Source organism: Terrapene carolina, unplaced genomic scaffold (assembly GCF_002925995.2).
Source record: "Terrapene carolina triunguis isolate 2854851 unplaced genomic scaffold, T_m_triunguis-2.0 Scaffold193, whole genome shotgun sequence".
In the NCBI taxonomy this organism is placed as follows: Eukaryota; Metazoa; Chordata; order Testudines; family Emydidae; genus Terrapene; species Terrapene triunguis.
Window position 1 is genome coordinate 2099727 of NW_020664544.1, and position 58602 is coordinate 2158328.

At 51.8% G+C, this 58602-nt stretch overlaps 3 protein-coding genes across 4 annotated transcripts in view; all 3 read left to right on the forward strand.

Annotated features, from left to right (window-relative positions):
• LOC112102271 (keratin, type I cytoskeletal 42-like) overlaps window positions 1-2860 on the forward strand; it is a 5903-nt gene extending 3043 nt beyond the window's left edge. Inside the window, exons 5-9 of the mRNA XM_026654752.1 lie at window positions 222-383; window positions 662-787; window positions 1023-1243; window positions 2007-2044; window positions 2663-2860. Of these exons, the coding sequence (XP_026510537.1) occupies window positions 222-383; window positions 662-787; window positions 1023-1243; window positions 2007-2044; window positions 2663-2772 (657 nt within the window). The 3' untranslated portion in view covers window positions 2773-2860. The remainder of the gene's footprint in view (window positions 1-221; window positions 384-661; window positions 788-1022; window positions 1244-2006; window positions 2045-2662) is intronic.
• A 29198-nt stretch (window positions 2861-32058) lies between these two features.
• Window positions 32059-37481, forward strand: LOC112102269 (keratin, type I cytoskeletal 14-like). The gene is made up of 8 exons (XM_024193438.2): window positions 32059-32654; window positions 34115-34197; window positions 34809-34965; window positions 35488-35649; window positions 35758-35883; window positions 35983-36203; window positions 36855-36886; window positions 37168-37481. The coding sequence occupies exons 1-8, from the start codon at window positions 32100-32102 to the stop codon at window positions 37263-37265; spliced, it is 1434 nt and encodes a 477-aa protein (XP_024049206.2). The 5' UTR covers window positions 32059-32099; the 3' UTR covers window positions 37266-37481.
• Window positions 37482-43603: 6122 nt separating this feature from the next.
• Window positions 43604-51350, forward strand: LOC112102268 (keratin, type I cytoskeletal 14-like). Of its 2 annotated transcripts, none has more exons than XM_026654751.1 (8): window positions 43604-44170; window positions 47592-47674; window positions 48003-48159; window positions 48595-48756; window positions 48865-48990; window positions 49090-49314; window positions 51095-51107; window positions 51199-51350. In XM_026654751.1, exons 1-8 carry the CDS (start codon window positions 43604-43606, stop codon window positions 51294-51296), a joined length of 1431 nt encoding a protein of 476 aa, XP_026510536.1. In that variant the 3' UTR covers window positions 51297-51350. The 2 variants fall into 2 exon arrangements, with proteins under 2 accessions (XP_026510536.1, XP_026510535.1); XM_026654750.1 differs by lacking the exon at window positions 51095-51107 and adding an exon at window positions 50028-50077 and having other exon boundaries at window positions 49090-49310.
• The last annotated feature ends 7252 nt before the right edge of the window (window positions 51351-58602 follow it).

Here is a 58602-nt window from a genome sequence, read left to right on the forward strand (position 1 = left end):
CTCATGTACCCAGCTTGGTCTGCCAATCCTGCCACATGGGATGTTGCGTCCATGACCTGGACAAACATCCTCTGGGGATTAACTAAACTCCTTCCTTTCCCTTCCCTCGGCTAAGTCACCACACCGAAGATAGGATCCACTGTGCGGTCCGGCTGCCCCCCCGCCCACTGCCTAGCCTCCTGCTCCTTCTCACAGGGACTGGTTCCCGTTACATCCTGCAGGAAGCGGCTGCTCTCCAAGGTCGCCTGGGAGGCTCAGTCAGTGTGGAGGTGGATTCTGCTCCCGGTGTCGACCTGGTGAAAACCCTGGCAGAGATCCGGGACCAATACGAGGACGTCATTGAGAGGAACCACAGAGAGGCTGCGGCCTGGCACAAGGAACAGGTAGGGGCCTCTCAGCAACAAGCCACAAGATGGTCTGAGCCTGCCCTGTGGCGGATGGTTTGCTCGGCTACTGCTCATCTCTGGCACGTGGTCACGTTCCCGCGCATCGCAGGAGGTCTGGTGGTGGGTGGCTGCATCGACCTGTGTCACACATCCCCATGGTCCAGGGGTCTCTCTCCATCCCATACCAGAGAGGGTGCAAAATGTCCCCTGAGCCATGAGATGGCACCTGGGAGTGCTAGCGCCCCAGGCCCCTGAGGCTCTTCTCTTCTGTGCAGTGTGAGACGGTCGCTCGGGAGGTGGCCACCAGCGCGGAAGCCGTCCAGGGTGCCAGGACGAAGCTCACGGAGCTGAGGCGCGTAGTCCAGGGCCTGGAGATTGAGCTGCAGTCACTCTACAGCATGGTGGGTACACAGGCCTCTTGCCATCAAGGCTGGGGTCAGAGCGGCTGTAGAACGGTGCCCCGAAAAATGTTCCTTTTGGGTCAGCCCGAGACGCTCCCCCTCCCGCCCCCCCATTGTTTGGCCGAACCGAAAAATCGGTTATTGGCCTCGCTCTAATGAGCCAGCCAGGGTGTCGCTCCCCTGCGTGCACCTGGGACGGCGTCTGCAGCTGGGCTCATCCCGCCTCTGCTTTCAGAAAGAGGCTCTCGAGGGCACGCTGGCTGAGACCCAGGCTGGCTATGGGGGCGAGCTGGCGCAGCTGCGGGGGGACGTCGCTAGGAAGGAGGCCGAGCTGGCGCAGCTGAGAACTGACACCCAGCGCCAGGCTGAGGAGCACCAGCAGCTGCTGGATCTGAAGACCAGGCTGGAGATGGAAATTGCCACCTACCGGCGCCTCCTGGAGGGTGACGATGTCAGGTCGGGAATACGCAGCTCTGAGCTCCAGGGGCCTCGGGCTTGGGCGGGCGGAGACCCTCAGACGGGCAGTACTCGCTGTGGGTAGTGTGGTCTGGGGCAGGAGCCAGGGGGATGGGAGTCAGGACTCCTGGGTTCCATTCCCAGCAGTGCACTGTGACTCCGGGCAAATCCCGCCCCCTCTCTGTGCCTCAGTCTCCCCAGCTTTAAAATGGGGCTAGTGATACTGACCCCCCCGTCACGTTATTAACGAGGGTGAGCTTGGCAAAATGCCTCCCTTAGAGCACCCCCTAGTGGCCACGGATGAGCACAATGGCAGCCTGGAACTAGAGGAGGAAAGTGAAGAACCCATGAAGGGCGGGGATTGGGCAGGGGAGCCCCAGAGAAGGGCAAGGCCCAGACCACTAGGCCATGCTACCTCAGTGCTGAGGACAGCCCCGTGCAAGGGTCTCCCCCTGCCTTCCGTTCTGGGTATTGGCCCCATTCCCTGTATCACCAGCAGCCATGAGATGGGATCCCTGGTGTCTGGCTCAATGCTGGCAAGCGAGAGCAGGTGCCTGGACCTTCCCGTTGCTGCAGAAAAGGGGACGCTGCAGCATTTTGGGAGACTCACAAGGGATTTGGGGGCTGGAGGGGCAGGGGCTGCACCTGATCAGACTCCTGGCCGGGGTCCCAAGGAGAGAATGGCTGAGCCCAGGAGGGGCCTTTGGTGGCTTCGGGTTGCTGCTCCCTGGCTCAGCTGGGTGTCTGTCCTTTCTCTCTGCAGATCTGATGCCAAGTCACCTGTGAGACAGACACCTCCAGGTGAGCGGAGGAGGGAGAATGGCGCCGGCCTCACTCACGGGCAGCGTCCGAGGGGCTGTGCCCTCCCGGGATCACCCCTCCCCTCCCCTCTCTTTATTCTGCCTCTTAAATACAGAGTTTGGTGCTGGCGGGGGGTGGGTGAGGGGGGCTGGCTCTTGGGGACGGAGCCCCCTGGGTATCACAGAGCAGGTGTAGCCCAGCCACGGCCTCTCCTTTGCCTCTGGGGACGTGCCTCACGTGTGACCTCCAGGGCAGCGGGGCGCCCGGACTCTGCGGCCCAGTCAGTCTCAGCCTCTCTGCAGGGGCTGCAGTCAGAGACCAGTGGCGCTGCTGGCACTGGGGAGAGGTGAGGGCAGGATCGAGCCCGTGGCCCGAACACCTGGGGGTGGGGGTGACACTGTTCAGTCACTGCTGACCTGGGCCAGACGGGAACCGGCGACAGACTCGGAGGCTGACTACACCAAGGCAGGCAGGGGTCACAGCACGGCATGTCCCTGTGCTCCCTGCAGTAGGGCTGAGGTTCTGGCACCGTGTGTGTGGGTGGATGCTTTGATTCTCCGCCCACCCCCACCGCTCAGTTCATTCCCCAGCCCCACTCTCCTGTTTTCCTTCTCCCAGAGGCTGTTAACAGCTCCCCCACCTCCAGGAGGGTGAAGACTGTGATCGAGGAGCTGCTCGACGGCAGGGTGGTGTCTTCCCGCACGGAGCAGGTGGAGCATCCCCTCTGAGGCATGCTGGGATTGGGGAAGAAAGCGGGATCCCTCCCCACCAATCGGGCCCCAGCTGCCCCTGCCCCACTGATTTTCCGCTTGGTTTTCTGTGGCTTTGGGTTCCAATAAAGCAAGTGGCGCAGCGCGGCTCAGGACGGAGCTGTTGTGTGGGGCTTTCTGGGGTGGGGCCCGAGGGAGACCCAGCAAACTCATGGCATGTGTGAGCGAAGCCAGGATTCCAACCCAGGGTGAGTGCACCGCCCCCCGCACAGCCGCACCAGCCCCCTCCCCTGCCCCACCAACCTCCCCCTGCCCCACCAGCCCCTCCACTCGGTGGACTCCGATCCATAGCGGACCATAAACACTGACTGGTGCTTTGCAGCATTGAACGGTGTGGTCCCAGGCCCGGAGGATGGAGAGAGTTAACGCAGGGGACAGGCCCCCTTTAGCTGCTGGTGCCTTTCGGAGGCACTGGGCTCCCCTCTGGAGCTGCAGTCAGATGGCAGCTAGTGATTAGCCTCCTTGAACCTGTTACAACTGCCCCCGAGGAGAGATCCCTTCCCTCTGGGTATGGCAGGTCCCAGGGCCCCAGAACTCCAGGAGAGAGAGACCCGCAGTCCTGCCTGCAGGCACCAGGGGGCAGCAGCGACTAGTTCATCCATCACGCCCTGGACCATGAGCTCTGGGCTCAGCACCGGGAGAGGAGCCGGGTCCCTTGGCCTGGAGTGGTCCCTGCCCTCGCCCTTTGCGGGCAGGTGGAGCTGGACAGTTAGCTGCTGCAAACAGTTTTCAGAGGCCCATGGGCTCTGGGTCCCCCAAATTCCTGAGATCCAGTCCGAGCAGGCTGGGAGAGGGAGCATGTGACCTCAGGCGTGCTGTCACAGCGTGGCCATGGGGAGCTCCCGATGAACAAGCCCCAGTCACTGAAGGATGGGTCAGTTTTAGCCCCCCGCCCACTTTCCTTCCTGTCTGCAAGGGGGGGGGGGGGCGTTTCAGAGTACAAGGACCTGCTCCTGTTCTGCAAACAACAACAAGGGAGCACAGATCTGACCCTGCTGTCCTGGCCAGGGCGTCCAGGCCTGGGATTTCACCGTAGGGAACAACCCTGCCTTGGCAGAGGCCAAATGGAGCTTTTCCATCCCTCTATGCCATGGCTCTGATGCTCGTTCACCCACCCCAGGGCCCCCTTGGTGCCTGAACAGTTGGTGGGGGTGGTGATGGGAGACACCGATGCCTTTGGCCTGGCAGATGCACCCCAAATCCTGCCATGGGGGGTTGATTCACATTCCCCTGGCACACGTTTTTGCTCAGGCTAAAAGCCGCTACACCAAATACATTGGCTTTGTGTCCCAGGCATGGCCACTGGGTGTCAGCACAGACCAACCCTTGGGCACAGCGACCCAAGTATGCTACATGGAAGAGTCCCAGCTCCAAGCCCTGGACATCCTGGGAGGAGACCATCCAAGAGCCACCTCTTTTCTGCCCCCCGACCCGGCCGGAGCGGACAGCCCAGCCGGACTCATTCCCCCCTGGTTGTTGCTAGGGCAGCGACAGCGAATGCAGGGTGCACACAGGCGCTTTGGGTCAGAGTCACGTCAGCTGCACATCCAGCGACAGAAACCCCTGGTTTGGCTGCTGTCCCCCCACCCCGCTGCCTGCGAGGGAGCAGAGCTGCCAGGCAACACCCCCAGTCTGTACAGGCCTTTCTGAGGCTGGGAATCAGGCCCCAGTGTCTGGGAAGCACCTTGGGGCCCTGCGGGATGAAAGGGTCTCAGTACACGTGAAATGTCTCGCGTGGGGCTGCAGAGCGCCAGGGTTACCCAGGATGTTAATAACACTGGAGTTGGGGCCCTAAGCACTGCAGCTGGAATGGGCTCCCGTTAGGGCACAAAGAAGAATGTCAATTCGAAGGACGATCTCTCTAGCTGGACGATCCGAACGGGGCATTGGCTGAACCAGCATCACTGGGATTTCTGAGACAGGCTGCCTAGGAATGGCCCCAGGGAGTCTGGACAGCAAAGCAGTGAACCTCCAAAGCATTCAGCCCTTTCCATTAGCGGGGCCCGGCCGTATACGGTTTGCCAAAGCCCCCACTTTCTCCGTGCTCTGGAGTGTGCAAACCTCTTTTGTCCACAAGATGGCAGCATAAATGTTCTAATCAAGCTGCATTCAGGTTCGCCCAACCCGCCTTCTCCATCCCTGCGCAACAGGCAGGTAGCGCCTCTCCAAAGCAGCTGAGTGGAGCGCGTCTGGGAATCTCCGGAGCTCTGGGAAGCTCTGGGCATTGCTGAGGTTAGGAAGGCAGCCTGGTTCCTTGGCCAAATCACCTGCCCTCCCTCCCTTTGGACTGCAAGTTCTTAGGGGGCCTGGACTGGCTCTCGCTGTGTCTGTGCAGCGCCCGGCATAACAGGACCCGATCTCAGTTGTCTCTGTAGCTGTTACTGTAATGTAAATAACAGCCAAGGTGATTCCCCTTCTCCCGGGCATTTACTGATCATCTTCCCCGGAGCTAGTCTGTGGTGCTGGTTCTCTGCTCTAAGAATGGGGACTGGTTTGTGGCATCGAAGTCCCAGTAGGGAGGGTTTGGGTCTGCACACAGCCCACCATGTGCCAGTGTCTTTTTCACACATGCTAAGGGCTTGGGCCGGAGTGGGCCCGTGTGCTGTCAGGATTTGCACTGGTGATTCCTGCGGCGCCCGGCCCCAGTGAGGGCTGAGGGAGTGCGGCGAGGCTGCAGACTGTCCTCTCCTGCCCTTGGCCCTGTTGCCAAGTGCCAGAGCTGGCGAGTGATGCAATCTCTGCACAGAGCTTGTTATAGTCCCTCGGGAGCAGGCACTATCCAATCACCAGGACGTTACTGTCCCCTGGGGGTCCCTGTGCCACCGGAACGTTCACAGGCCATGTGAGTGTAACCCACACACCTCCTGCGTCTGGCGTTCTGGCCCAGCTAGTGGCACCGAGGCCCCCGAGAGAGATTATGAGTCTGCTCTACAGCCAGTTGGCTTTTAGCTCATGCAGTAGAGGCTCATGCACTAAGCTCCAGAGGCCCCAGGTTCGATTCCGCCCGCCAGGGTCTGTCGATGTTACAGGAGCATCAGCCAGGGCCTCCAAAGAGGATCCCACAGAAGGGTTATCAGGTGGAATCAGCCCGTCGCCCTGGGTCTGAGCCCTGAGAGCCTCCTGGCACTAGCCTGGTGCGCCAGGGGCCAGAATCGAAGCTGTCCTGCAGCAAGAGAGGAGCTTTCTGCGGAGACCTTGCAGATTTGCCAGTGGCAGCCGGACGTGGTCAGGGCTTGGGGGAAGAGGGCTGAGTCAGTGTGTGGGCTCTTCCCAAACAATCCCACCCCCTCAGGTGGTGCTGTTGGTTCATCCTGCCCAGCCACAGGTCTGGGGTGGAGGACGGCAGGCAGGCAAGGGGGTAAAAGAGCGGCCCCAGGCTGAAGGAGCTGGGAGGAGATGAGCAGGGTGGAGAACATCCTTCTGCCAAGGGGTTACATTGGGACCCTGCCATGGCTGCGTTCCTAGCATTGGGATTTCCCTGCCTCGTGCCCCCTTGATGCTCAGGCATCTGCCCAGAGCCTCTCCGAGGGCAGCGAAATGACTGATGCCCAAGGTGTGTCCAGGTGCAGCACAAAGCTACCAGTGGCTCTGTCAGCAAACAAGGCCCCAACCTCCACCTGGGGTGACTCCCGGAGTCACTGCCGAGGGGGCTGCTGCAGCCTGTGGTCTCTGGATCTGCCATCTCCAGCTGCCTGTGCAGGAGCAGCCCCGGGTGACACCCCAATGGGCTGGTGGCTGGTGTGTGCCGCTGGGACCCACGGGGCTCTTCGAGTGCTTTCTCTTCCAAGCCCTCCGTCAGCCCCTCAGCAGCAGGTCACTTGTGCCGGATGGCACAGCACAAACCTAGGATCCATGTGAGCAGGAATATCTTAGGGTGCAGCACACGTCCTGACGGGGGTCCCCAAGTCCTGGCTGGATGAGATATGACGATGGGTACTTCCTGGGCCAGCGTCAGCCATGCAGGCAACCATGGAGAATGTCTGTGCGCTGATAGAGAGCTGATCCTCCCAGCGTATCTGTGCCCAGAATGCAGGCCACCCCCAGGAGGTACCGGGGGGCAGGTGAGCTCCTCTGCCACCAGGCCGTTAACAGCCAGGGACGGAAGCCGATCGGACCCAGACGCTCTTGAGTGCAAAGGCAGCCACCGAAATGACAAACAAATGGGAGGAAACAAGTTTCCAAGCGTTAGAACCTCGGCAAAGGCCGGGCCCGAGCTCAGGTTGGTTCTTCTCCAGACTGGCTTGCTCACCTCTAGCAAGCACCATCCGTTGGGCCGAGTGGCCCCTCTTTGGGTCAGCACTGGTGCCTGAAGGACGGGGCATGGCTGCTATCAGCTGGTCCACAGAGCAGCAGACGAGCCTCCCACCACGGCCGCCAAGGACTCTGCACAGCCGTGAGCTGCTGGGCATGTACCGCCGTGGCAAAGGGCTAGAAAAAGAGGGATGTTTCCTGCCAGAGCCAGGGCTGGTGACAGCCCATTGTGGTGTTTATGGAGCTGTACGTCGACAGGACATTTACAGCCTTCCCGACAGCCTCTGATAGGGTGTCTCGTTGTGCAGCCCTGGGCTAGTCTCTGCTTACTGTGGAGTTAGCCACAAACCTGGAGGCTCCCAGAGGCCAGGGCTTTCGGAGCGAGCCGGGCAGCAGGCGCTTCCTCTGCGGTTAGTGCTGGGCAGTTCCATTGAAGTTGAGCTTAGACCTGCCCGAGTGCCTGTTGCAAGGGCACTGCCATCCACTGGGGCGAGAGGGGACAGAGCACAGGACCTGGGCCATACATGGGAGTCCAAAGCGGGAGCCGGGTGGCATGTGGGAGGGGTGGGGCCTTTGGACATTTATTTCCAGGGCTCTCATAAACTCCTTGTTCCCCTCGCTTCTCAGCTGCATGGACAAGGCCTTGCTCAGCGAGGCGGGCAGGGAGCCAAGGCTGCAGAGCGCATCCTCTCAGGTGGGACCAGTGATTTGCTTCTCAGGTCTCTCTGCAGGACCACACCAGATCTGAAGGCAGGCAGCCTTTGTGGACCTGCCTGACATGCCCGATCCATAGCACTGCCCAACAGTCGTGCATAACCATTGCACTGCATGGCCGGCCTTCCTTTCCTGCCTTGTTGTCTAAAAACCAGCAGCTATGCAGAGCATCATGGGAAGAACACGTGCCCACTGCAGCTAGGGGGGCCTTGCCCGGGCCAGCAGCAGCAGAGCGGTCTCAGTGGAGGGCTGGGAGGGTCCAGCCAGAGGCTGCATTTGGTGGGTTTCAAGGCATGATTTTTAACTCAGATGTTTGGCTTGACAATGGGGCGACTGAGTAAGCGGCACCCCCTCATAGCAGCAGAGGGGGAGGTTTTCCACCTGCACTTTTCGGGGGTGTTGGATCTTTGTGTGTTTTCCATGTTGCCGAGGAGCCCAGATGCGAAGGTCAGGGGGGTGTGGAGGGAGGAAGGAACTAAAGGACAATCTGGGGAGAGCCCTGATTTTTACATTTGGTCTTTATTGTAGAGCCAGCTGGACAGACGGATCAAAGAAACCCTCCCACCACCCTCTGTGCAAGATTTCATGACTAGTCTGCGCTCTTGACTCAAAGTTTGCAGCAAGCCCTGCCCAGGGAGCCAGTAATTACTTGCACAGGAACTCACCTGGCATCAGCAGCTGGGCTGCTGTTCCACATAATGATCTGTTTCCACATGCCAATGAGCCCACTGGTGCTAGACATGTCCTGCTTTGCTGGAACTATTCACAGATGCTCCAGCTATGATCATATCTGTCTGGAAAGGCACCAGCCTCAGAAGCCAAGAAAAGGGGAGCTGGGAGACCCTGGAGGTTCTGGCCAAACCCTCATTTCGCTCTAAATAAGAGAGAAAAAGCAGAGTTGATCAAATCATTAAAAGAAACAACCGGTGTCTCTGAGGTCCAAAAGTAGACTTACAAATCTTAGCTCCGCTTGGTTTGTGCATCCAAACCTCGGAGCGGGGCAATGACGGCTAGTTGGAGTCGGAAATGTCTCCTCGCCTGCTCCCCGGGGGCCGCTGGCCTTTCCTTTCGTTTTGTGAGAAACCATGTGGCTCTATGCAAGGGACAGGAGGAGAGCGCTGGGCTGTGCGGTCACACAAGGCATCTCGGGGCTCAGTGCAGCAATTCTGGTGCTGCCCCCCACCAACATACCCCAGGCCAGGCCAGCAGCCCCGCTGCTCTCCCAGGCCTGGGCCCACACACAGATCGGCCAACGCACTGCAGCCTCCACTGCCATCCAGCACCCGGCCCTCCCGCAGTGCTGGCAATGGACTGGCCTCCAGGCCTGGGCCCATTCACCGCTCTGCCACTGCCCCTCAATCCTGACCTGCAGCTCCTCCCCTTGAGCCAGTCTTGAGCTGCTCTCTCCTGGGCAGCGTGTAACGAGGACAGACCAGGAGAAGGATGAGACCCAACAAATTCATTGTGACTCGAGGCAGGATTCCAGCGCAGGCTGCAAGAGCTGAGAGGTCAAACCCCCTAACCCTGGGCCCACCTGGCCCGTGCGGTTGAATGACTCCCAGCTCCTGACACTGGCGGCTCACTGCCCTGTATCCTCCCCATGGGGTGTCATTCCTGGGGGACGGGATGCTCCACAGCAGTGCTTCCCTTTCTGCCCCTTGGGGGGATTGTCTCTGGCCCGCTCCCTCTGGGCTAACACTTGGGTTGTTATTGGCTCTCACTCCTGGGATTCACATTTGCTGCAGACCTGGGGCTTTGGTGCCATCTGGAATTGCTGGACTGAGACCTGAATGGACAATAACTCCCGATTCCCAGCTGGGATTTTCACGCTGCTTGAACACCGTGCAAGGAACCAAACACCAAGGGAATGAGCCTGCAGTGAGGCTAATGTCAAAGGCATTTCAGCCAATGGGTCTCTGTCTGAGGATTTCTAAGGCCCGTTTGACACGGACAGTTGCATTGGCTCCCCACTCATTTCGTGTCCAGGCCAAAATAGCCCTCCAGGATCGCTCTCATCCCTTGTCCCTCCATCCTGGCCCCTGTCAGGGGACGCGTTCTCCCTTGTGCAGCTCCACGTTACTGGCTCTCCCTCGCTCTGCAAACCCCATCCCGCCCTTCCCGGTGCTTCTGGAAGTGTGGTGTGAGTGGGGCCCAGGGCTGGGGTGGTCCCTGGTCCCAGAGTGAGTGAGTTAGCTCTGCCGTGTGGAGCGGGGTCACCGAGATCTGCTGTGGTCACTCGTACTGGATAGCACAGAGTGCTGGGCTCCCCTTGTCTCTGCAGGGTCTCTATGGAGACGCTAGTGTGAACAATGCTAAGGACACTGGTATAAAGCAGGGACGACCCCGCTGAAGCTGACGGAGTTGCCACATTGCAATCCCGGGGGAGTGAGAGGAGAATCAGGGACACGCCTTGGATCCTAGTTGCCACCACAGGCGAGGGGGAACGTCGGAAAGGACCCTGGCTCTGCTGCCTGTTCCTGCTCTGGGCCTCAATTCTTGGTTTCACTTACTAGGCAAAAAAATCAAAGGGAGGAGCGCATGTCTCAATCTGCAGCGTCCCGCTGGCTCCAGCCCAGCCCCTGCATTCTCCCAGCCCCATCCCTGCCCCTCGGCCAGGCACCGGGTTGCTCCCTGCCCACACATCCAGCCTCCCCCTTAGGGCCAAACACTGGCTACGCTCCAGCAGCTCCCTCCTGTGTACCTGGCAACGGGAGCAAAGGTTCCCACGGTGCACAAACACCCCACCCAGCCTGAAAGGGGACAACACCCAGACCACAGAGAGATTTCCATCTGCACAGCACCAAGCAGAGACGTCACCTTCTACACCCAACGGATCCATTCTGAGATGGGGGGGGGGGGTTCACTGGGTGGGACACACGGGGCCAGAGTCACTCCTGGGGTCCCCCAGCTGACTTCAGCGAGGTGTCTCTAGGGTGACAGATTTGGCCTGGGGAGTTGGCTTTGCCCAGGTTTGATCCCTGAGTTGCCCTTTGGAGCAAAGCAGGACCCTTCTTTTAAATGGCGGCTGCTTTAGAGGCCCGGGCTCTTTGTTACATCAGCCTCCCAGCGCAGTCAGGGACCGGGAAGGCTCTGACTCTGCCCGGGGCATTCAGCACAGAAGGGCTTTAGCCTCCCCTTTCCCTGCTGGATTAGGCCCATGGAGCTGTACAACGTTGGGGCACCCCAGCATGCACTGGGCTGCCGGTGTCACACCTGCCATGGAGCCCGGCTGCAGCATGGGGCTGGGTCCAGGGGCAGCCAGGGGCAGATGAGTATTTTAAGGTGTAAATTAATTTTTAACATTTGCTAAATTGTGCAGAATAGTAACATGCGGCACCATCTTACTGCCCAGGGGCAGATTCATGCGATGTCGGCGCAGGAGGCGTGCTGGGAGGCCTGCAGTAGATTCATGCGATGTCGGCGCAGGAGGCGTGCTGGGAGGCCTGCAGTAGATTCATGCGATGTCGGCGCAGGAGGCGTGCTGGGAGGCCTGCAGTAGATTCATGCGATGTCAGCGCAGGAGGCGTGCTGGGAGGCCTGCAGTAGATTCATGCGATGTCGGCGCAGGAGGCGTGCTGGGAGGCCTGCAGTAGGTTCATGCGACGTCAGCGCGGGAGGCGTGCTGGGAGGCCTGCAGTAGATTCATGCGATGTCAGCGCAGGAGGCGTGCTGGGAGGCCTGCAGTAGAAAGCTTTGGGGGGGAGTTATGGTAAGGTATATGCTGTGTGACCCATGGCTCTGTGGGGGTTGCTGGGAGCCATGCCCGGTGCGGAGCAGTACAGCTCCATGCTCTCTGCTGCTCCACACACAAACCCGCCCGTTCTTTGCCTACTAGCGGCAGGGCTGGGGATTTCCTGCTGTCCTGAGCGAGTGCATTAGAGCCTGTTCTCAGCCCGTCCTCCCAGGTGCTTTGGATGGCCTGTGAACGCATGAGCGCGTCCTTTGGCTTTTAATCCCTGCAGGCGACGCAGACTGGGCACTGTGACGGGCACAGAGCAGTGGCAGGGAAGCCTTTGTTTTGGGGATTAAACTGTCTCAAGATGAACCAAATGTCTCTGATTCTGGTTACTGGAAAGAAGAGACCAGGGCACGTCCCTCCCCAACAGCCGGGCTTCATCGTAGGCAGAACGTGTATCCAGCCTTCTCCACACTGCCAGCAGCTTACACAATCAGCCACACTTGTTCAACCCACTGGGGCTGCAAAACCAAACGACGCTGCCAATGAGCAAAGGCTCCACCGAGGGCCCCAGACATGATCCCACCAACCCCTCTCCCTTGGCTGCATGTCCAAGCGGAGAGCTGGCTGGCAGGTGGCCGTTTACTTGGCAACAGGAGACTTGTCTCTCTCAGTTCTTCACACCCCAGATCGGATGCATTTAACCCTTCTTGCGCCAGGCAGTGGGGAAGTCCAGCAGTCACTGCCAGCGGTGTCCGGTAGTAGCTGAACCTGCTAAGAGACCCCAGCTCCCAGCATCAAAGGATTAGGTCAAAAGCTGCTCTGGTTTGCTGAGATTTATTCAGTGAGATGCAGCTCTCCAGGCCGGCCAATCTCTGTAACCATTACATGTATCACGGGAGCACCTAGAGACCCCGAACCAAGATTGGGCCCCTTGTGCCGGGCGCTGCACAGACATAGCAAGAGACAGTCCCTGCTGTAAGAATTCGCAACACACACAATCAAAGGGGGGAGAAGAAACAGGGAAAGCGACTTGCGGGAGGTCATATAGCAGGTCAGTGACAGAGCTGGGAACAGAACCCAGGAGTCCTGGCTACCGGGCCAGTGTCCTAGCCACTGACCCTCACTGCCTCTCTATGAGGATGATGGTATGTGCTGCTTTCCCCTAATACAAACGCTGCTATGAGTGCACTGATCAGATGGTCAACTGCAAATGTGTCCAGTGTTTTTATAAGCCCGGGGAGAAAGGAGTCTTTCTTGCCATCCTATGGGGGTGCTCCCCCGATAGGCAAGTGGCCCGTGGGATGTGTCTGCCCTTTGTGCAGCGACTGGCTAGGTCCAGAGTGTTGTCTGTCTGTCCACCTCCTATGGGCTCATCCCCAACTGGGCACCTCTGACGCTAGGTACCTGCCTTTGCTCTGGAGTCCCCAGCTCCTGGCTCAATGGGGGCCTCTGGAGATGCAGAGAAGTGGAGGCCTTTGAAATGCTGGTGATTTGGGAAGGGTCAGTTTGGTTGGATACGGGAAAGACTGGCCCAAACCTGCAGCCACATCTTTGGAGAGGGAAGCTTGACTAACGTCTGCAGAGTTCTTCCTCAGCACCCTGGGTCCAGCCTGGAGGCCAAAGCACCGTCCTCCCATGAGAAAGGCTGTTCTCGTAAGCTCTCCAGCCTGGGTGTTTCCCCAATGGAGTCCCACTGCTTGTGAGCTGCCCCCTTACTCATGAAAGTGGGTGCTGCTGGGCTGACGTACTTGGGGCGAGAACATTCTCCCCTGCCGAAATCTTTAGCTGCTCTTTGAGGCCTCTTGTTTCCCCTTTGATCTGAGACAGATTCGGTTTGAATTTTGGGCTTTGTTTTCTAAGCTGTCGCTTGCCAAATCCCCTGTAGAGTTTGTCCCAGATTCACTCCTGAGCAGAAGCAAACCTCATTTGGGACTCTCCTTGGTTCTGGGATTTCTCCCCACGTGTGAGGGGCTCCCAGTTGCCATGGCAGGGAACAGACCCTCACGCTATGGCTCTGTGTCCATTGCTGCTCCCAGCATGGAGCTCCAGGCCTGGTGCGTGGGTCAGAGGGGGAAGGCCAGTGGTTAAGGGATGAGGGTGTAAATTCCACATGCTGATGCTTCTGTTTGCCTTTGTCTCTGCTGCTCCCCACCTGCTCACGCCTTGGTGTTAGTCACTGATTAGCAGGGAGGAGATGCACCCTGGAGAGCTTCCCTCTGTCAGCACTCCTTACGCCCCGGGCCAGCCTGCGCTCTCAGGCCTCGCCAAGCCGGGCGGGTCTGCATAACCTGCGTGATTGGACCTGGCTGCGTGGGCTACTCCCAGAGAGAAGCTGGGTTTTTTACCTTATAAGGAAACAAATTGCTGCTGGCTGCTTTTGAAGGGAATGCACTGACACAGCCAGCTCTTTGCCCTGGGGCGGCGCTGGGCCAGTCCTGACTCGGCCGCCACCACCGGCCCCTCTCTGGGCCCTACGAAGGGACCGCTGGGTGCTGCAAACCAAAGGGATTCAAATCGAAGTCACAGCCCCGCGGTATCTGACCTGACTGTGGGCTGCAAACTTAGCAGTACCTCCCCCGTGTCCAGCCGTCTGACTGTGCCCGCTCCCGCTCTATGGCCTTGGGAAGGAGTCAGCAGAGAAAGGGACAGAGCGTGAGGAAGGGGAAGCAGATGGAGCAAGGGCTTCTTTGGGTTTGGAGCTGTCCCATGTTGCAAGACCCCTTCCCCAGTGCGTGGCCTGTGCTGCAGGACCCCCCCTCCCCCCGACACACACCAACTGCATGGTTGGCCTGTGTCACAAGACCCCACCCTGCTCTCCCCATGGCCTGTGCTGCAAGATCCCCTGGCTGGACGCGTGGCCCCACTGCAAGGCCCCTGCCCTTCAGAGCAGTGCAGAGCAGCCATGTGCCCTGTAGTGCCGTGTGGCGTGGATAAGGCCATGGAAGGGCCGACAGCACAGAGCAAGGACACTCATTCTGTCAGTCTGGAGTATTGCCTCGTTCTCATGCCAGACCTGCCCTGTGCACCCCCCCCACCCCATTTCCAAATTCGCTCGGGTGACGCTGGACTGTAAAACCGCACGCTCCGTTCTCAGGAGCTGGTAGTGCCCTGCTAAGGCTCTTCAGAGAACCTGAAATTAGCAAAGGCCAATACAAAATCAAAGGATAAAAGTCAGTGGCGGATGAAACAGTGAGTGGTAGAGAGGAGGCCAGTGGGATTTCACGCTGCATGCCACAACGCTCTGGGAAACTCAAAGGTCCCATAGTTTAAAAGGACACATGTAAATACACTGATAATTAACCCCTGGAGCACACAAATAGTTTAATGATCTTCACACCAGGCCCAGATGAAGAACAGCACATGCAGTGATACTAGCTACCAAGGGACCCCGTCCTCGTGCTACGAGGCATTAGCTGCCCCCCGGCTGGGCTCAGGAAGAGATGTTCACAATGGGACAGGATTAGGTGTATTCTAGGGGGTTGGAGAAAAGGGCTTCATGCCTTCCAGGCTGTCTCTGGAGACAGGCTATCTCACTAGGTTGCCCATCACTCTCTGCCAGTGCCCTGTCTTGCTAAAGTAAAGTGTACACCAGGCTGTACTCACAGGGCAGCACTCAGGCATGCTCAGTACACAAGAGATTTTCTGCAGCAATGCAGCTCTTACACAGGGGGCTGGAACAATGTGTACAGTGGGGGGCTGAGAGCCATTAACCCAAACTGTAAGCCCTGGATATGATGGAAACCACGTCAAGCCAGGGGGGTGAATGCCCCCGTAGTTCCAGCACCTCTGCTCTTACATTGCTGCGAGGATGGTTATTTAGACGTCTGGAATCTGAGCCTGATGCCCATGGCGGGGCAGAATGTGAGACCTTTGCTGCAAAGGAAGAAGGGTGTGAAAAGCAGACACCACAGGGTCCCAAATGGGATATTTACCAGTGGCAGCAGCTGCTCATTAATCCAAGCTCCTTGTGTGTGAACCCTCTGTCCACACAGGACAGCGACATACACCTCATCGGGGGTTGGGAATGGGATCCCATGTAGGCCACCAGCAAGAATCCAGCCGGGGCTGGAGTGGCCGACACTCTTTGCTGGACTGTGTGAAATGACTTGGCGGGTTTCAGTCCAGCCCCTACTGCCTGGATCCATGTCCCACACTTGACACTAGTCGATGCCCTTTGTTGGCAGTCTCAGAAGAGGGGCCCGGGAACTGAACGGCCCTCGTCCCTGGAGGGGACGCTCTTCGGGAGTGGGAAGTTTGCCCTGTGGCTGCCTGAGCTGGGCCTGCTCTGAGATAAGCAGAGGCCTGCAGGGCCAGGCATACGATACAGCACCATTCACCAGCGTTCAGTGTACTTCAAAATTAGATGAAATAAGCAAAAGAATAAGCCAGACTGATGCCCTAGAATCAATCCCCCAATGCCAGGCTCCTGTGCAGGTCTAGGGGGGCAACGGCTCCTGCCTGGTCAGGTTTTTGTGCCTCGGCACTCGATAGTGAGTATCCCCTGGCTGGCCCTGGCAAGTGTCTGCAGGAGAGGTGGGGCCTGCATGAGTTTCGCTGCAGCGCTCCACACCCTTGGCTGGGAACAATGCAAATGGGGATTTTCCGGGAGCAGCTGCCAAGTTCACACACTCCGGCCGGTGTGAGTCACTGAGAAGCTGTCACTAGCAGGCACTGGGGCTTGGCAGAGGACTGGCAGGTGAGACATACAGATGGTAAATGGCCCTACTTGAGGGGTCTTGGTCATGAATGAAATGTACTTGCTGGCCTGTTTCTCTGCACTTCCCTGCTGCTAAACCACAATTTTCAAAAGTAGGTGCCGAAAATCAGGCCACTTATTTAGGTGCCTCTGTCAGGATTTAAGGGTGGGATTTTCAAAAGCAGCCAAGTGCCCTAGGAGCCTGAGTCCCTTTGAAAGTCGATGATGCTCCTAAGTCACTCGGGCACTTTTGAAAATCCCACCCTTAAACGCTTCTGGCTGCTGTGCACCTTGGGAATCCGGCTCCTCATTTTGGTGCCTTATTCCCCGTTTTGAGCTTCTGGGGCGTAGTGCTGAAATGGGGACCACACCATTGTTTCCACGGCGGTGACATCCCATGGGGCTGTCACATGCAAGACTATGACATCGCTGTGGGGTCAAACAGGAAGGGGAGCAGGAGCAATTCTCCTAATCAGACCCTAATGGTTACACCAGCACCTGTCCAGGGTTACGGCACCGAAGACAAGAACATGACTCTGGATGTACCTGAGCCAGGAATCTGGCTCTCATTGCTGTGCGGGCCCAAAGAGGAGATGGAGGCAGGATTAAATCACATCTCAGTGGGAATCAGTCGGTTTTTAGGAGCACGTGTAAGGATATCATGATTCCCCGCAGCTCCGGGGAGGCCTAACCAGCACAAGAGAACCGGCGCGAGGAAGACGGTTCTCAAGGTATTGCTAGCTCATGCCAAGCCAGAACGAATGGAGAGTGCTCTCGAGCTGTCCAAAGCTCCGTGGTGCAGATAAGCTTGGTAGAAACATCTGAGGTCCCTGGCGGCTGTCCAGAGGTTGTGTGAATGGGCTTAGAGTGGTCTCAGTCCAGGCCCCGGGGGGGTGTCCACATCACAAAAAGCACCACCACAGCTGGTGCTAGCTGCAGGCTTGTTGTCAGCAGAAGCGACTGGGCCAAGCAGACCGAGCATCCTTCTTCACCAGACAGGGTCTTGGCTGAGGCCTAGGAGAAGGGTGCCCTGCCTGGGATACACCCAGACCTGCTGCAGGGGCTGATCTGAAGGAACCTGCTGGAGGTTTGTTTGTCACTGAAATAGGCTCCAGGGTGTGAATGGGGGGTCACCGAGCCAGGTCTCGGAGGAGACCCCGTGCGTGTCACCCTGAAATACGGGGTGACATGACTGCAACTCCCAGGGCCCAGACTGGCCACCGTGGCTTTGAGGGGCCTGATCCATGGGAAGTGGCACTTTGGAGAACGTCTGTCCCAGGCGTGGCCCCATGGGAAGGAATGTAAAACCTTTGAAGTCTTAACTCGCCTGTAATTATCTTCTCACATGTCTCAGCCGGAGACCGGAGGCCGCCCCAGCCTGAGGCCAGAGCGCTGAGATAAACAGTACCTGGAACACACGTCCTGGCCTGCCTCAGGAATGCGCCTGAGTCCCAGACAGCCAGGCCTAGTTTTGTCTGGGTCAGGGGTATACAACAGCTGCCTCTGCCCGGTGAGCTCTGAGGCCTGCAAAACACACGCCAGGGGAGCTGCTTGTGTCATGGCAGATGGAAACACTCTGCTCAGTCCTGATCTGCCTGCCTGACCTTTTAGAGGGAAGTTAGCCCAGGGGAAAGGTGCCGACTTGAGAGCTCTGGAGACTGAATGGCTCCCGAACCAGAACCAGAACCACCTGCTGTGCTCCCCCTGCCCCTCACCAATCCCTCAGCCCTGCCCCCTGATCAGCTTCACTGACTCTCCACCTCTTCTCCAATCTCAGCTGAAACTGTCCCTGTACCAGGGACTGGCCGGGCTCAGACTTGCCTTCCTTTTGCTTCTGCAGACACAGGCGGGAACCATTGCAAGCAGGGGTTTTGCCACCATAGCCGGTAGCCACTCCTTTTACGGGCCCGCGGAGGCCAAAGAGCCCTGGTCGCTGATGCACCCATCCCAATAGGGGGCAAGGGCTGACGAGGGCAATAGAGATATTGAGGCGTTCCCAGTGCTGCAGATGGTGATGGGCTGGGAGGTGGGGGATCCATGTGGGGTGGGGCGGGGCGGCTGTCCACACAGGCTCGGGAGGGGGGCTTATGAAAATCACAGAAGCAGTGAGCCGCTTCCAGGCCATCGCTGCTTCACCCTGCTGGGGTGAGCCAGATGCACAGGGTCCCTGAATCTGTGACTGCACCGTATCCACCAAGCAGCTTGTCAGATGCACAGACCGTCTCTTTGTTAGGTGCGCGTACAGCGCCGCACACAACAGAGCCCTGGCCTCTAGGTGCAGCCACAGTGCAGTCATTAGTGGTACTGATAACTTTGGGTGCAGAGAGGCCCCTCGGATTAAAAGGCACCCTGCCGGCTCAAGGGCGAGGCCAGCCCAGAAGAGGATTCTCCCAGGGAGGGGCTGTGCCGGGGCTATGACACAGGACTAGTGAGACGCGGAAGCTCCTCTGATGATACCAGGGAACCCGAGAAACAGAGCTGCCTGCGGGGGCAGAACATCCTCAAGATCCCCAATGGCAGCCTCGCCGCTCCCTCGTAGACATGACGCCCCTCGGCATGCTCTGACGCCCCGGGCCTGGAGCCCCCATTGTGGGCGACTGATACCAGCTCCCACCCCCCCATCCAGCTTCCCCCTTTTGACCCTGCCGTCTGGCTGCACGGCCGCTCCCAGGAAGGTGGTGGGACGCTTGTGAGCCATCCACGGCTCCCGCCCCTGGTGGCCAGGGGCAGCTTGAGAGCGGGTTTCCCTCCTGGGCAGGGGCGTCAGGCGGGAGTCACAGGGGCATTTAGGGGGGCAGCTCCATGCTCACACTGTGCCACCAGCCTTCGCCCCCCGGATTCCCAGCACCTCTGAGCTGGATGGTTAAGCAGCAGTTTGGTGCCACCTATAGGCAGGAGTCAGTACTACACCCTCCCATGCCCCACAGAAAGGAGAGGAACCCACAAGTTAGCAAAGAAGGAAACAGGGACCGAGCGGCTGCTGGGTCAGAGCCATCCGTGACGACGTCACGTCTCAGAAGCTTTAATCCGGGAAGCAGCCCTGCCCCGCCACGCTGCCTGTGCAGCCCTCAACTCCGCACCGTGACAGTATTTGTACCAGGCGATGTGGGGAGACACGTTGCCTGACCCTGCACTGGGCCAAAGGGCAGGTCCTGGGGCTGTAGGGCTGGCTGGCCTGGACAACAGAAGCCCTTCCATCTACTGAATAGGACAGAATTTGAGGGACTCCTGCCTGCCTCCCTCCCGACCCTGTATTTTGCCTCAGGAAAGCCACAGTCTCCCTTCAGTCCACGCTGTACGGAATTGCCACGGACGCTGGGGAAGCCGTGCCCAGCTCGAGAGGAGGATCTGAGCCTGTAACATTCAGACTGCATTGAGTTACATATCCAGTCAAGATTCCTGTTTTTACACGGGCCAGCACACGTGTACATACCCACATGTATGCCTGGATATTGTCTGTGCACCTATATGGCAAACCACCTGTGGAAAGAAATCTCTGTACAAGCACAGCCAAACGCAGCATGTGTAGAAAATCCTGCTGCTTTGCAAAAGCAGCATATAATAGGTTTAATTGGACTTCAGAGTCACTGCTATCATCTGTGACCCTTCCTTACCCCGGTCACCAGTCTCATCTCATTGCTTCCTTGCACTCCCCCCGCCAGTTTATTGCCTCTTGCCTTACACGTAGACTGTTAGCTTGTCAGGGGCCAGCTCTGTGTTATGCTTGTACAACGCCTAGCACAACAGAGGGCCCCTAGGCACTCTGCAATACCAATAAGACGTAATCATTTTAAATCTATTTTATACACTACTGCATAGAGAAGCGGATCATGTCCCCAACACCCACTAGCAGGACAGCTGGTCACTAGAGGGGCTAAGCCCCCGGTGTCACAGCTAGGAGGAGTGGTTGATGTAGTGCTGCAGGGTGCCGAATGAGCTGCTATTACCAGTCTCTCAAGTACATCCCCTCTGGAGGACAGTGGCCCAGTTTTTCACTTTGAAAATAGGATGCACTGGCGGGGCAGGAGGATAAATTGCTGCCTGCAGCCACTGGGGGCACCGACCCGCACTGCACACTGGAAGAGATGCAATTATTTCCCTGCGCAGTGTCAGGATCTGCCCCTGAACTATGTTCAGAGTCTGTCTTGCTGCTGCACCGTGTACGAAAGGGATGTATCTTGGAAATCCCCAACGCCGACCAGCAATACCAAGAGTCACCAGGTGAGGGCACCCTTGGTGAACATTTGAAATGGAGTGGGCCACTTGTTCCAGCGCATTCACAAGGCATCTGAGAACCAAGTGAGGCTGCCAGGACGCCTTTCTCTGACACCGGTAGCATGGGGATCTGTTGCACTACCCAGCAATCCCTGGCTGGAAAGCGGCGCAAACGCACAAAGTAACAATAAATACTTGGTAATAATTAACAACACTACATGAAAGCTCCTTAATTCCAACTTTTGATCTTCTGCCCCCATCTGCTCTCCTGCCTGGGAGCGAGTGGGGGATTATTCCCTTCGGAGCATCCTCTGGGGCCTGGAAACCAGCCTGCAGGAGCCTAGAGGGAAGGTATCTCTGGGGGGCTCTGGAACATGTCCCTGACGATGGCTCCACAACGGCTCTCCCTGAAGGGGAAAAAACACCTTCCCAGGAATTCTTTGTGTGCGCTAGACAGGGCTGGCTGGCTAGCTGTACCTGCAAACCCTCTGGCAGAGACATAGCAAAGGAATACTTGTACTGGCATAGCTTATACCAGCCCCCCAACTGAAATAAAGCTACATCAGCAAACGGACTTTGTTTGCGTCTACATTAGGGCTGCGTTGGTTAGGGGTGGGATTTTTGTCACATTCCTCACTGACATGCTGACAAACCATTCAAGTGTAGGCCAGGCCTCACTCCGTCCCAGCCTTGCTGGCTCTCAGCGCTAGCCTCTCCCTCATGAGCCAGTCAGTATCTGCCACCAGGCTCTCAGCCCTTCCTTAAGACCCTGCAAGTGTGTCCCCCGACCCTGGAACTCCTGCAGCAAAGCCACTGGGTTGGCGTGACCCTTACAGCTTTACAGATGAAGCTACTCAGCTCTGGGAACTGACCCAGAACTTCCCTCTCCCCCCCAGTCACTGACATGTCACCTGATCTGCTGCGCCCTCCTCTCAGCCGCTAACCTTTGAGGAACAGCAGTTGAGTTCTGAGCACACCAGGAGCTGACTTAAGGTTTACCATGGAAACAGCAGAGAGCCTGGAGCCGTTGCCTGGGGCTGACATGAAACCAGACAAATCAGCAGTTTCTCTTTGAGCTTTTTGATTGATTTGAACTTGAAACTGGAAGCAAAACGCAGGTAGTGACCCCAAACTGGAAGCCCCTGCAAAGGGACACGACGGAATGTCTGACCCCAGGCTGGATGCAGGGAGGGAAAGGCAGACAGAAGATAAGGAATAACCAGGTTAGGGATAGGAAGCCTTTCTTCAAGTCTGAATGAAAAAGGCAGTTGGGAGAAATTAGCTGGAATACATGCAGCCGCGGAGAGCATCACACCAACCTGGCCATTATAACCATATGGCAATTGCTACTACGTGGCCAAATGTGGCCATCCCACCCAAGTGGCCATCCACCCGTATGGCCAATAGACCTGTATGGCTATTAGTCCCACATGGCCGGCTGACCTATACAGCCCATAGATCCAGGTGGCCATCACACCTCTGGGACCATCCCACCTATGGGACCATCCCAGGTGGCTATGCTACTTACTGTACCCACTCCGTGGACACACAGGTAGCTTCATTCTGCATGGCTATCAGCCCAGTGCCTCTCACCAGCATAGCGTTCACTCTAACAAATCTCCCACCGAAGAAACACTGATTCTTAGCACCTGAAGTTCTGTTACAGAAGCCAGCACCGGGGTATTTCCCACGCTGCCTGCTCCTCCTGCGCTAGTGTTTTCTCCTGCCCCCAGCTCTGAATTCCTGTCCCACAATTTAAAGGTTGGCCAGTGTGTCTCAGGAGAAAACGTGCTCCCCCGAAGGACAGGGTTCAGTACTGTCTCAGAGGAGATAGTGCCCCCTATCCATCACCGATGCCTTCTCCTGCAGCGCAGCGCAGCACCCCCTGCTGCCTGGGACACTAGATCAATACTGACCCAGAGCACCCTACTGAGTCACCAGCACCAAGCAGTCAACTGCCAAGGTGCAATGTTCCTTGTGGGGTGCCAGGCCAGCCTTCACGTCTCTGAGCCTCGAGAGCACTGGCAGCTGAGCAACAGAGGCCAAATTACACCACGTTTACTCCCACAGAATTCAGGTACAGCCCTGACTCCCCAGACACTCGGTCTCCAGCAGCAGGTCCCAACAAGAATCGCTCCAGAAGACAGATTGCTTCCCTGAGTGCAGCGAAGTAGCTGTGTTCCTCCCAGGAGAGGAGCGAGACAAGGTGGGGGCAGGGACTAGCTTTTACTGGACCAACTTCTGTTAGAGGAAGAAATAAGCTTTTGAGCAGCACAGAGCTCTTCTTCAGGCTCCAAACCTTGTCTCTCCACCGCCAGAAGCTGGTCCAGTAAAAGATATTCTCTCCCCAACCTGGTTTCCCAGAAACTGCCCTCTTTGGAGCTGGGGAGATGGCTCAAGTTTGCCAGTTCTCCCTGGGCTCTCAGATCCTTTCCATGTTATATTGGGGAGGGGGAAGAGGTGGCTCTCCCAGAGGCCTCAGAGAACTGGATGCACAGGGAGACGACCAGAAAGTCCTGAGAGAAGAGGCTGTTTGGGCTGACTAGACAGCAGGGGAGTCTGCCTTGCACATGCGACCTGTGAAACACACACGGCTGGCCACCCAAAGTGCTACTCCCAGCTTCCCCTGGTGGATCAGGGAGGATGGCAGGCTTGGCCACATGCAGTGCCAAGATGGGGCCCCACAAGTCTCACTTCACACAGGGCCCTGCAAGACCTGTGGCCAGCCCCTGCCCAGAGAGGCTAGGGGCTTTCAGGTGCTAACAGTAATGTAAGGTTTCCATGGGGTCATGGTGGTGGGCCCCGGGGGATTCCTGGTGGGAGGAGGGGAAGACGAGGATTGAAGAGACTGGTGCTCCTCATCCCTCGGGAAATCTCACACCAGACCAGCACTGTGCACCCCACAGTGTGGGGTGGGGGAGGAGGGCGTGTGGTGCCTGCGGGGGGTGTATTCCAATGTGCTGCCGTACCGTGTTCAACACTGAACACAGCCAACTCCCTGGTCCCTTCCCCGGGCGGCTCAGGGGAGGCCGCAGGGGTGTGCCCCCCTGGAAGCCTCTCTAGATACCAGACTTTCCCACATTCACTTCATCAGCTGATCCTTAGCAGCCTGTCTCCAACCTCTGCTGCCAGTTACTAAACAGGCTGCAAACACCCAGCTTGCCGGCTCATTTCCTGAGCTGCGCAGGAGGCCTGGGGCAGTGCTCATGTGCCCCAGGCCCTGGAGAGAGACACTCTGAGTGCTGCCCCCAGAAGCTAAGCCTGCTGCCCGCTAGCTGCCACATCTCTAGTCAGACACAGGCAGGAGAGTGGCCTGGTTTCAGAGGGGCTGAGCACCGATAACGTGGCCCTTGTGACGCTGCGACACTCAGCTTTGTGCATTCCCTGGCCCTGGGCTAGTCACAGAGAGCTGAGCTCCAGCCTGCGACCGGGCACCACCAGCGTCACGGGGAGTGAAGCACCTTGCAGGATCGGGCCCCTTGTAAGGATCAGGCTGCTGGCCTGTCCCTGCAGCCCAGGGAGGATGGACGCCACCCCCAGAGGCTGGCTTAGGCCCTTTTTCTAGAAGATTCAGTTTTATTCCTTCCCCATGAGAACTGGTAACACAAGTTCCACTTCAATCATCCCTTTCTCCCTAACCCGGGGTCTTCTGCTGAGGCCACCCATTTCCTACAGCTTCCGTGAGACACCCACAAGTCGTGCGCTTTTCCTCCCAGCCCAGAGACGCCCTGCTCTGAACAGCTTTGTTCTACTCCACCTGGGATCCCCACTACTCCAGGGCCTGCCACAGGAGCCAACCTGCTCCCGGCAGTGCTCTCCACCCACCCCCAGCTCCTGCATCAGCCTCCTTGCCTGGGCTGCTTTTATAATCCCTGAGCCTTAACTGGTGGCTCTCAGCTGGGAGACAGCTAATCAGTCCCAGGTGAGGCTGGCCCAGCTCCCTTGAAAGGGTCGGCCAACCCGGGACTGACACGTAAGGCTAGATCTGCAAAGGGATTTAGGGGCCTAAGTCCAAAATTTAGATCCTCAGCCCCCTGCCCAGTTGCCAGCCAACCCTCTAGGCAGCTCAGTTTGCACCGTGGGTATGTGGGCACAGCTGCCCCTGTCCTGCTGCTGCTGAGTGTTTACGCCCTGGCAGGATCCTCCAGCGAGGCATTGCCCCACCTACCTCGCCCGCAGGGCCTCCTCTGCTAGGAGTGCTTACCAGACCGGGCCCCTCATCGAACACAGCTGAGGAGGGGATGCTTGTGCTGTCTCCCTTAGTCCCACTAGCCCAGTGGTTAGTGCACTCAGCCAGGCTGCAGGAGACCAGGTTCAAATCCCGCCTCTGCCTGGTTCAGAGCAGGGACTTGACAGCAGGCCCCCCCACCTCCCAGGTGAGTGCTCTAACTCTAACCCCAAGATGGCCGGCTCAGGCACCTGGTGAAACTCTTCCACTTGGTCTAAAATACTCACTTATCCCTTGGGCCAGGGAGCAGGAGACTGACTCTATGGACTAGTGGGTAAGGCGGGCACCTGGGAGACCCAGCTAGCTCTAGTCCCTGCTCCAATAAATATTTAAGCATTTCCCAGGAGAGGATTCCTCCCCAGAGTACCCTAGAGCCCAGAGGTTAGGGCATTCAGCAAGGTGCCTGGCTCCGAGAGCAGGTTCACAGCTATGACTTGTCTCCCTCTGGCCCGGCGTTTAGGCCACGCCCCTCTCCCTGGCATTTCCCACGGGCTAGTTGAGGTGGTTCCCGGCTCAGCTCGCCAACTTCTGTGGATCCCACTCGTAAGCGCCTAGCGCCACCCAAGCGCTGTCCAGGGAGCCCTAACTTGGGGCTGAAGATCCCACTGGGTGGCAGGGGGCCTCGAGTTGGGTGTTTGCAGTGCTGCGCCCAAGTGCCCTCAGTGGGTCTGGCCCACACCGTATTGGGCTAAGAGGACCATCTGCACTGACAGGAAGTAGGATAAAACCACATGCCTTGGATGTATGCTGGCCACCACCTATGGGTCGGGAAGTACCTCTTCCATCCCCATGGTGTAGAGGACACACTTAGATACACTAGAGGTGCAGGTTATGGCTGCCTCTGAAGTATATGGCATTGGCTACTGATGGAGACAGCTCCCTGGACTAGGCAGAGCATTAGTTTACTCTGCCTTGGCAGAGAGCAGGATACTGGACTAGATGGACCACTGGCCTTTTCTGATTTAAGAACTGGACTATTGGGCCAGACAGACCCCTTGTCTGCTCCAAACTGGCCCCGTATAACAGTACTCTCTAACTCAGGTACTTGCTGTTTCCTGCAGCGATGAGCCCAGGCACTGTTATCTAGTTCCAGAGACGCTGCTGGCAAAATACAAAACATAATTATCTCTGTCATGTCAAAGTTATCAGCTGTGCTGTAGGCAGAAGGCAGGCGGGGAGTTGAGCTAACCGAGAGAGAGAGCCAGGCCCAGAGACACTAATTGCAGCTTCACATACATGTCTGGCAGAGCGGCTTTGTTTTCCCTTGTTGAAGTCTTGTAAATAATCATTACAGCTCCAAGGCGGGGCTGGGAACTGCTGCCAGGAGCCCTGCAGGGCACTGCCGAATGTAAGACCAGGGATCAGAGAGCCCCAGTGCCCACGGGGAGGAGCTGCCATTGGGAGCAGTGAAACAAGGAACTCCCTGTGTGTGGCCATGACAGAATGCGGGCTTGGGAGCGCAGAGGGGGCAGCCAGCCAGTGGACCGAGGGGATGAGATCTCCCAAAATACAGAGAGAAACTGCAATGGGAATTGCTTAAAGAACTGGTGGGAACCTCTGGAGCCTGTGAGGCTCATGCAGTTTGAGTCTTGACAATGGCACCATAAAACCGGTTGCCAAGCACAGATTAATGGGAGGCAAAAGTATTGTCGTACCGTGGGAGGCTCTATTAAAGTCTAGTTCCAGGAATTCCCTTGGGCGGTGCAGCGTGGGTGCAGCCCAGTGACGCAGAGGGGAGTAGCTCAGACGTGTGGAAGGCGAGAAGCTGATAGAGGCTTGTGGCAGGTTGGAGGGAGGCGTTTGGGGTAAAGCGGGTAAATGCTCTTTCCTGTCCTGTTTCCAGCATTTGGACTCTAGCTCAAGGCGTCACGTAGTGTATTTCTGTACTATGGACATTTCTTAGAAGCATTTTACCACACAATGCACAATTAGCCTGTGGAGGTCAGTGCCACTAGATATCACTGAGGCCAAGAACATAGCAGGATTCCCAAAGCTCTGGACATTTCTATGCTATCAAAAATATCCAGATCTACAGTAACCCGGATTAGAAAACAGGGAATTTTGAAAGGGATATGAGCCAGCCTCTATCTGATGGGTGTTGGGGAGAAGCCCTGTGGGCAAGTTAGTCCTTAATGACCTATTGCCTCATGAGCAACTGGTGCTGGCTCCAGTCAGAGGCAGGAGACTGTGCTAGCTGGATTCCTGGACTGATACAGTCGGGCAATTCCTACTTTTCTCAGGATGCTGTCACTGTAGAAACTGGGCAAACTTCCCACAGTTTAGATCAGAAGCAAATAAGATTCTCCCCCTGATCAGGAGCTTATGCACTACAGTGCCCTGCAGCACCAAACAGCCTTGGAAGGGTCAGATTACATGGGCAAACCCAGCCAGCAGCTCAGATCCCGGGGAATCCAAACCCTGTAGTGGGTGGAGAGTCAGCTCGCTCTAAGCTGGGTGGCCAGGTGCAGGCTCGGTGGGGGTGAATTTCAGTGGTGAGGGCTCTCTGCCAGATGTGGAAGATTGACTCTGAAAAATGAGGTGGGGAATCTCCAAGACTATATTCTGTTAAACAGACGCCTTTAATAAACACACTCCAACTTCAGGATTTTGGCTCCTTTGTGGCAAAGAACTGATTCTTTGTCTTGCTAAAATAAAAGCTGCTTTGTTCTATCACTAGAGCTCTTTGATGTTTCAATGATCAGTGCTGGATAATAACGTCACATGGTGTCCTCAGCCTAACCTAGGAGATCCCATTCTCACATCAACCAGAGTGGAACTCCGTAGCTTTGCTTATTAAACCACCAATCCAGAAGCAGAACTGTCTCTGCGATGGCCTACAATGGAACTAGAGAGCCCCTTAGGGACGAGAGCAGCCAGGGGCAAGTAATGACCTTCGATTTCAGAAAAATGGAATCAGAGTTGCTCATGGAGTCTTAGATCCGCAGTGGGTTCGGCTCCATATCACAAAAGCAGGTATGGGTGGGTGAGTATTATTAAAATTAGTGCTGTAAATGAGCATAAGACACACGCCCTGCCCCGAAGAGCTTACACTGTAACTGGACAGTGAGAGCAGTTACATGACTAAGAGGGTAAATGAATTGCAGCACATGCATGGGAACAGCTTGAGTTATCATTTGGAGGCTGTTGCCGTTGGACAGGTCTCCACTCACCCAAGCAAAGCCAAATTAATTGCTGTTCTGTGCATTCTCCTTCCCTTTGGAGGAGGCCACTGAACCAGGTGAATAACTCTATGTGTGAACTGACTGAACTCACAACTGTGAATCACTGGGAATCTTTCACACACACCCACTGCAGTGACAGGAATTCTTCAGTGCATGTTGCAACTGGAAATGGACAAGCAAGAGTCAGTCAATCACCCCTCGCTGCCAGAGAGCAAAGGCACAAGAAAAGAGCGTTCAGGTTGGTGCTTTATGGCAGGTTGCTCATTGGTGGAGATATGGCTCAAGGAATTTGATGGGGAGAGAGCCCACATGATGCTCTGCTTTGATGTTCTGCAAACAGAAGAACATGGGTGCTGGAAGCTGGAAGGAAGGGGTCTCTACCTGCCCCATAATATTTAATTAAACGAGAAAAAAGAAGCATGCTGAGAGCCTACTGGCTGAAGTGGCATTAAAGAACCTCTTAAACTTCAGACTGAGGCCAGAATGTGTATTCTGGGTCCTACAGGATAACAACAGAGCCAGGACTGGCCTTACAATTTGCAAGACCCCAACCTGTTTGGGGCGGGAAAAAGAATCAGGCCTAAAATTGCTTTCCTTCCTGGTCCCAGAGGCAGAATTGGACTTCTGCTTTGGTGCCACAGCCTCCTTCGCCACTTCTACTGCTAAAGGGGATCAGGCCATGACTTGCCCTCTCCTCTACTCCAATCTTCTTGGCAGGGGATGGGTTGGACTATGAGGGTATAGGGGAATGAAAATGTGCAGGCCCCAAGCAGTCGTGTGTCATGCTTTTGCTTAAGGCCAGACTTGGAAGGAGTTTTTCTTCTGTCAATTTTAAATGGGGCTCTCAGAAGAAGGGGGGCTTCCTTCCTGCCAGTGCTCCAGCCCAGCTGGCATGGGGACTGTACACAGGTCTACTCAGAAATGTGCCTCTGTTGTATACAGGTCATTTTAGTGTTTCCTTTCATGCAAACACACTTCGGGAACATTCTTTCCAGGTGTTGAGTAGAGGGCTGGTAGGAGCAGCCTTGGCAGACAGTAAATAGTGAGGGAACTGGACAGAAACAAAAACAACATGCTGGACTCACACCTTGGTATGTTATTGCCTAGCAACACCTGCATTTCTGCAAGGACGCCTGGCTCAGAGGGTGAAGGAGCAAAGCTCTTGCATTCCCACTCCTGCCAATACCTGAGCCCTTTCTCCATGTTACTGTCTCTTTGCTCAGGATTCTGCCCTTTAGCTCTAGACACCAATTGGTGTCTTTTCCATTGTTTGGTTTCTCCTGGCTGTATGTATCACTCACCAGGAAACTGGCCTGAAGGGGAATCGCCAATTGTTTCTAATTAGCTTTTTCATTAGATTAAAAGCAGAGTTTACTGTTTGATCATAATTTCTACAACGCAATTATCCAGGTCCATTCAATCCCGTTTCTCACACTGAATTGTGGCATTAGTTGCAGAGTTCCAGAACTTCTAAGCAATGATTTAATTTTCCTTCCCAGGAGAGATGATTGTTGTTCTCGGTCATGTACTTTCTTGCTGTTCATCTGTACCTAACCTGAGGGAGGAAATAACATCTGCAATGTGCTTCTTGTTGGAACAGACTCAGATACCATCTCCTGCATTATTATTTGCTTTATCTCGAGTGAATTTATGGCTGGACAGAGGTGCAGGACCGACAGCCTCGGAGAGTGAACTCCTCGGTTCCTCTACAAAATAGTTACAGCAGAGAAGGCTGCCCTGGCACTGTCCTACTAATGGGAATCATCACTGGCCTGGGGACCTGCTAGGAGTGGAGGGGAAATCTCAGGCTTAAGGGCCTAGTCAGTCCTTTGCTGTCCTGCTGTGCCAGCAAGGTGACCGGCTTTGGGGGATGTGGAGACCTGTTCCTTAGGGACTCCACTGGAGGTCAGTAAGCAGCAGTTGAATGATAATGAATTTGGATCACTATCAGCAGAGGCTGGATTCAGCCGGGTGACAGAAAGAGGAAATGTTCCATCGCCCATTCCAGACCATCGGCTGGTCTCCTTGGCTGAGATACAGTCACGCGTTAAATGAAGAGAAATGCCACGGCAGCTCATGTACAAAGAAGGGACCCAAATCAGAGATTTTGTCAGTGAAGGGACATAGCAAAGTTTGGCTGGTCTTATGGCAATTTCAGCCAAATCCGGAGAGTGCTTCCATGCAGGGGCTATGGAAGGGCAAGGCTGGCACTTTTAGCATATTGACTACCTCATAAGCAGCCTCCACTGCCAATTTCAGACCGATTAGGAATCTGAGTTAAGTGGTAGCACTGGCTTTTGGAATGGGGAGCATGCCATCACGGCAACATCCCTAACACACAACAACAGGGAGTAGACACCCACACCAAAGGGGACAAGACAGGAGGAGGAACAAATGTTTGTTAGAACTCACCAGACAAAGGGAGAATGAAACAAGTGAATTTGGAGATTAGAGAAAACACCACCTGCCCAGACAGAAATGAAAATCTATTGCACATCAATGCTGAGGCAGTGCAGCCTAGCAGACCGAGCACTGGACTAGGACTCAGCCAAGGACAACCAAGACCCCACTTTAATGAAAGATGTCCGAATGGAAGAGACACACCACAAACTGCTTCCTGAATCCCAAAAAGATCCCCATAAGTCACTGTCTTTTGCTACCCCACAAGCAGAGACGACCCATGCCCGCCGAGAGTAGGGGAGCAAAGTGAGGGCGGCCGGCTTCAGCAATGTTACTGAGCACGCTCAGTCTGTGTGCGCATGCTCAGTACAAGCCAAGCAGCAAATCGGGCGGGGAATGTGACCCTGCAAGCCCTCCCCACACATAGCTCTGCCCATAAGCATCTCCCAGAGAAAGAAGCATCATTTCACATTATCTGCCAGTGCTACCTCTGGAACCGTCAGGCCAGTGGGCTGGGCTTGCAATTTGCCTCTGCACACGGCAAGTGATAGCTGGCTCCTGGCAATGTAAAACCAGAGCAGAGAATAGGGTGACCAGATGTCCCAAATTTATAGGGACAGTCCCGATATTTGGGGCTTTTTCTTCTATAGGCGCCTATTACCCCCCACCCCCTGTCCCGATTTTTCACACTTGCTGTCTGGTCACCCTAGCAGAGAATGAAACTGTGCCGCTAATCCCGGCCTGGTTTTCCGGCTGCTTCCTCACCCCAATAGCTGCCCAACCCCGTTATTATACTGACTATTCTCAATCCCTTCATAACATATTACAGGAGCGGCTCCTCTCTTTTCAGATGGCTTTGTTGCTTCATCAGCCTTTGGGTTTTCAGTCCTGCCCTGCTCTGTCAAAACTGTCTGCTTCCCACTTCCTGGTTAGCGTCCAGTGCTCAGTACAAACGCAAACACTGCCCTTAACCCATCACACACTCTGAAATACCCTCCAGTTCCCCTGCTAAATTGGCCTGGACAATATTCTCTTCTGATTGCAAATGAGCTGAAATACAAATTCATACAGAAATACAAAGAAAAACTGGTCACACACCTCCCAAAGGAACAGCATGCAATGTGGCCGGGGAGCTAAAATCTAATGTTATATCAATTTGTATACAGTACATTCTCTGACAGGGGACTAGATTCTGCCTTAGCAGGGCAATGGACTGACGTTCTTAGATGTTTTTCCAATCCCTCTATGATCCTAGCCAACATCAATACATAGATAGAAATGACCAGTGGGAAGAGTCTGTGGAGCAACAGTGTTTTTGCCCTGCAGGGCTCAGAGAAGTGTTCACTGCTGCTGCCTGTTCCACTGATAAAGGGCCTGGTTGGAAGCACTCCAATGACTTCAGTGGGCTTGGGATTCAGTCTAAAGGATTTGTCCCCACAAGCCTCTCGCATCAGCACCTTTCGCAAACAGCTCTGTAAATATTTTCATTTCATTTAAGATGGATTCGCAAACTGCTGGGTGGAGTCCGAATGTCTCTGTGTCTCCTGCGTAACAGTGTAAGGTATGTTAAAATGTGGCCTTGAGCAATGAGCCTGCTATTCTGAATCACACCTCACCCCTCCTTTGGGAACAAAAACGAAACACAGAAACACTCTTGGTGAAGTAAAGTGTTTCTAGTGGAATGTGACAAAAGCATGAACACATCAAGGAGAAAAATGATGACTCTGGAAGTTGGCTCAGACTTGAAGGGTGATGAAAACCCTGGGGAATGTAAGAGAGAAAAAAGGACCTTGCAGTGGCAACGCCCCCTGTTGTGGGTATAAAAGGAGCTCAGAGTCAGGGAAGTTAGCAGCACTCTCCTTCTTTCATAGCTGAGCTGGGTGACTCTCTTGGGCTTTAGATCCTCAACTACCTTTCACCATGACCACCAGCGTCAGGCAATATTCCTCGTCTACATCCCTAAAGGGGTTAGGTGGATTAGGTGGATTAGGAGGTGGCTCCACACGGGTTTCCTCAGTGCATCTTGGAGGTCCCTACAGAGCCCCAAGTATCCATGGGGGATCTGGTGGCTTTTCTGTCTCCTCTTCTAAGTATGTCTCTGGAGTAGGAAGTAGTCTGGGTGGTGGCTATGGGGGAAGCTACAGTAGTAGCTTTGGAGGTGGCTATGGGGGTGGCCTTGGAGGTGGCTATGGGGGTGGCCTTGGTTGTGGCCTTGGAGGTGGCTTTGGAGGTGGCTATGGGGGTGGCTTTGGAGGTGGCTTTGGCGGTGGTGATGGCATTCTCCCTGCGGGTGAGAAGGAAACTATGCAGAACCTGAACGACCGCCTGGCTAACTACCTGGACAAGGTGCGTGCTCTGGAGGAGGCCAATTCCGATCTGGAGATTAAGATCAAGGAGTGGTATAAGAAGCAGGGACCCGGGCCTGACCGTGACTACAGCCCATATTACAGGACAATTGAAGACCTGAGGAGCAAGGTATGACACTATTGTTAAAAAGGTCTGATGTCTCTTGTCTGAGACCCTTCATTAAACTGGCACAGGGGCACTGAATAATTCTGTAACTAAAAGCTGGAAATGAAAGGCAATCCAATTTTCCCCTGTGCCAGATATCAGGGAAGGGGATTTAGTAATTTATCAACTTCAGTTATTTAATTACATTCCTCCAGAAAGAACAAGAGGTGTATTTCTTATTATTTGATTGTATGAAACAGACATAAGAGGCAGTAAAGCAGCAGCAGCATCTTATCGACCTTGGCCTATGTTGATAATATGGTACAGTTTGAATACTCTATAAACAAACTAATCTAGAGGTAAGGCAAACCAGGATATACTTAGTATGATTGTATATGCACAGAATCAAAGAATTTGCAAACTCCTGTCAATTGCTTTAGCTATTAGTACTAAACTGAGTGCAGAGGGTTAAAAAGGAAAAGGTGGAAGGACTGATAAATTCCACAGCCTTCTTCCAGGAATGATCAATACAAGGCCTGACTTGTCCTACAATCTCAAAACCAGAAGCCTGTGGAGCAATTTCTCTCCATTCTGATTTGGTTTCCTGGCTTCGCATCTTGAGAGGAAAGCCCCAGGGTTGATATTTTCCCTCTTACTGTCATTACTGATTGCTTACAAACCGTCATTAGTAAACATAAGGGAAATCCGAGGAAAGCAGAAGCAGAAAGACTCCGCGAGGCAGGGGCAGGAGCAAACTAGACACATTATTTTCCCTTCCTCTCACTGGCACCATTTTTGATGTTCCTTCCTCAAAGCCTGGCTTGGAGTTCTCCTCTCGGGAGCCTGGGGGTGGATTATCTGTATCTGAGAATGTATCACAAAAATCCGATATAAAGAGCACCTGCTCACTACACTTTGTTCAGCTTCTGCAAGGATCCTCGTCATAGAGTGAGTTAGTGTGAATGAGCTCCATTCCAGAACAAATGGACACAGGCTTTGCCATACAAGAGCACACTATGGGGCCACCCGCACTGCCTGTGGCAGTCACCAATACCTGATGGTTCCGAGGATGGCTAGTCTCCCCTCTCCCTCCAATATTCCTGCTATGACAATTGCACACAGCAGTACATGGTGGTGGGGATGGGGTGGGGAAAGAAGGTTGGTTCTTTCTGGAACCACGTGGGATCAGCAAATGCCCTGAAGCATGAGATTGAGTGCCCTTATCAGGCCTTGCACTTACTCAGATATTATCATGCTGCCTTTTGCAATTCATCCTGATGGATAAGCAGGAAAGGGAGGCCGCAGTGCAGTCAGACACTGCCCAGTCTAACTCAGCACTGTTGCATTTCTCCATTCGGTAAATCCCTCTGCTGTTCCTGGCCTGTCCCTAACATTCACCCCTGCTTGGATCCCACAATCAGCCAACAACATGAGGAGCTTTTGAGGCTTCTTTCCCACTTGCTCTTTCGCTCTCTTTCCCCCAGATCCTTGCTGCCACTGTCGACAATGCCAGCCTCCTCTTGCAGATCGACAACGCTAGGCTGACGGCCGATGACTTCAGAACCAAGTAAGTGCTGCTCCCCCTGGGAGTGAGATCCATATGGGAATCCTTTTGTGCACAACAAGCTTCCTCACATGCATCAAGACTGGAAAAGAGGGAGAGTTCCTCTCTAAGAGGGAGCTTCCTATTCATTTCCAATGAGACAACTGACAAATCACTGGCAAACAAGGCATTTCAAATAAATGTGCATTTTGCAAAGCAAATAGGGACTAAAAACTTGGGCAATGTCTTGCTTCCAGTAGAACCTATCTTATTTTATTTAGTTTGCATGTAGGACTTGATCTAATTTACATATCACTCAGAGCACATAGGCCTGGGGCAATGGTGCTACCAGTATTTTAATGGGAGGCGAGTTACACATCTAAACAGAATCACTCACCTCGGAGCTCAATATAGAATATGCCCCAAAGCTGCCCAGTAAAGTTACTGGTCTTAGCAGAGACTTGACCAACCAGCGCTGTTCCATCCATTGGACACTGCATCTCACTCCCTGTGTCCCTCATTCACCCAACCCCCCACGCAGCACAGAGAGTTATAAGACATTGAAAGGTTGACAGCAGCATGGGGAGAAAAAAGGGGTGACAACTCAGTAGTGAGCACCCTTTTTATGCTTGAAGGTTTGAGACAGAGCAGGCCCTGCGCATGAGTGTTGAGGCTGACATCAATGGCCTGCGGAGAGTCCTGGACGAGCTGACCCTGGCCAGAGCTGACCTGGAGATGCAGATCGAAAACCTGAAGGAGGAGCTGGCTTATCTCAAGAAGAATCATGAGGAGGTGAGGACAAAATCAAGCACAAAGGAGGGGATTTATAAGTTGTAGCTAAGGTACAATGAAAATCAGGCCAATCAGCAGAGCTATTTCCAAGCATTAGGGTAGTTGGGAGGGCATCTGGGAATAAAGAAGTGGGGAATAATTAATTCTGGACAGCAACGTCCTCTGTAGGCCCCAGGTCAGACTCATGCACCACTCATCATTTCAGGAGCTTCCACTGGGGTCTTGCCAGTATCTACAGCAACAGAAACTTGCTTCCCAGGCTGTGGATCCACCTGTTGTTTGGGATTTAGTCTCTGGACAGAGGCAACTGAATCCCCAAATGGAGATTTCTTAGGAAATTATTTTTATTATTTTACTTGTTGTTGACAGTTAGGGTCACAGTCCCATGGTGCTGAACAAACACACATTAGGAGATAGTCTCTTGTCTGAAAAGTCGCAAATTGGGAAAACCTCCTCAGATGCACTGCAGTGGGTCTGTATAGTTAACATGCAGATGAACATAGCGTGTCTCTCTTGTCACAGGAAATGAATATACTACGGAGCCAGCTGGGTGGAGATATCACTGTGGAGATGGACGCCGCTCCTGGGGTTGACCTGACCAAGATCCTGGCTGACATGAGAGAGCAGTATGAGAGCTTGGCAGACAAGAACCGTAAAGAGGCCGAGCAGTGGTTCTTCACCCAGGTACACAATGCCTGAATGAAGAGAAGCACTTTCCTGACACTTATGGGTGGGGGCAAAGCTTTACACACATCATTCGTGCAGTAACTAGATTGTTTTCCCTTGTTGCAGACAGAACAGCTGAACCGAGAAGTAGCCATGAACACGGAACAGTTGCAGAGCGGCAAGTCGGAGATCACGGAACTAAGACGCACCGTCCAGGGCCTGGAGATAGAGCTGCAGTCCCAGCTCAGCATGGTACGTGCCACTGGCTTCCCAAGGAGACACACACATGAGGAGGCACAGAGATGAGTGACCCCCTCACTGAATTCTTTCCCCTCTACTCTGCATTCCCAGAAAGCCGCTCTGGAAGGCTCCTTGGCGGAGACAGAAGCCCGCTATGGCTCCCAGTTGGCACAGCTCCAGGGCCTGATCACTAGCGTGGAGGAGCAGCTGGCTGAGCTCCGATGCGACATGGAGCGCCAGAACCATGAGTACAAGATTCTCGTGGACGTCAAGACACGCCTGGAGCAAGAGATTGCCACGTACCGCCGCCTGCTGGAGGGCGAGGATAGCCAGTACGTAAAGGGAGTCGATTAGATAGAGTGCCGTGGGGCAGGGCCGGCTAATAATGACACAGCTAAACAGCTGAATAACCTGTGTCTCTAAAGGCTCATTTTGAAATAAATAATCCAGATTCCTAGGTAGTTGTGAAGAAGACTAATAAGTGATGGCTCAATGGTTTATCCCATTACCATCATCAGTGAGAACCCGGTCCTGGGAGGTATTTATTGTCTGAATTATGGAGTGTAACATAACATTTCCATCTTGGAGAGGCAGCATTATCTAGTAGCTATGTGAAAACTCTAGCTTTCAGGGCTTTGTGGGGGGTCTATTCCTGGCTTCTTCAGCGATTGCATAACCCTGGGAAAGTAGCTAATAACACTAACGAACCTCACAGGAGGGTTGAGAGGCTAATATAATGTGTCTAAATCCCTTCACTCCTTGAAAATCCTTCCAAGATCAAATGTTCTGCTCAAATCTTAACTCTAGACAATTTCAAGGAGAGGACATTGGGGACCTGCAAATTGACATAATAATGAAATTCATCAGACTTGTGTCAAAATAATTATTTCTCCCCATAAGAGGCCTGCACCTTTGTTCTCTCACTGCGCCCTCTCCTCTGGTGTCTATATTTCTAATTTTCTCTCTTTTTTCTCCTCTTGTAGCATTGCCTCCCAGTACGCTTCAGCAAAAGAAGGTAAGAATTTGTCTTATCTGAAGTAATGAGCACACATTTCTGCATCACATCCTTAGCAAGCTTCTTTCCATAGGCTCTCATTCATTAGTGGGTGCAAAACTGGAATGATTCCTTTGAAATATTGAAGATATTATTAAGTCACGTATTTGTGTAAAATGGAATATAGGATATGCATTTATGACACTCAGTTCTGAAGATACACTAGCTAGGATAAAAATTCCAAAGGATGATCAGATCCTTAGGACAGATGATAGTTTCTTCTATCTCCTTCTCCCTTGTAGTGTCCACGACCACCCGACAAGTCCGTACAATCGTTGAGGAAGTCCAAGATGGAAAGGTGATTTCTTCCCGCGAGCAGGTCCATCATTCCCCCCGCTAAGACTACACACCACTCCACAGGCCCCAGTCCTGAGCACCTTGGATGCATCAATAGAAAAGGAAAGAAGACTCCAGTCCATGTGCTGTTGATGTGTAATACTGTCACCAAGGCTGTGTAGGTCTGGGCTCCATTAGTGTGTTCCTTCCCTTTTCATTCTGCCTCTGTCTCCCTCACCCTTGTCTGAGTGCTATCCTGTGCTCTTCCCATAAATGTCAAATAAAGCTTATCTTCTCATTCATGCAAACTAGAGTCTTGTCTCGGTTGTTCTATGGGGCTGACGACACAGGCTCTCTAGGGGGAGATTGGTGCTGTTTGCTAGAGCTTCCATCAGCACTCGTGGGCAGCTAGAAGAAGGAATTGTTCAGATGGTCTCTAAAAGGCATTGTATGCTAGATCACTGAGTGATCTGAATTAATACACCAGAACTAAATATTAAGGCAAAGAACTAGTGGCTTTATAGATCACATCCAACCTGGCTAAAATTCTGCAACTAAACTGTATAATCAGTGTCAGATATTCTGCCCTAAGTTGCAATGGTCTCAAAATGGGAAACCTGAGAGAGACTTGGTTGTTTCACAGTCCTGCTCAGGGACACAAATGGCTATTCCACAGAGGAGGGTAAGAGATGGGGCTTCATCAGCTCATTGAGCCTGAGCCAAGGTGCATGGTGCACAGTGAAAGAAAATGAATCACAGACACCATCATACCAGCCCCCTGCCAACTGTCAGCCACACTCCTCTATCAGCGCTGGCTGTGTTACATAGGTCACAACGCTTGGTGGTAAAATTAACTTGTGCGGCAGATGTGTTAACGGTACTTTTGGCTGACCCTTTCATCGGTAATACAACTGCAGTTTTATTCAGTGTGACTTTCTTGGCAACTGTCCCGGTCTTTCTAAAGGGTCAGAAAAAGGCAGAGCCCTCAGATAGCTGTCAGGGGGTGCGTGACCTGCTCAGGATAAGGTTATTACATGCTGTGTTTGGGGTTTGATCCCCTGTGCCAATTTGTCATTACTGCCCATTCCTGATGCAGTGGGACACTGATACCCTCCATCTTGACTGGCAGTTCCCGGAAGACAATTTCAGCTATCAGGGTACGTCTGCACTGCAATCAGGGGTGTAACTGCGGCACATGTAGACATACCTGAGCTCTTTAACTGAGCTAGCTCATGCCCTCATAGCCGTGAAGCCACAGCAGCACGGACTGCTCCGTGAGCAGCCACCCAAGTAATTACCCAGGGCCTCAGGCAGGCTGGTCCAAGCTGCCAACGGTACATCACTGCCATTGGTACGTCACTGCTGGAGCTAGCGAGGTTAAAGCTAGCTCAGGTGTGTCTACATGTGCTGCAATGACACAACCTGATTGCAGTGTATGTCTTCCCTCAGTCATGGCTAGGTTCTGCCACCCGTCCTCCCTTTAAGTAGTACCTGGCTCCATATGTAGTGCTGTTGGACATCAACAGGATGATTCTGAATAAGATATTACTGAACATGTGTGAAGCTGGCAGAATCTGGTCCTCCTATTTTAAGCCCCTGTTTTTAGGGACCTTGCCCTGGTTTTACCTGGCTAAGCCCTGGTATAGCTAGAGAGAGCTCTGGTTCTCCCTGAAAAGGGGGAAAGGAGCCTTTCTGTTCTCTCTCTGGTTCAGAATCCCAGAACTTACATGACCCCATCATCATTCCACTCAGACTCTATTCAGGTACATTATAATCATGAGCCATGAATGTAGGGTTATGATCAGCAAAATTACTCTGTAAGATTAGCATCCTCTTACTGAACGCAGTTGTGCATTTATATAGCATCATTGATGTGCCTGGCATTTTACAGGAGGAAAATCAATGGACACGATTCCTCTTCTAAAAGATGTGTCTTTGGAGTCCTGTCTGCTCAGTTCTTCAACTGAAGGCAGGAAACTTGCCTTTGTATTTTTCTCTTGTAAATGCCAGGTACACCTACTATGCTATAAGACTTTTGTTGAAAGAACAAATCAAACAATTAAAGAACTAGAACAGGGGTGGGCAAACTTTTTGGCCCGAGGGCTACATCGGGGTTGCACAACTGTATAGAGGGCCAGGTAGGGAAGGCTGTGCCTTCCCAGACAGCCTGGCCCCCACCCCCTATCTGCCCCCTCCCACTTCCCGCCCCTGACTGCCCCCCTCAGAATCCCCAACCCATCCAACCCCCCCTGCTCCTTGTCCCCTGACCGCCCCCTCCCGGGACCCCTGCCCCCTATCCATCCCCCCTGCTCCCTGTCCCCTGACTGCCCTCCCAACCCCTATCCACATCCCCGCCCCCTGACAGGCCCCCCAGGACTCCCACCCCCTAGCCTACTGCCCTCTGCTCCTCGTCCCCTGACCACCCCCTCCTGGGACCCCCCGCCCCTAACTACCCCCCCGGGATCCCACCCCCTTATCCACCCCCCCGCTCCCTGTCCCCTGACTGCCCTCCCAACCCCTATCCACATACCCGCCCCCTGACAGGCCCCCCAGGACTCCCACTCCCAACCCTCCCTGTTCCCTATCCCCGACCGCCCCGCCCAGAATCTCTGCCCCATCCAACCGCCCCCTCCTCCCTGACTGCCCCCCAGGACCGCCCACTCCCTTACCCAACCCCCCCCCCCTCCCCGTCCCCTTACCAGCAGCAGGAGCTCACGGCCATGACACCCGGCCAGAGCCAGCTGTGCTCCCCATGCTGCCCAGCGGCCCGGCTGTGGGGGACGGGGGACAGCGGGGGAGGGGCCGGGGACTAGGCTCCCCGGCCGGGAGCTCAGGGACCAGACAGAACGGTCCTGTGGGCCGGGTGTGGTCCGCGGGCTGTAGTTTGCCCACCTCTGAACTAGAAGAAAGAATTAAAATGATTTCAAACGTAACTAGAGAAGTTCAGGTTCAGATTCTCTGGTGTGTCTACTGGGCCATGAGTGAGATGGTTATGGGTTCCTCTTCCTCAGGTTGCTTGTACACTGGCCACAGCTGCAGCACAGGTAATAGTATTCCAAAAGGAAATGTGTGAGCTGGGGATATCCAGATGGGGGAACCATGGTCCCTGCCTGCCCCTACACCTGTGCTGCAGGGGAACTGGCAAAGCATCCAGCCACAATGGCTCTGTTCTAGCAGCAGACTCGCCTACCCCAGGAGCATCCGTGCATGAAAGAGAGAGGTTATAATAACACACATTGGTTTAATAACACACAATGGTTTAATAACACAATTAACCGTTTCCTCAACTAGGTTTCTGATATTCTTTGGATGTGTGTTCCTTAGCTAAAGTACAGACTGGAGAATTACTATAAATTTCAGTGACAAGGTTAGAAGGATTGGCTCGTATGTGATCCTTGCACTCTGCAGCTGCCAAGCAAATCAGGCCTTATGGTCATTTAGGTCTTATGCCATTCTGGATGGTTTACCTTGCACATTTTCTGTGTTGTCACTACATTCAGCTGGGATGATGCAGGAAGTTTCTGGTTCTTTTTTTCTTTTCATGGTTCTGGCATCAAGTGGGGGAGAAAATCTGGACCTCAAAATTACAGGCCTTGCCTCACATCTTGTGTTGTCATTTATACCTGGGCAAAGTGAGTGTAAACTGCCACCGCGATGCAAGGGTAGGATCTGACACCCACTTTGCGCCCATGTTGTACCTGTGGATGTGACCATCCATAGATGTCATAGATTTTATGGCCAGAAGGGATTTCTTGAAACGTCAGGTTCACTTCCTCCTATCTCACCCGATGCTTGTACAAAGCTGCTTCAGTAAATTATAAACACAGGAAAGCTTTTGTGCCATCATTTTCTCTGATATATCTAGAATTAGCTGTAATGTAATAGTAGTAAATATCCCAAAGACACATCCCACCCCTATTCTCACTCATCCGTTCCATCCCCTTTCCTGTAAAATGCTCCAGCCCGAGTGGGACGGAGCTGAGCAATCAAAGCCTGCTCAGAAATATGCATCTGTTGCTTGTGGGACAGAGTCTCTTTCCCCTTTCGTGGAAGCTGATCTAAGGAACATAATTTCTAGCTTTGGGGAAGGGGATTGTTAGGGCCTGTCTAGGAAGACAGTAAAGTGGTTGACATGGTACAACATGTGAAGAAATATGCTTTCCTCCACACCCTGGAACATTATTAAATAGTGCCACTTAGATCTGTGCCCGCGGGTTTTCAGTCTGGTAGGGAGTTTAGTATTGAGAATTGAGATAGCAGAGCTTGACCTTATTCAACCCTATAATTTTCTGAGCCCCTTGGCTCTTCATAGGGCAGTTAGCATCTCTTGAGCAGTTTGGTTTACGTTGGGTATGTACATCACTCAAAGCGTGCTCTCAGGGCAGGGAGCCACAAGGAAAATCTCTGATAACATCTGATTAACTTGTTCATTAGATTAATTATATAGAACTGTGTTGTTCTGCTGAGCATTCGTCTTAATCCCCAATTCTTAAAGCCAATAACCAGTCCCCAGGCCATTCAGACTGTTTTCTTGGGTCTTTCTTTACACTGAACTGTCCTCTTTCTTAGAGAGCTCCATAATTTCTAAAGTTCTTCCATCTAATAGCCATGCCCTGGATTTTTAAAAATAACTTGGGGGATCGCAATCTAGTTCTTAATGGCAGATGTTGACATCACAAAATCAATGACCGCATCCAACACTAATTGGGCCTCTTAATGGCTACCTCAGCAGAGAGGTCAAGTATTGAATTGGCCAGGGGGCTGAAGTCCCCTCTTACCTCTATAGGAGATCTTCCAGGATGAGGTGAAGGTACATTGACGGGGAGCGTTATGGAGGAATCCTGCACGTTTGCTGACAATTTTGTCTGTTCTGTGGATACACAGAAGACTTGGGTTCAGAGCTGTCCGCCACACATCTATCACCAACACCATACTCACAAAATTAAAGACACACGTTAGAGCAGGGGTTCTCACAACATTTTTTTTGGTGGCCTCAGAGTGTGACCACCAACTCTTGCTGGTGGCCACTCACACAATTTTTCCTAAAATACTTAATGAACTTTAGGAAAAACAAATAAATATGCACATGTATATGTCCAAATCATAATAATTTATTTATGTAGGGTTTTCTTTTTTTGCAGACTCAATAATAAAAATAATGTACAGTTGTCTCTATTCTTTACTGGACCTAAATGGAACAGAAACACAAATAAGGTGCTTTGCATGTTCTTGTCTTCTGTTGTTGTTTCTTTTGCTTTTTTGGCTGCATTTTTTAGACTTGCTAGCCAGTAAGTCTGCTTCTATGAAAAGTGATCTTTGTATGTTTGTTAATATCACTTTTCATAGCAGCAGACTGTTAGCTAGCTGAGAGGCAGTGAGAGGTGATATTAACAAATATACAAATATCACTTTTCACAGCAGACCTACTCAGCCTTGGCAAGTCGGGGACCAAATTAAGACTTGGATGGGGAGGTGGGTAGGGAGGCAGTGGGGGCGATGTGTGGGGTGGTGAGACTGGGAATGGAGTCTTGCAGCCAAGGGATGGAGCTCACTCCTGAGTAGCCAAAGCCCGGGCCCAAAGCCTTGCGGTCAGAGCCCATGGCAGAAGCCTGCTGCCACGCGGCCGGAGCCTGTCACTTGTCACACCAGGGCTGAAGCCAGAAGCCTGAGCCCCACTGCCCCGGGAAGGTGGGGAACTCACACCAGCTGTCTGCTCCCCCGGTGTTTGTGGCTCCAAAGGGGGGCAAGGTCCAACCCCTCCTGGCAGCCCCAGAGGAGGGGCCGCTGCTTTGTCCCCCGTCCCCCAAATCACCACCCAGGAGGCTGTGGCCGCAAGAAAAGCCCCTGGTGGCCACGGTGGCCGCATTTGAGAAATGCTGCGTTTAAGGTTTTATTTAAGGTTCTTCCTTAAAACAGCAACTATCACAAGAGATTTACTAAGCACCCAGTAATTACTGGGAATGGTACTCTGTAAAACCCAAGAAAGAGAGATTTACTTCACAGAAATGCGCTGGAGGAGTCTGAATAGCTCTGTCTCTCATTCAACAGCTGTAAAAATGTAGCCTGGAGCAATGAGCCTCCCACTTTGAATCACACCTGACTGTACATTTAGAAACAAGAAGAAACACAGAAACACTCTTGGTGAAGTAAAGTGTTTCTAGTGGAATGTGACAAAAGCATAAACACATCAAGGAGAAAACTGATGATTCTGGAAGTTGGCTCAGACTTTAAGGGTGATGAAAACCCTGGAGAATGTAAGAGAGAAAAAAGGACCTTGCAGTGGCAACGCCCCGTTGTGGGTATAAAAGGAGCTCAGAGTCAGGGAAGTTAGCAGCACTCTCCTTCTTTCATAGCTGAGCTGGGTGACTCTCTTGGGCTTTAGATCCTCAACTACCTTTCACCATGACCACCAGTGTCAGGCAATATTCCTCGTCTACATCCCTAAAGGGGTTAGGTGGATTAGGTGGATTAGGAGGTGGCTCCACACGGGTTTCCTCAGTGCATCTTGGAGGTCCCTACAGAGCCCCAAGTATCCATGGGGGATCTGGTGGCTTTTCTGTCTCCTCTTCTAGGTATGTCTCTGGAGTAGGAAGTAGCCTGGGTGGTGGCTATGGGGGAAGCTACAATAGTAGCTTTGGAGGTGGCTATGGGGGTGGCCTTGGAGGTGGCTTTGGAGGTGGCTATGCGGGTGGCCTTGGTGGTGGCCTTGGAGGTGGCTTTGGAGGTGGCTATGGGGGTGGCTTTGGAGGTGGCTTTGGCGGTGGTGATGGCATTCTCCCTGCGGGTGAGAAGGAAACTATGCAGAACCTAAACGACCGCCTGGCTACCTACCTGGACAAGGTGCGTGCTCTGGAGGAGGCCAATTCCGATCTGGAGATTAAGATCAAGGAGTGGTATAAGAAGCAGGGACCCGGGCCTGACCGTGACTACAGCCCATATTACAGGACAATTGAAGACTTGAGGAGCAAGGTATGACACTATTGTTAAAAAAGTCTGATGTCTCTTGTCTGATTTTCTTTATTACAGCTTGCCTTGTGTCTAAAAACTGATTACCGAGGGATTAATTGATTACAGGCAACAGGTATAGAAAGGGCTTCATAGCAATCCTGTGCCCAGACACAAATGAAGGAGATTTAGCAATTTAGGGCTTGTCTACACTGGCACTTTATAGCGCTGCAACTTTCTCACTCAGGGGGGTGAAAAAACACCCCCCTGAGCACTGCAAGTTTCAGTGCTGTAAAGTGCCAGTGTAGACAGTGCACCAGCGCTGGGAGCTGTCCCCCTCGTGGAGGTGGTTTTTTATAGTGCTGGGAGAGCTCTTTCCCAGTGCTGGTGCTGCAGCAGTGCTTTCACGTTGCTAGTGAAGACATGCCCTTACACTCACCCGTGATTTAATGATATTCCTTCAGAAGGAGCAAAACTGCATTTCCTGTTAAATGATTTCTAATAGGGAAACAGACTTCGGGGCAGGAAAGGAGCAGCCGAAGCCTCCTGGTTCATGTTGATTAGCTGTTCTGTCTTGGGTGCTGCAGCAACATTAGAAAGAAGCGGGTTGCAGCAGCAGTACGGCTGGCAGGATTATACACAAATGGCTAAGTACCAGATATTACTTACGCTCCAAATATGTGCTTCTTCTGCCAGATGTTTAGCTCATCAGAAGGCTGTGAGCTCTCAGGGCAGGGACGTGTTATCTGTTTGGCACCATTCACTTTGTGAACACACGGATGCTAAGATAGTCATAATGGTTATAATAACCACTTCTAGCCTGTTACTAGGCTGAATGTAGAGGTTAAAAAAGAGACCAAATCAAATGATAACAAGGATGTGGGACCTTTGCAATTCCGGAATGGCTGACACAAGACCTAACATTTCCATATGCTCAAAACTAGGAGGATTCAGAACAATTTGGGCCTGATTCTCTTCTCTCTTACACCAGTGTAGGTCAGTTGTAACTTCACTCAAGTCACTGAGAGCGGAACCAGTCCTGTCGTCTTCATTCTAATTCATTTTTGTGTCTCAGCATTTGCACAGTAAGGTCTCATGAAAAGGCCCGAGGGATGGCCTCACTGCAGCACCAACGTTCACGCCACTCACTGGTTACTTGTGTCGTCTGCTTTCATTTTATTTTACGTTCCTTTCAGTAGGTTAGGTTGTGACATCCTTACTCAGTCCTTACCCAGACAAAACTCATTGAACGTAGAGTCATTGGGGGTCATGGGGAGTGTCTCCTGAGTAAGGATGCAGTCACAAATGCAACATTTATCTTGCTGTCACTATCTTCTCCTTACAAAGCATCAGCAGTGAATGTTAGCAAAATATCAGGTGTGCAGAAAGTGAGACTCTCAGTGAGGCAGGTGAATCAGACTTCGAGCTAATAAAACTCCCATATTTTCTTTTCTTCATTTTGGCTCCACTTTGCTAACTTTACTTAGAGTCCCAGGTTTGGTTTTCCTCTCCCTGGAGCTTCGTGATAGGTTCTAAAGGGAGCTCGGACACAGTGAGATTTTCTGCTCAGAGAATTCCACTCAGCTTCTGCCCCTTCCTTGTGCATGAGAGTGTGACTGACAGCAACAAAAGTCCTGGAGCAAGACGAGAATCAATGATTATTGTTACTTATTATTTGTATTACTATTGTGCCTAGGAGCCTTGGCCACAGAGAGTCAAACCCACGCCCAGCCTGAAAACTGCTTCACGGAGGTTTTTGAAGTGAATCAGAACTGAAAACCTCTCAGTTGCATTGAACCTGAACTGACCCCCAAACCAGTGACTGGTTTAAAACAACAGGTTCAGTGATGAGGTGCTGAGAGATGGTCTTTGGGAGTGCTGAGGAAGGGTCTCTCTCTGCTCCCACCCTAGAGAGAGAGAGGCAGGGACCACACTTCCCAGGAAGCCATTGGAGGAGATGACACTAGAGGGAGGCAGGAGAAAAGCATTCTGGGACTGGTAGTTCTCCTGTCTGGTATGCCCAAGGAGAGGACTGTCCATGGAAGGCAACTACGACTCCCAGAACACCTCCCTCCCCTCTCTGTCCCCTCCAGTTTCTTGCTGAGCGCATGTTCCTTCCTGCTACAGAAGTCAGCGTAGAAAGGGCATTTTCTGGGCTGAATTTCATTTTGTCACCTCAGTGATCAAATATGACGGACAGAGTTCTGGAGGATGTTGTACTACGGTGTGCAAATTATTTGTTTAAAAATATTTTTTTACAGTGAAAGAAATATGTATCATTGTACTCTTTTGCTAGGAGTTACAGTGCAAGCATAAGAGTGTGAGACATTAATCTGCTGGCAATGTATTTGAACTGGTTCATACTGTTTAAGTGGTTGAATTGGTCATTGATCCATCACTTGAAGTTAGTGTCAGAACCGAACAATTAGGAAGTACTGATGAACCTGAACTGGAACTGCACCCAAATTGTAATGGTTCGACTCCCTGCTCAGCCATTGACCAGCACCCAATTGTACATAGGCGCTGTACAAACACAGAACGTAAAGAGAGTTCCTGCCCCAGAGAGATACAATCTAAGTATAAGACAAGAGATAACAGGTGGATACAGACAGACCAATGGGGGATTACAAGGAAACAATGAGACAATATTGGTCAGCATGACGTGCAGTGGCCTCACTGCACACCAACAGCCTAACCATTTTATACAGGCTTTATCATATTAGATCTGACCGGTGGTCAGTCGAGTCTCTTATGCTGCTTCCTGTATGACCAATATGTGATGATTCAGAGGAAGGCAAGCCTGCCCCCTCCGTAATACACACAACGCTGTAGGTGAGGAGGAAAATCTTTCCTGACCTCTGTAAGTTACTGTCATATGTCCTGAAGCATGAGATCTGAACACCCTTACCTTAGCATGTAGCTGCAAACATGATTACTCTTTAAATTATCCAGCTCTTTTAAAAATCCAGCTAAAATATTTGAAGTTGAAGGAGGAATTATATGGGATGAGATATGGTTTGCTCACTACCTTTCTTCCAAATGAGCACAGTTCCCAAAATGAATACCCAGAGTGTTATAGGCACGCAGATGATACAGAGATATGTACAAAATAAGTATCTCGAGAGACAGATATAGGGTGCCTGATTCTCATTTTATACCATGCTGGCCACGTAAATTATATTTGCACACACTCTGGGGCCTGTTTACATGACTAGAGCAGTGCAAAGGGCCCTAAGTGCAAATGAGAATTTGGTCCATACCAGCTTGTCTCATATCTCCACGGTACAGTTATGCAAATTCTACCATATAGGAGCAGAAGGCCAGTGCTGCTCCTGGCCCTTCTCCTAAGCATTAATTTCTGTTTGCATCCCTCCATTAATCAGCAATATGCAATTTTTGAAACTTCTTTTTCACTCCCTCTTATCCCCTCTTTTCTCTTCCCCAGATCCTTGCTGCCACTATCGACAATGCCAACATTGTCTTACAGATTGACAATGCCAGGCTGGCAGCTGATGACTTCAGAACCAAGTAAGTCCAGGGCTCCTTGGAGCTCTGATGAGAAGGGAAATGCGTAAAAAAGCCATCCTGCTTGAGGATCTCTGTTGTTTATTGCATTTGAAGATGCTTCCCATGTTCCTATGTTAGGTGGTGACTGGAAAAGGGAATGGGGGAGCCTGTGTCAAGTGAGACCTTCCTTTTAGCTTCCATGAATTCGGAAGAAACTTTTGAAACACTGAAGGAAACTCTGGTAGCAAAAATGCCATGCAAAAATACATGAAACTTGGGGAGGAAAAGGGAGTGAAAAATCGGTATCAGCTGGACGTGCCTGAGTTTTTGACCTTTTTTACACTTCAAGGTTTGAGACGGAGCTGACCCTGCGCCTGAGTGTGGAGGCGGACATCAACGGCCTGCGGAGAGTCCTGGATGAGCTGACGCTGGCCAGAGCTGACCTGGAGATGCAGATTGAAAACCTGAAGGAGGAGCTGGCTTATCTCAAGAAAAACCATGAGGAGGTGAGGACGAAACAAGGCACCAAAGAGGGACTTATAAATTGTAGCTAATGCACAATGGAATCTGCACAGGCCAATCAGTAGGAACAGTTCCGAGATTTGCAGTTGTTGGGAAGGGATATGAGCAGGTAAAGAATAATAGACTCTGAACATCTATTCTGTAGGTACCAGGTAAGTTATATCCACCGCTTACAATTCAGGTAGTTTCTACTGGAGCCAAGTCATTGGCTATAGGAACAGAACCTTACGTTGGCTGCTAGGTTGAGAAGCCACCTGATGCTTGGGATTTTATTAGCCAAACAGAAACAATTGAAACCCGCACAGGAGTTTTTTTAGGTCTCTATGCAGGATGCAAGTGGGAAAAACCTCCTCAGATGCACTGCAGTGGGTCTGTATAGTTAAGATGCAGATGAACATAGCATGTCTCTCTTGTCACAGGAAATGAATATACTACGGAGCCAGCTGGGTGGAGAGATCACTGTGGAGATGGACGCCGCTCCTGGGGTTGACCTGACCAAGATCCTGGCTGACATGAGAGAGCAGTATGAGAGCTTGGCAGACAAGAACCGTAAAGAGGCCGAGCAGTGGTTCTTCACCAAGGTACACAATGCCTGAATGAAGAGAAGCACTTTCCTGACACTTATGGGTGGGGGCAAAGCTTTACACACATCATTCGTGCAGTAACTAGATTGTTTTCCCTTGTTGCAGACAGAAGAGCTGAACCGAGAAGTAGCCATGAACACGGAACAGTTGCAGAGCGGCAAGTCGGAGATCACGGAACTAAGACGCACCGTCCAGGGCCTGGAGATAGAGCTGCAGTCCCAGCTCAGCATGGTACGTGCCACTGGCTTCCCAGGGAGACACACACATGGGGAGGCACAGAGATGAGTGACCCCCTCACTGAATTCTTTCCCCTCTACTCTGCATTCCCAGAAAGCCGCTCTGGAAGGCTCCTTGGCGGAGACAGAAGCCCGCTATGGCTCCCAGTTGGCACAGCTCCAGGGCCTGATCACTAGCGTGGAGGAGCAGCTGGCTGAGCTCCGATGCGACATGGAGCGCCAGAACCACGAGTACAAGATTCTCGTGGATGTCAAGACACGCCTGGAGCAAGAGATTGCCACGTACCGCCGCCTGCTGGAGGGCGAGGATAGCCAGTACGTAAAGGGAGTCGATTAGATAGAGTGCCATGGGGCGGGGCCGGCTAATAATGACACAGCTAAACAGCTGAATAACCTGTGTCCCTAGAGGCTCATTTTGAAATAAATAGTCAAGATTCATTGATATGAAGGCCAATAAGTGATGGCTCAATGGCTTATCCCCTGTTACTATCCTCAGTGAGAACCCTGTCCTGGGAGGTATTCATTCTCTGAACTCTGGAGTGCTCCCTTTGCAGTACTGTGGTTAGAGCACGGGGCTGGGAATTAGAAGAACTGGTTTCTTTTCTGGGCTCTAGTGCCAACTCATTGAGCAAGCTTAATAGTTAATTGATTTCTCTAGCCCTTAGCTTTCCCATCTGTAAAAGGGTATAAATAACATTATTATTGTGCCTCATAGGAGGGCTGACAGAGTTATTTGACAGATCTGTAAAGCGATGTGAGACGCTTTGAGCTTTTTGAAAGGGTTTTCTCCTAGTGTTATAATACTGGACAATTTCAGGGAGACTCAGGTTGTTGCAGAAAGTGAAAAGCAAGGTCAAGTCAGAACAAATATTGTCAGGTGTCGTTCTAAATAATTAATTCCCATTTTGGGGGGTCTGTGATTTTTTATCATCTGTGACCTTGCTGCCTCTCCTCCACCACTGAATACAGACTGTGGGATCCCGAAGACGTGTTCATGTTTCTAATTTGCCCTTATTATTTTTCCCCTTGTAGCATTGCTTCCCAGTACTCGGCAGCGCTGTCCTCGCAGTCTGGGAGAGATGGTAAGGATGTACCTTATCTGAAGTGTAACTCGGTCACATCTGTAACAAGTGGCTTTGCAGAGTACAAGATAATCAGTTAACAAATTGTGCAATCTGATTACTAACAAAGTATTGTCTGTGGAGAACGGGTGGAGGGGACAGGAATAGAAAATCCCCAAATGACCATTGCCCTTAGAAGCAGAAAAGACATGGGGTAAAGGGACCTTCTAACCGAGTTGTCAGGTAGAGCTGTATGAAACCCATTGCTTTGGGTTCATGGAGAAAAGGGAGGTTGGCACGGGAGCAGCAGATTATGTTTGCGTGAGTTCAATCTTGTCTTAAATTATTTTGAATTCTGTGTTTGGAGAAATCTGAAAAATCAAATAATACCTAAACCTTCAAATGGTCACCTAATTTTGTTTAGTTGGGATCAAGTGTGAAAATCCATCACTGGTATCTGGAGATGGAGGTACTGGCTCAAATATGAGTTCAAAATTATATGCAAATAGCTCAGTCTTCAGTTTAAAGGTCTACAAATCGTGGTGAACTTTTCTATGAATCCAGAAACAGCAGAACTACAATTCATTTGCAAATTCAACACCATTAATCTGGGCTTGAATAGGGACTGGGAGTGGCTGGCTCATTACAAAAGCAGTTTTTCCTCTCCTGGAATTGACACCTCCTCATCTGTTATTGGGAGTGGACTACATCCACCCTGATTGAATTGGCCCTGTCAACACTGGTTCTCCACTTGCGAAGTAACTCCCTGCTCTCCATGTGTCAGTATATAATGCCTGCATCTGTAACTTTCACTCTATGCATCCGAAAAAGTGAGGTTTTTACTCACGAAAGCTTATGCCCAAATAAATCTGTTAGTCTTTAAGGTGCCACCAGACTCCTTGATGTTTTTGTAGATACAGACTAACACGGCTACCTCCTGATCTATGAATCCAGGCTGAGATTTTGCTTTCTCTTGACTTGTTTAGGTGATTTATACAAGTTAACTGTTGGAATCACATTTTTTCTTTCTCCCCTCAGCCAATGAAGGATTGTTTGAAACAGTATATTCAAGATGCCTAGGGAATATACATAGTATCTTCTCTATGCTCCAAATAACTGTTTTTCTCTCTTCTTCTTTGAAGTAATCTCATCCACTCGTCAAGTCCGCACGATTGTTGAGGAGGTCCAAGATGGAAAGGTGGTCTCTTCCCGTGAGCAGATGCAACTTTCCACCCGCTAACAGTACAGAGCACTCTATGGATTCCAGTCCCAAGGCTTGAGCTGCTCAGAAACAATTCACTGAATGATCCAGTCGCTGTATCTGACTGGGCCATGGAGAATACTCAGCTCAGTTTGTGCATTCTTTCCCTTCTCAGTGTCTTGCATTCTCCTTCACCTGTCTTTGAGTGCCGCACTGAAGTCTGCAAATGTCTAATAAACCTTTTCTTCTCATTCATGCAAAATGGAATCTTGTCTCTGTCATTCTAAAGGCCTGAGGCAGGGGCCCTCTCAAACCCTTGGTGGGATGTACCAAGAGTCACCCATGGGCAGCCAGAAGATGGCGTTGTTCTGAGGTTGAACGAAGGAAGAGAGCAAGAGGGATAGGTTTCCCAAATGCAGCATAAAGAATCTTCGGGGATGTTTTGTCACTCAGCGGATTGCTAGGAAATACTTGGGAATGGCTGAGTGAAGAACTTTATAGGATTTATTGATGGTGGAGGTGACGGTTGGGGAATTGTGCTTGAGACTGAACAAAATGTAACAGTTTGCAGGAGTGCTCATTAAAGCTAACAATACTGGGCTCAATTCTGTAACCCTCAGTCACACTGGGAAGCACCTACAAAGTTGTATCATTGACTTCAGTAGGACTATTACTTTCATAAGTATTACTCAGAGCGAGTTAGGGTTGCAGCATTGAGCCTACTGCAATTTAACTGACCAATCTAGGCATTAAAATATCTGCAAAAAAGGACTCCGTTCATGAGAGATGGAGGTTTTATTTTTATGAACTGTTCAATTTGAGGAGCTCCCAGTTTCATGACTTGCATAGAGACATCATTTGGATATATTTATCAGAAAAGGAAGGAATCGCTCCAAATCCCTCTCTGTACAGAATTCCACTGTATTTCTAAGTCACGTTATAAAATTAGAGTAAATTAAATATAAAGCTACAAAGCACAAATGTCATTTCAGTTCCTGTTTTCTTACCTAACTTATATGGTAACCACTTTATTAGCCATATTATATATAAAATGTCCACAGAACATTTTGCAGGTGCCTTCACATTACCTTGTGATCACATTTAACAGACAGCAACAAAACCAATACAAGTTTTAGAAGACCTGACCTATGGGGAAAGGTTACAAACCTGGGCATGTTTAGTTTTAGGGAAAAAGTAAAAAAGTGACAGAAAAGGGGAACCCCTCAAAAACTATTCAAAACTTTGTCTTGAAACACTACACACTTTCAAAATGAAACAAAATATGTTGAAGTTTTTTTGTTGAAAAATAAGAGTGAAATGTTTTGACTGAAATGTAAACTGATCATTATCTTTACAAATTGTGAAAAAACAAGATTTTGACAAGAAATGCTTGTAATTTACCATTGCTACATCTCCACCAGTGACAGTAATAGCAGAGACTGTAGTGTAAACACAGGCATTTTTATCAGAGTGTCATCTAATTCTGCTCGGAGATGGGTTAGATAACCTGATGGTAAAAGTGTACAAGGCTTGTCTACACTACAGTCTCACTATTGATATCACTAATGGAGCTGCAATAATGGTGAGTTATGTGTCTTAAATTTGCCAGTGTAGCTGCAGCATATATTACATTTATTAATTATGGCCAAGGTATTGTTGGCACCACAAAGGGCTGAAAATAAATAATCAGGAGCACCTTCGAGCTCTTATATATTTGTGGTGACAAGATAAGCTTAGCCAAATAGGCCAAACAATACTTCGGAAAGCCAGGCTCTGCGGGACTGGACACACTCTCCTTGTGGATGACAAGAGGTTGCCAGAGAAAATGCTGAAGAGTGAACTTTTAATGGGTAAAATAGAGCAGACACAGGAAAAGATGGACGGCAACATATGGGGAGATACACGGGAAAACAAAGGAATGTGGGGAACTAAAGAACCATGCGACAGATCAGATTTCCAAGTAAGCTGTATTACATAAGCTAGATGGTATTTCTCTAATTGAGAAAGAAGGAGTTAGAGCCCAAATAACAAACACGACTGCATTTTTTCCCGCCCTCCCCTGTAATTGGACTCCTCTAGCTATCTCTTCCCTAAAGCAGTAGTTCTCAACCAGGAGTCCGGGGCCCACTGGGGGGCCACAAGCAGGTTTCAGGGGGTCCGCCAAGCAAGGCTGGCATTAGACTTGCTGGGGCCCAGGGCACAAAGCCGAAGCCTCACCATCTGGGGCTGAAGCCCAGGGCTCCAAGCCCTGCCACCCAGGGCTGAAGCCGAAGCCTGAACAACTTAGCTTCACAGGGCCCCCTATGGCATGCAGCCCCGGGCAATTGCCCTGCTTGCTACCCCCAATGCGTTTATATGCAGAAAAACAGTTGTTGTGGCACAGACGGGACATGGAATTTTTATAGCATGTTGGGGGGGGGTTAAAAAGAAAGAAAAAGGTGGAGAACCCCTGCCCTAAAGGAAAACCTGCTCAAAAGTTGTAGAATGGAAGATAACCATGTGCAAAACTAGTTATTCTAGGCAGTAGCTGACAGACTGGCCAACCTACAGCTTCCAGAAATGTCTATTCAGGAAAGGAAGGAGTGGGCTGGTGGCAGGGTACTTTCTTTGGCAGCTACCAGGCAAAGAAGAGTAGGGTGGAGAGGTATTTACAAAAATCTTCAGGGAGACAGGTGGGTCCAACTGCATTATTGAGAGATGCTGAATAATACAGCAAAAGATTCACACAATACATATTTTGATAAGTTCTCTTGTTCCTCAGAGCCGCATCGTGGTTCTGGTGTCAGAGATTCATGAGCAAGCTGGAATGATTGGATTCATTGGTGTGTCTTATGACAGATGGCTACATTGAGCTTTGTGAGACAGGACTGGGGACAACATGCCACAACTTTCAACTTCCCTGCAAAGTATAGACTCTTAGATACTGGAGATAGAAAAGACACGTATAGATGGCTTGGCTGGCATATCTGTCTAGATCTACAGACCTGTAACATTAGTCCAAGTCAATTCAGTGGAATGAGCAGGTTTGATTCATCAAGTTCCTTCAGTTCATTTATGTGGGAAAAGCTGGCACTAGAATTGAGCAGACTGGATTTAGTTTCTATAAAAGCCCAAAGGAAAATATATGACAACATGCACCATTGAAAAATGTAACATCCCCATGCCGGCTCCGCATCCCAGAGTGACTGGAACACCCAGGTCGATCTGGAGACATGGTTACATGTAGGAAAGTAATTCTCTTCCCTAGCACAACAGTCAGTGCTGCCCACTCCATCACCCCCAAAAGCACAGTGCTTGTAGAACTCATTGATACCCAGGGAATGCTGCTCTGCTTCCAGGGACAAATTCACAACTAGCGTAGGCAGGTGTGACTCTGTTGACTTCAGTGGAGATGTGACCAGCGCTAGAGACGTGTCAAAGATGAGTCTCACAAAGAAGCTGTTCACTGGCTCCCAGAGGTGGTTTTTACTACTTTTTGCTACAGAAGTGAACTCACCATGTGAGAACCACTAATATTTGCTGTGGGTTCTCTATGAAGGAAATGAATTGTCCGAGAAGCCAGTCAACTGGTGATATCAATGTGGAGGTGAGTTCCTGTCCCGGTCCAGTTCTGAGGAAAATCCTAGAGATGAGATGCCAATATGAAACTATGATGAAGCCCTGTAGCCAGAATCCAGCTCACTTTCTAGACCTTGGTCTCTCCCCTACTGACAGTACACTCGGTTCTTGTGTCCCCTCTCCTTTTACTTTCACCCTTCAGCCCCAAGTCACAGGGCATGACCGCATGGAGACTGTGATGGGATCCACGGGGTGCAGCCTGGAACTGTGAGACCACTGTGCCCCCTTAACTCTCCAGCCTGGGTTGTCTCTCACAATGCCTTGCTAGTGACCAGCAGCAAACCCCTCCAGGTGCTGTTAACCAGACAGGTTAAAGTGTTCTCCCACTGGTTTTTGACCTGTCTGGTCATTCAATGACAGACCTGCGGGTGGCTATCTTACAACAGAAAAACTTCAAAAACAGACTCCAACGAGAGACTGCTGAGCTGGAATTGATATGCAAACTAGATACGATCATCTCAGGATTGAATAAGGACTGGGAATGGCTGAGCCATTACAAACATTGAATCTATCTCCCCTTGTAAGTATTCTCACACTTCTTATCAAACTGTCTGTACTGAGCTATCTTGATTATCACTTCAAAAGTTTTTTTTCACTTACTTAATTGGCCTCTCAGAGTTGGTAAGACAACTCCCACCTGTTCATGCTCTCTGTATGTGTGTATATATATCTCCTCAATATGTTTCACTCTATATGCATCCGAAGAAGTGGGCTGTAGCCCACGAAAGCTTATGCTCTAATAAATTTGTTAGTCTCTAAGGTGCCACAAATACTCCTGTTCTTTTTGCGGACACAGACTAACACGGCTGCTACTCTGAAACCTTTCATTCTTCTGAGCATTCTTGTTGCTTGCAGCATAGGTGGGGGCAGGAGAAATGGCCAAGCCTGGGGCCCCTGTGTTCTGTTTTATACCCTCAGTCCATGTGCTTGGAGAACACAAGTCCAGGCATGTCTGGTGGGCACTGCTGAGTCCCCAGGTGAAGCAATACCCTGGTGTCTCTCCTGTGAGTGAGTCATTGAATTGTAACTCCTGTGCTGGACAATGGCTGGTGATGTCTGCTCAGCACCCACCCAGGTGTTGGCTACCCCCCTTGTCATTGTCTCTGGAGAGCTAGTATCTGGGCGCTTCCCAAACCCCCAGCATATTTTAGTGAAAACCATAAACACAATTCTTATAATTTCATATGCATTGATGGTATACATCTTTAGATAGAACAATGGCTTTCAGCAGATCATAACCTTTCCCCTGATACCTCACATGGCCTGCTTTATATGCAATATCACAATTTTATATATAACTGAGGAATATGGGGGTTACAAGGTGCGCCCCCGAGGGATAGAGTGTCACAGAGACCATTGTTCTCAACATTGACCACAGGTTAGCTCAGCGGCGCTAACTACTCTTTCAGCCACCTGCTCTGCAACTCAAGGAATTACTCAAAAAGGTAAATTATAACCAGCATCCTCAGGAGCTGCCTGCTCTGTGAGTCTGGGTTCAGACAAGAGACAGTGTTTAAGCCACACAATATCCTCAGCAACCATCTGGGTGTGCTTGTGTAGCCAGCCCTTTGGCAAGACTCTATTATTAACCTTATCTCGGGAGAGCTCTGTATCCAGTTCATCTAGTTCATCTCTAACAATAACTGGTCCCATGCATTTCACTAGTGCTTTGGCCATAGCTATGCTTATACAGCACCCCGAGCTAAGTGTGCAAAACGCTTTACAGAAAGGAAAGAAGACACAGTCCTTGCCCCAACAAGTTTCTAATCTAAATTAGACAGAGGAAGTGATGACAACTGGCAAAGATGAAAGGAGGGAAGGGATGAAGGAGGGTTACGAAAAGGAGAGAAGACATGATTCATGCTATGTGGGGAATGCCATTTCTAAGCTTTAATTTTTTTTCTTTTCTCACTTTTCCTACATGAACAATGTAGAGCAAGAGAAGACAAGCAGGTGATTGTGAGGCTCAGGCTTAGGCTGAAAGTCATGAGTAAGACTAAGATTTTGTCATGGTTATTTTTAGTAAAAGTCATGGACAGGTCACGGGCAATAAACAAAAATTCACGGAATCCGTGACCTGTCTGTGACTTTTGCTGCTGCGGCTCCCTGGTTTCCCCCACCCCCGTGGTGGCTGGGAGCTGTGGGGTTCCCCCTCTGCCCATGGTAGCTGGCAGCAGCAGGATGACCATATTTCCCAAAGAGAAAATGGGACACCCCAGCCGCTCGCCCAAGGTGTCCCCCTCTCCCCATGCGAGGCTGTCGCCTGTCGCAGGAACCCTGAGGAGGGCCCCCTCAGGAGTCTGTCACCTGTCGCTGGAACTTTGCAGGGGGCCCTGTCGCTTGTCCCTGCTGCCACTTGGCTGCCAGCTCCAGAGCCCTGCAGCCCCTGGGGCTGAAGCAGAGAATGGCACCGAGGTGTCTGGAAGTCACGGATTCCGTCACTTCCATGACCTCCATGACCTAAATGTAGCCTTAGTCCTGGTTGTGAAGAGGAATTTAAAGGGGGAGTGAAGCTGTTTTGTGCGCGGTGAGAAGGGGAGGCTGTTCCAAGAGTAGGCGGCAGCATGAGCAAAGGCACCCAGAGGCAAGTAGGAGAAGACAAAGAGAACAACAAGGAAGGAGTGTGGGCAGAGCATAAGGAAGGAGTCTCCAGGCTCAGTGCAGAATGGATCTTGGGAAGCCATCAGCATTGATGCCAACAGTTGTGGTTAAAATGAATTGTGCTCCCATTGGGAGGCAGAATCAGCAGCCCATTCATGGGGGAGCAGAAATGAATACGGATTAAAAAGAAATCTCTGTAGGGACAAAGGAACAGATGCTACAAGGTGTGAATGAGGAGACTGAGGTTATGGCTACACTAGAGCGTTTACAACAGTGGAGCTGGAGCAATGCAGCTGCGCTGCTGTAAGCTCTGTAATGTAACTGCTCTAAGCTGACGGGAGAGAACCCTCCTGTCAGCTTAACGACTCCAGCCCTGCCAGCGGCGGCACTAGCTCTGTCCGCGGGAGAAGCTCTCCTGACAACGGTCTAATCTATCTAGCAACCTGCATGTCAACACTGGCAGTTAGGTTGGTGTAACTTACATCGTTCAGAGGGGTGCCTTTTTCACATCCCAGAGCTACACAAGTTAAACCGACGTAAGTGCTAGTGTAGACATAGACTGAGAGAAGACCACCAGTCACAGGTTTGAAATCATCATGAAATAGACTCATAGACTCATAGACTCATAGACTTTAAGGTCAGAAGGGACCAATATGGTCATCTAGTCTGACCTCCCGCATGATGCAGGCCACAAAAGCTGACCCCCCCACTTTCCCTTAACTCTGCTGTTGAAGTCTCCAGATCGTGATCTAAAGACTTCAAGTTGCAGAGAATCTTCCAGCTTGCGACCCCTGCCCTATGCTGCGGAGGAAGGCAAAAAACCTCCAGGGCCACTGCCAATCTACCCTGGAGGAAAATTCCTTCCCGACCCCAAATATGGCGATCAGCAGAACCCCGAGCATACAGGCAAGATTCTCTAGCCAGACCCTCATTTTACCAGCGATGGCCGTTATTGCCTAAGTGATTAAAATCACGTTATCCCATCAAACCATTCCCTCCATAAACTTATCTAGCCTAATCTTGAAGCCAGAGAGGTCTTTCGCCCCCACTGCATGTTGCAAACAAGACTATGTTTATACTAGATTTTTTGAATACTCGTGTATTTTATGGTATGAAGTAGATACTC

Coding starts and splice junctions, on each gene's coding strand:
- LOC112102269 (XM_024193438.2), top strand. CDS start 32,100: ATGACCACCAGCGTCAGGCAATATTCCTCGTCTACATCCCTAAAGGGG. Junction 32,655..34,114: donor TTGAAGACCTGAGGAGCAAG/GTATGACACTAT, acceptor TCTTTCCCCCAG/ATCCTTGCTGCCACTGTCGA. Junction 34,966..35,487: donor TCAAGAAGAATCATGAGGAG/GTGAGGACAAAA, acceptor CTCTTGTCACAG/GAAATGAATATACTACGGAG.
- LOC112102268 (XM_026654750.1), top strand. CDS start 43,604: ATGACCACCAGTGTCAGGCAATATTCCTCGTCTACATCCCTAAAGGGG. Junction 48,757..48,864: donor AGCAGTGGTTCTTCACCAAG/GTACACAATGCC, acceptor CCCTTGTTGCAG/ACAGAAGAGCTGAACCGAGA. Junction 49,311..50,027: donor CTGGAGGGCGAGGATAGCCA/GTACGTAAAGGG, acceptor TTCCCCTTGTAG/CATTGCTTCCCAGTACTCGG.